At 41.6% G+C, this 72,089-nt stretch overlaps 2 protein-coding genes and 1 long non-coding RNA gene across 5 annotated transcripts in view; 1 reads left to right on the top strand and 2 right to left on the bottom strand.

Annotated features, from left to right (window-relative positions):
• The window catches only part of LOC142503822 (cysteine-rich secretory protein LCCL domain-containing 2-like), a 34,365-nt gene extending 26,100 nt beyond the window's left edge, over positions 1 to 8,265 (bottom strand). For all 3 annotated transcript variants that reach the window (XM_075616557.1, XM_075616563.1, XM_075616562.1), the window contains exon 1: positions 8,029 to 8,265. The gene's annotated coding sequence lies outside the window, so the exon portion shown is untranslated. The remainder of the gene's footprint in view (positions 1 to 8,028) is intronic.
• LOC142503824 (uncharacterized) overlaps positions 1 to 13,110 on the top strand; it is a 16,349-nt gene extending 3,239 nt beyond the window's left edge. Inside the window, exons 2-3 of the long non-coding RNA XR_012804101.1 lie at positions 993 to 1,133; positions 13,022 to 13,110. This is a non-coding gene — a long non-coding RNA (uncharacterized LOC142503824). The remainder of the gene's footprint in view (positions 1 to 992; positions 1,134 to 13,021) is intronic.
• A 1,317-nt stretch (positions 13,111 to 14,427) lies between these two features.
• LOC142503819 (uncharacterized) lies at positions 14,428 to 55,793 on the bottom strand. The gene is made up of 41 exons (XM_075616552.1): positions 55,570 to 55,793; positions 48,474 to 48,525; positions 48,270 to 48,336; positions 47,891 to 48,113; positions 47,444 to 47,495; positions 47,266 to 47,332; positions 46,890 to 47,112; positions 38,058 to 38,109; positions 37,855 to 37,921; positions 37,475 to 37,697; positions 37,032 to 37,083; positions 36,854 to 36,920; positions 36,479 to 36,701; positions 36,031 to 36,082; positions 33,300 to 33,366; positions 32,925 to 33,147; positions 32,502 to 32,553; positions 32,304 to 32,370; positions 31,951 to 32,170; positions 30,732 to 30,783; positions 30,265 to 30,331; positions 29,885 to 30,116; positions 29,751 to 29,780; positions 29,186 to 29,237; positions 28,991 to 29,057; positions 28,637 to 28,856; positions 28,493 to 28,522; positions 27,469 to 27,520; positions 27,274 to 27,340; positions 26,920 to 27,139; positions 26,776 to 26,805; positions 25,686 to 25,737; positions 25,494 to 25,560; positions 25,146 to 25,368; positions 23,121 to 23,172; positions 22,645 to 22,711; positions 21,517 to 21,745; positions 18,358 to 18,409; positions 18,038 to 18,104; positions 16,920 to 17,130; positions 14,428 to 14,718 (listed from the first exon to the last, which is right to left on the bottom strand). Exons 5-41 carry the CDS (start codon positions 47,449 to 47,451, stop codon positions 14,696 to 14,698), a joined length of 3,825 nt encoding a protein of 1,274 aa, XP_075472667.1. The 5' UTR covers positions 47,452 to 47,495; positions 47,891 to 48,113; positions 48,270 to 48,336; positions 48,474 to 48,525; positions 55,570 to 55,793; the 3' UTR covers positions 14,428 to 14,695.
• Between the last annotated feature and the right edge of the window lie 16,296 nt (positions 55,794 to 72,089).

Below are 72,089 nucleotides of genomic sequence, written 5' to 3'. Positions count from 1 at the left end.
TCCAAAAAAGGAGAATGTGTTAAATTCGTCCACCAAATACAACTTGACGTAAACCCTAAACTATATTATGAGCAGAGTTTTAAGTTGTTACGTATCAACCAAAATTGTGTTGTTTGCAGCACGGATCTTTCATTATAACAAAATGTAGTATCATAAATAATATGATGTTAATAATTTATATTTATTAATACTCATTATTTAATTTTTTTTTACATCCTTCATTCTGTTTTTATTTAAATTGTAGCAATCAGGTATTCAGCATGATGCAATCTATAAAAAATTCTAACAAAAACTATGCATTTTATGCATGAAGTCACGTAACAAACTACATAAAATCCACATTTTATTAAGGTTTGAACTACTTCTTTGCTTCAAAGGCATAATCCTTATTATGGATTAATAATCTAGGCATAATAAGTACACCTGATTAGTTAAGGCTGCAGACCAAGCAATATCCTATGTGTGTTTTTTTTAAAATAAATCAATTCTGTACTATGAGAAAATACTTCTAGCATTTTTTTTAAACAACTCTGAGTTACATTTTAATGTATTATAATGTAACAAGCATTTTTGTTTCTATTGCAACCATTTACAGTGTCACATACCCTTCCTCTTCTGAAACAGACTCTGGCACACCCCTTTTTGAGCCCTGCCTTCTCTCTAGTAGTGCCCCAATTGTATCTAGTGACTACCTGGTCACATGATCTTCCCCCACATAACTTTATATCTTTGGTCCTCATCTGCTGCAGTGACAGCCATTTAGTGAACCCTCAAGCCCAATCTTCGCCGATCGATCAAAGGAGAACGGATCGATCGGCAACTTAGCTAATTACTTATCATTGTGTGGATTGTATTGATGCACATTTGAAAGGAATAATAATTAAATTTAAAAAATACAGCAGCTTGGACTGTCGTTTTTAAGATGGACTCTGGCTTGTTTTTCTTGCTTGGGATCATGGATTTTCTAAAAAATGCATCCACGTCTCCCACAGATTCCCCAAGCCCGCAACACCTCCTCTTTTAAGAAGCTTTGAAAATGCCGATATCAACATTCGAGGCATGGATATAGGATTGAGCAACCAATCAAGGCGTAGAAATATTTTGCACATAACAAGGTCGTTTGAAGGAACACGGTGAGCCACATTTACAGAACTTTGCAGACATTTTTAGCAACTATCTCGTTAGCTAGAACTAGAAATACAAAATCTTTATTATTATACATAAATGCAAATGTCTATTCTTCAGCTCTTTGCAAAGTCTTCCCTTTACATAGCTTGACAAATAGGCTAAGTAAGTTGTATTGGTTCTATACTACGTGCCTTTCATTATCATTTATCTTTATGTTGACATAAATATCTCGATGGACTGTGAATTTGCGTAAACCAATAAAGCCCATAGATCCCCAGGCAAATTGTGTTGATCCTCTCATTTTAATATCTATGGACTTTGTTTGCCTCAAGCGTTTTGCTTGTGATTATATACCCAACAATGAGGTCAGCTCAGTTTCTCTCTGCACACAAAAACTTAAAACAGCAGCTGATGGCCTTTTTTTGTTGCATTTTATTTACTACTTACTTTAATAGATCTCTTCTTGCCCGTTCCAACGCATTTTTTTTTTTTAAATCTGATGGTCTATTCACCAGATATGAGTTAGAAATATTTGTTGTCTGGGAGGTTAAAAATGGAGTTCTCCCCAAAAGCCAGTGCAGCCGAAAGGCTACCAAGGTAATTCCAGAAGATAGAGATTAGGAAAATCAAGATTATTAAAACGTAAAAAAAGCCATTAAAAAAAAAAATAGAGCAGAACAGAGCGCAAGTCGCAAGACACTAACATTACATAGATACATGCTGTAGTAGATGAGGTTGAAAAAAGACATATGTCCATCGAGTTCAACCTATGCTAAATTTAGATGACAAATGCTTATCGTATATTTCTATTCCCAGTATTTTGATCCAGAGGAAGGTAAACAAAAAACCCCAGTGAAACATTATCCAATGATGCCTCATAAGAGAGAACATTTATTCCTCCTGACTCCAAATAAAGGCAATCAGATTTCTCCCTTGTTTATGTATTTGGTATATCCCTTTATACCTTTCCTTTCTAAAAAGATGGACAACCTTTTTTTTGAAGATATGTATTATATCTGCCATCACAGTCTCCATGGGTAATGAATTCCACATTTTACCTTCTGTTATTGTAAGGCAGAGGTGCGCAAACTTTTGTTGCTGTGCCCCCCTGCCTGCTCTCCCCTTGGGGACCCTGTAGGGTCATGTGATGTCACGTCAATTAACCGCCGCGCCCCCCAAAAAAATCTTGTGCCCCCCATGGGGGGCGCACGCCCCTCGGTTTGCACACCACTGCTGTCAGGAACCCTTTCCTTTTTTGCTGGTGAAATCTCCTTTCCTCCAACCTTAAGGGATGACCCTGTGTTGTTTGTACTGCCCTTGGGATGAATAGTTCTTTTGAAAGCTCCTTGTATTGACCCTGAATATATTTGTATATAGTTATCATATCCCCTTTTAGATGCCTCTTTTATAATGTAAACAAATATTATTTAGCTATACTTTCCTCATAAGTCAGAGTTTTCCACCCACTTTATTCATTTTGGTGTCTCTTCTCTGCACTTGTTCTAGTTCCATAATGTCTTTCTTACGGAGTGGTGCCCGAAACTGTACTCCATTTCCAAAGTGTGGCCCTACCAATGCTTTATACAGTGGCATAATTATGCTTACTTCCCTTCCACCCATATGTTTTTATTGTAAGATAAGATCTTATTTGCCTTTGCAGCTACTGAGTTACATTGGAGTCTATTGTTAAGCCTGCTGTTTAGAAGCACTCCTAAATCCTTCTCTCAGGATTGACCTAATTCTGCCCCATTTAATTTAATTTGTAAGTAGTCTGCTTATTCTTGTTTTCCAAATGCACAACCTTACATTTATCTGTATTAAACCTTATCTGCCATTTACCTGCCCAAGTTTTCAGTCTATCCAAGTACTTCTGGAGAGAAATTACATCCTGCTCTGATTCTAATAACCTACACAATTAAATGGCCTATTCTAGTAGCCTTCATAACCCACTTATCGAGGTTGTTTAGCTGTTATCGGCCAAAAATGCCTACAGCGATTCAGAAAGCCTCGATGAGTGGGCGTCGAAAGCATTAATCAACATTTTTTGCTGTTGACCTGATGACCCGCTGAGCTGCAGGGTGACCAGCACCAAGCAGGAGGGCGACCAGCACTGAGCAGGAGGACGCTGCAATCACGTCTTCATCAATGTAGAAACAAAGCTTCTTTTTATTCTGGTAGTCAGCAGGCAATATACACAAAAATAAATATATAAACAAATCAGAATAGCCCAAACCAATAGCAACTAAAAGGGTGAGCAGTTGGTCCCAAAAAAAATACTATCTAAAACATAGTAGGTTCCTGCAAGAAAAGAAAGGTTGGATGCTTTCAGAGTATTGTATTGTATGTCTTTATTTATATTGCGCCATTAATGTACATAGCGCTTCACAGTAGTAATACACGTGGTAATCAAATAAATAATAGATCATGGGAATAAGTGCTTCAGACATAAAAGTAACATTAAGGAAGAGGAGTCCCTGCTCCGAGGAGCTTACAGTCTAATTGGTAGGTAGGGAGAACGTACAGAGACAGTAGGAGGGAGTTCTGGTAAGTGCGTCTGCAGGGGGCTAAGCTTTATATCATGTGTCCAGTATTATCCACAGTGCTATTCATATGCTTCTTTAAGCAAGTGTGTCTTTAAGGTGGGTCTTAAAGGTGGATAGAGTGGGTGCTAGTCGGGTATTGAGGGGAAGGGCATTCCAGAGGTGCGGGGCAGTCAGAGAAAAAGATTTAAGGCGGGAGAGGGCTTTAAATACAAAGGGGGTAGAAAGAAGACATACTTGAGAAGAACGCAAGAGTCGGGCTGGTGTGTAACGAGAAATTAGGGCTGAGATGTAAGGCGGGGCAGAAGAGTGTAAAGCTTTAAAAGTGAGGAGGAGAATGGAGTGTGAGATGCGGGATTTGATCGGAAGCCAGGAGAGGGATTTCAGGAGAGGAGACGCAGAGACAGATTTAGGAAAGAGCAGAGCGATTCTGGCAGCAGCGTTTAGGATAGATTGTAGGGGAGACAGGTGTGAGGCAGGAAGGCCGGATAGCAGGAGGTTACAGTAATCAAGACGGGAGAGAATGAGGGCCTGAGTGAGAGTTTTAGCAGTCGAGCAACAGAGGAACGGGCGTATCTTAGTGATATTGCGGAGGAAAAAGCGACAGGTTTTAGAAACGTTTTGAATGTGAGAGGAGAATGTGAGAGAGGAGTCCAGTGTGACCCCTAAGCAGCGTGCTTGGGCTACTGGGTGAATGATCGTACTTCCAACAATAATGTGGAAGGAGGTAGTAGGGCCAGATTTGCGAGGAAGTATGAGGAGTTCTGTTTTTGCCATGTTGAGTTTAAGGCGACGGAGGGCCATCCAGGATGATATAGCAGCGAGACATTCAGAAACTTTGGTTTGTACAGCAGGTTTAAGGTCGGGTGTTGAAAAGTAAATTTGTGTGTCGTCAGCGTAGAGGTGATATTTAAACCCAAGAGATGTTATTAGGTCACCTAGAGAGAGTGTGTACAGAGAAAAGAGAAGAGGTCCCAGGATAGAGCCCTGGGGTACCCCCACAGAGAGATCAATAGAGGAGGAGGTGGTGTTAGCAGAAAAGACACTGAAAGTACGATGGGAGAGGTAAGAGGAGATCCAGGATAGAGCTTTGTTCCGAATACAAAGAGTATGGAGAATGTGAAGGAGAAGAGGGTGGTCCACGGTATCAAATGCTGCAGAGAGGTCAAGTAATATGAGCAGAGTGTAATGACCTCTGTCTTTGGCAGCATTAAGGTCATCAGTTATTTTAGTGAGGCTGTTTCGGTGGAGTGTGCAGTGCGGAAGCCAGATTGTAGAGGGTCTAGGAGAAAATAGGTGTTGAGAAAATGAAGCAAGCGAGAAAATACAAGACGTTCAAGGAGTTTAGAGGCAAAAGGCAGGAGTGAGACAGGTTGATAGTTAGACGGACAGGTAGGGTCAAGCTTGCTGTTTTTGTGTAATGGTATAACTGTTGCATGTTTGAAGGAGGAGGGAAAAGTACCAGAGTCGAGGGAGGAGTTAAAAATGTGTGTGAGCGTAGGGATTATAGTAGGACCAAGAGGTTTTAGGAGATGGGAGGGAATGGGGTGAAGAGGGCAAGTGGTAGAGGAAGAAGAGGAGATCAACAGTGACACATCCTCCTCTGAGACAGTGGAAAAAGAATCAAGGAAGGCAGGAGGAGAGTTAGGAAGAGGTGTAGGATGGGAGGAAGAAACAGATGGGATGTTCTGACGTATGGATTCCACCTTTTCCTTTAAATAGTCAGCAAAGTCCTGATCGGAGATGGAGGAAGAAGAGGCAGCTGAGGGTGGTTAGAGTAGAGCGTGAAAGGCAGAGAAGAGTCGGCATGGGTTAGACTTGTGCGTGTTGATTAGTGAAGAAAAGTAGGCTTGTTTAGCTTGCGAGAGGGCAGAGTTGAGACACGATAGCATAAATTTGTAGTGAAGGAAGTCTGCGAGAGTATGAGATTTCCTCCAGAGGCGTTCAGAGGAATGAGTGGAGGAACGTAGCATGAGCGTGTGGGAATTTAGCCAGGGTCTGGGGTTAGAAGGACGAGGCAAAGAGAAAGCGGGGCATGTACAGTAGATCAAGAGAAGAGGATAAGGCAGAGTTGTAGTTCCTGACCAGGTTGTCAGGGTCTGTAGCAGAGCTGGGAGAGGAGAGGGAGGAGCGTAAAGTGGACTCAAAGTCAGGTAGGTGAATAGAGCGCAGGTTTCTGCAGAACCGGGGGGCAGATGGAGTTGGAGAAGGGGAGAAGCGAGATAGAGAGAATGAGATGAGGTGATGGTCAGAGAGAGGAATGGGGGAAATGGAGAAATCAGAGAGAGAGAAGTTTTTAGTGAAAAACAGGTCGCGGTAGTGGCCGTCCTTGTGGGTGCTGGCTGCAGTCCACTGTTGAAGGCCAAAAAAAGAGGTTAGAGTGAGAAAGCGGGAAACCCAAGGGAGAGAGGGGTCATCAATGTGGCAATTGAAGTCCCCAAGGAGAAGAACACGGGAGTCTGAGGAGAGGAAGAAAGAGAGCCAGGATTCAAAGTGAGAGAGAAAGGCAGAAGGGGGATGAGTAGAGGTAGGTGGGCGATAGATGACTGCCACGTGGACAGGGAGAGGAGAGAAGATCTGGACAGTGTGAGCCTCAAAGGAGGGAAAAGCAAGAGAGGGAGGAATAGGAAAGGTTCGGTAACGGCAGAGAGAGGAGAGCAGGAGCCCCACACCTCCACCCCTGCCATCAGGGCGCGGAGTGTGGGAGAAAGAAAGGCCACCATAAGAGAGGGCAGCTTCCAGAGCAGAGTCAGACTGAGTGAGCCAGGTCTCAGTTATAGCAAATAGGAGCAGAGAGTAAGAGAGAAAGAAGTCATGCACAGAGAGGAAGTTGTTAGAAAGGGAGCGTGCATTCCAAAGAGCACAGGAGAAAGGGTGAGACGAGGGAGGGTGGCAGGGGATGGGTATGAGGTTGGAGGAGTTGACACCAGGAGTAGAGGTTGCATTTGGCAGGCGAGGACGAGAGCATGTAGGAATAAGGCAGGGACCAGGATTGGGAGAGATATCCCCAGAAGCAAGGAGGAGAAGCAGGGATAGAAAGAGAATGTGTGAGGAGGATTTGTAGGGGTGTGATTTAGTGCAGGCAATATAGCTGTGCAGTGTCAGAGGGCGCAGGTAAGAAAGGAGTTCATGTGAACTCAAAAGTGGTGAAGAAAGGAGAGATGGTGATATATTAATAGAGTTAGAGACATAATGAGCCTGGTAGAAGGAAGTGTATAATTTGAGAAGAAGTGAGGCCACAGCAAAAATAAATGGTAAAGGCAGCATCACAGCAATAGTTAAGTTCTGGGAAGTGCAGTTTGGGATCGATAATATCCTCCGTTCCAGCGTTGTTCAAATACAGGAATCAGGGCCAATACTGTAGGTTTTGTCCACTTCTTCACTTCTTTTGAACTTCCTTTTAAACTTGTTGTCCAGTCCTGCCACTTACAATGTGCCACTTGGACATGTGCTGCAGTAGACGTTTCAAATGGTAATAAAGTGCTTTCAAAATATATATTTTTATAAATGAATTCATCCCTAATTTACCAGTGAACTCTGCTTTTTATCCCCTGGTTTTATATATAAGAGGTTTGGTGTATTTACTTGTCCTTGTCTCTTTTACTGTGGACACTCTCTATAAACAGTGATTTTAGTTATAAAACCTGCTCTCAATAAAAATGTGCTAGAATTTTTTTTCCACGGTGTAGATCTGTTCAATCAATAGTTCACTGTAACATTGAACATTGGTATGCTATGTATCAAGCAGAAATAACGGAGAAGCGGAAGACATGCTAAGATGTGTGCAACCTATTAACATATGTATGAAGTACATTCAGATTCCTCTTCCTAGTCGGCATCTATTTTAATATTTTTAGAAGTCTGAGAAGTTAAAATAGAAGTTCTAGAGAAGCTGGGGCTCTTGGAGGAAAGGTGTGGGGTGTTTGCTCTCAAGCTCATTTCCTTCATGTTAAAGAAAAAATGGTGTTTTAATTTGACCTACAACTCAATACAAGTTTGGTTTATAAGTGATCAATAACAGCAATAATGAAATCATCCCTATACTCCATAATATTGGTCTGGAAACACGAGAACGGAATTGTCTTATCTTTTGTTAACTATTTTGAATAAAGAGTACTTCTGCAACGATCAACATAGGCCTAGGGATTTGGAGCTATATTTACTGAGCAGTGCTATTCCATAAGACAGGTGGAAGATGTATTATTAAATAGCACCGCTTGGTAAATATGGACATATATTTCTTATAAGTTCTGAAAATAAACAAAGTAAAAAGAAATAGATCACAGGAATAGTATTTCCTGAGTTACACAGTGCATTGTAAATAGCAGAGAGCACACAATAGAAAAACATTGATATGTACCTGTTCACAGCTACGTTGACTGTTCTTGCTTGATGGGGGCAGTTTTCTAAAGCATTAATGCTTAGTGTATACTTCTAACATTATTTCCTCCTGTTGCCTTTTTAAAGCCAGATCCATCTTCCCTCCCCACTGATTTTCCTATGTAATCACCGGAATTGTAAATCAAGCATGTTAACAATCCTGACACATGAAAAATATTGCAGCTCGTGTGACGTTTTCTGCTGCTTCTTCCTTGGTTCTCCACAGAATGTGGGCAGCAGCTATTCCGGACACAGGAGTGGCTATGTATCAAGGCAGCAGTGGTGCAATGGGCCGACAAAACAAACTACACCGTATGTATCAAATATGTATTGGTGCAGATTTCTTCTCCCTGAATTGGAAGTCTTTTGCCTTAATACATATGTCACAGATATTTCCACATAGCAGTGGCTATTAACCCCTTTAAATCTTGAGAAACTTGAATGCATTTGTATACCCCTACCTAGTAATATACTGCACTGTATAACAAGTTGCCAGTAATGAATACACTGCAAGATTCCCACCTTTAGCAACAGTTTCCCAAAATGTGAGGCCATAACTTATCACTGTGCCACATTCATGTAGAATGGGATCAGGTCCGGTAATTATTATTATTATTAGAGTTCTTTTCAAAATGTGTTCTGTGCTTCTAGAAGGCATGCCGTGTCTGTGATTTGTGTCTCTATCTGTGTCTTAGTTACATAGTGCTTGCCTTATATTAGTGACCCATTTAACCTTTATAAATCATACCTAAAGTAGTACAACAAGTACACGCAGTCGTCGGTTATCCAACGGAATTCATTCTGGAAGTAGCGTTGGATGGTGAAACCGTTGTAAAGTGAGTCCCATGTTAATCAGTGGTGGTGAGCGTTGGATAACGCATTCCAGCGTTGAAAAACGGCCCATAGGGTTGCATTGTTAAGCATTGAATATGCCATTAGTTGTAAAGTGAAACGTTGGATAGTGAGGACGACCTGTAGAGTGTCATAAAGAGAGGAGGAAAAGCCTGGAGCGGAGTGAGATGTGTGTGTGTGTGTTGATCGCGTCGCACCTTTCCACATTATGTCCAGTATTTTTGGAGAAGCCACCTGGCAACCCTATTTGCAGACCCTGCCTTACTGTGTCTGCTCCTCTGTGCACACTACACGCCCTCCTCACCTACTCATCTCATCTGTCTCCTCCTCTCCTTGCTGTTTCTACTGCCATTAAAATCTCCTTCCCCAGTTTCCTGGATGAGTGTGAGACCGCTCAGTCTATCACAGAGGGGGAGGGATGTATGTATATCTTTATTTATATAGTGCCGACAGTGTACTCAGTGCTTTACAAAGACAATACAGTACAGGTTATTGTAATACAATAAGCACAGCAAAGTCAGACAATAGGAAAGAAAATCTCTGACCCACAGAGCTTCCAATTAAGTGGTGTGTTGGGAGACTAAGGGCAGTAGATGACAGCGCTTGGCCACAATGGTTGGTAGGTAGTGACTGTGGGTGTGGGACAGTAGCCATGAATGCAGGCTATTGGGATGCTTCTTTTGAGAGGTGAGTTTTAACACTTCATATGTGACACTTAAGATGTTACACAGTCAATGTACAGTCTCATTACACAGGATGTCCATCCTCTCTGGCTGTCTCTGGGTGAGAGACAGGCCATTCAGCCTATCACAGAGATATGCGCAGACATCCTTAGAGAAATATATAGATTACATTAATTAGGACATTAACACCTGTCACCCTCCCTCTACACCCCACTGACATTAAAATTCCCTACCCCAGTCTATCCTGTGTGAGAGAGAGGCCGCTCAGTCTAACACAGAGGGGGAAAGATGTGCAGTCTTATAGGCTGCCTCTGGGTGAGTGACAGGCCGCTCAGCCTAACATAGAGGGGGAGGAATGTGCATCGTCACTGGCTGTCTCTAAGTGAGTGATCGGCCATTCAGCCTATCACACAGAGATGTGAAGACATCCTTATAGAAATATATATAGATATGTATAATCTTGGTGTAGCAGGGTCCCCCCTGGCCCTCCTCACCTGCGCAGAGTAGCGGGTACCACCGCACCATGCCAGGCAGTTGCAGGGGCGATCGCGGCTCCCGGCGGCATCAGTGATAGGGCGCCGCCATCTTGTGCACGTTCGCTTGCGCGGTGCACGTTTGCAGTCGCGATGGCCATTGCACCTAGCGCAGGAAAGTGTAGGGAGGCAGGAAGGCCCCCTAGCTGTTGCACATGCGCAGGAAAGTGGCGCGGCGGCCATTACTATAGCGCAGGCGCAGATAGAGAGAGGTAGGCAGCCATTAGAGAGGCGCCCATGTGGTCCTCATAGGGGAAAGCCCCAGAGGGGACTACAACTCCCAGCAGGCTTAGAGGCAGGTGAGTCAGATGATTGCAGGCAGCCAATAATGTTTGCAGTTTTCTCTGCAGAGAGTAGATACATTGTATGGGCAATGTGCTATGAGTCAGTCAGGCTGAGGAGACAGTGGGGGAAGGAAGGGGGGCAGAGAGCTGCGAGCTTCTGCCCTAGGCCAGAAGTACCCCGGGCTAGAGTTGAGGCCCTTGCTCCCCACTAGTGAGGGTGGGTGTTCATAGGGACAGGCCCTTAGGTAAGGATTGTAGGGAGAAGCTTGTGGGGAGCGCAGATGTCACCATATGTGGGGAAAGAAATATATATAGTGTAGTATGTTCTACAAAATAAACAATCTATTCATAGAATCACGATTGGGAACTCACACTTTCCCAGTGAAAGATCAGCAGTGGATTTAATATTGAAGACTCTGTCAGTGTGAAGTGTCAGGAATCAGCAAGATGGTCCCTCAATGAGAAAAGATGACACACTTAGTGCAACATTGCATGTTCCAGTAAAATATATTATCCAAGGCAATAAGTATTGCATTTACATTTGGCACTATGTGCATAGACACATAACAATAATGATGCGCAGCTTGTGTATGCCACCAGCTGCGCATCATTATTGTTATGTGTCTATGCACATAGTGCCAAATATTGTTTTTTGCATGACGTAAAACAAATTCAAATTTTCAAGGCTACAATATATTATACTTCATCAGAATAGAGATCAATTGATATATATGTAACACTCCATCATCTATCCAGGAATAAAAGAACTTGTGACCGTGTGCAGCTATATTCTCCCACTCTGAAAAAACTGAGCACCTCAAATGTTATTATTGGAGTACTGGTGAATCTAGCGCCTTATTAAAGCATGGCCTAATTGGGCTATAGCATAGGGCCCTGGACCCTCCAAGGGCTCCCGACCTTTCAGAGTAAATTTATATTTTGTGCTTTTTTAAACTGATGCTTGTAATGATCAGTCTTTGTACTATTGTACTTTATGTCGATTTTTTTAAAAACTAGTTTTGCACCATCTCTTTCACTTGTTTATTTAGTGTATTTTTTTATTAGCCAATAGACACAGGGCAATGGCTATATTAATGTGGGTAGATGTAGACATTAAATTACTCCTGATGAAGCTGGGTATTCACAGCGAAACGCATTGAGCACAGAAGGAAAGAGAGACTGACCAGAAGGAGAAGTATCATGGGAACTGTGCTGAAAGCTGATTGTTGTTTCCGGGCGGCCGCATACGGACGTAACACATGTCAGAAATCCTGCTACCACCTACACTCCGGGTGCCGCGTCGGAGAGGGGAGAGATTGCCTCCTCCAAAGAAACTGTTATATGTCCTGAATGACAGCCCGCTTGTAAGTCTTCAATCAGGGGGTCTGTTTTTTGCGTTTTATTATTATTAAAAGTACTGTATTCTGCGTAATTAGTCCCTTCTCTGTTTTCCACTGTAAGATCTACATCGTCCCCTGCTATTATAGTCCCCATGCAATTTATGGGCTTTGATATTCTCACTGCCAGGTGAGTATATCTATTTATATTTTTATTCAACCTTCAGCACTTCCAACAACGGTACTGGTTTATAGTGGTGTTGTATGTTTTTTATTTTGCATATACTGATATCCACTGCTCCCTTATCCTTGTGTACCCGTATCTATTGAGGAAACCCAGCTCTTTTGAAGGTTGAGTAGTTGACACAGTTTTTTATATACACTTTTTATATGTTTTTTATACATCTTTCGTGTATTCACATTTTATAATTTCATTGTTGAAGCTCCACACTAGATGGGGCTGTTGTGTTGGTTGTATCTAGAGGTGAGCGTCTTCCTGCCTATTTTCTGTTTTTAATTTTATATAACTTTTTTATAAACATTTTTTATTCAAAGATAATTTTTCTACAATTTTTTTATGGCATAAATAATTTTCTTGATTTGTCGTAAATTTATTTACAAAATAACGCACAACAAAAAACTACGACACCATGAAAAACTGGAGTCAACATTTCCTAACATTGAAATTGCTTTACGTATTTTCCTATCAATGACAGCCACAAGCGGCAAACGTAAAAGATCTTTTTCAAAGTTGAAACTTGTTAAGAATGAGCTCTGCAGTTTCTGCTCCAAATAAAAACAGAAAGGGACACATGGAGATAAATAAAATGTTTGTCTTTGTTGTAATATTTGCAGAATTTCAATAAAAGATTTGAATGTTCAATAAAAACATACTGTATTTGTATTTAAATGTGACCTTTGTGGGTGAGTCCCCCAATTTACACTTGGCCCCAAAAAATCTTAAGACGGCTCTGGGTGACTCCCTCCAAAACGAACTTGATGCCATTTCTTGTACCGGTTTTTCTGCCCAACCTCCCAAATGTAGATGGGACCTACCCTAATCCTGGGTAGGAATTTCACCTACCCAGGATTGCTGGGAATGGCTACCTCCAAACTCTTTCATACGATTGTTCCAGGCGTACGAACAAGGACGAGAGCAAAACAAAAATAATTTTTCCTTGACAACCTTGGCCATTTCACAGCCAGATAAGTGAATGCATTGTTTTTGTGTTGTTAATTTTTAATATTACTGAGTCAGCTTTCCAATATTGCGTTCTGCTCTAGGTGTCCCAGGACAGCCGTTAATACCATTGTGGTGCTACTTGAACCTGCCCCTTGGAAAGGCTCATCAAAATGGAAAAGAAATAAAGGTAAACATTTTATCCTTATTGTTATGCCTGGTGTTTTGATTAAATAAACGAGATAATGTGGTAGCCGTATTAGTTTAATCACGTATTAGTTTACTCAATAAGCCCTGAAGTAGCCAACTCCTATATAAATCAGTAGGTGTTTTCGACCAATCATGGTGTGACCAGCCCCTTTTGGTCTTATTGAAATACCTCATAGAAGGAAATGTCTCTTGTTGTTTGTAATAAGCAACAAAAATATATGTGAACAAGCTTTCTGTAGGCAACCTTCTGCTGGCATCAGGTCAGGGATAAGGAGCAAATACTTAATGCGCTATGTTGTTTGTTGGAAAAAAACATAGAAAACGAATCCTTTACCAGTTTGTTGATATAGTGATACACTTAATGTTGATTGGCACAGGTCCAATTAAGGAGATGTCTGCTGACTATTCATAAAGAAGGGAGGATGTAGATATGGGGGACTGGTCATTACTTTTAAGATGTACAAGTCCATGTACCATCATAATGTTCAAAACACCAAGGAAATCCCACAACTTTGTTCAGTCCTTTTTTTAACACAATTAAAATATTTGTTCATTTTCAATTCAAACATTTGTTGTTGCTTTTTGCTTTTGAATTGACCTTTTAGAATCTTCACTCAGAAATCGCTAATGCAACGATTTCTCCGGGAAAAATGTTCTCACTGAAGAGTCATTTCTCGCTCCATCCCTGATTTGTTTGATTATATGTATGTCTAGATTCAGTCTCCTTCTCAAATATACTCAGATATAGGTTTGATGTACAACAGAGGATGTAAACTGAATTAGTAGCAGATAAAATTATGTATCCAATAATTATATCCTAAACCTGTGCATTGAAAGACGCAATTCATATTATTTTATTTATTACCGTTTTTATGTAACATAAAATTGAAGCAGGGGGTCTCTGGAGCCGAACCCCATTAATTTAATCTGTGGGGACCCCCTGCTTCCCGAGATACAGACCTCCAAAGGGAGTTCCGGTATCTCGGCAAAGTTTAAAGCTCAGACGTCACGTGAACCTTATGACGTCACGGCTTCCTATTGGCCTGCAGCGCTGAAGTTTGAAATGCTGTCACTATGTGAACCCACCTAGCCGAACGGAGCGGCTGCTGACACCCCTAAGGAGGTAAGTATCTCCAGAAACAGGGGGGTCACCAGAAATTAATTGGTTTCAGTTCCGGAGATCCCCTGCTTCAATCCTGTGTTAAAAAGAAATTGCAAACAAAAATCGCCAGCTGGGATTGCCTCTTTAAAGTTAGTCATCAAACAAGGAAAATACAATAACGAGAACTGAATGCAAAGATTTACTTGAATAAGTTGCTTTTATTGTACGTTACCAACTAACGTTTGCATTGTTGATTAACAAATACAATTTAAAGATATGCTACAAGCGTAGAGTTTTTCATAATGCCGTAAGAAAAATGTAATGCTAAATTCTAAAGTGGACGGTTATTCCCAAATAAAGACAGCAGAAAGTTGGGTGACAGAGAATATCCTGCCTCTTCAACCGTGGGGTCCCCGAAACTTCCTAAAAAGTTGACTAGCAGCTTACGCTGCACTGTCCGAACGAATCACCACTGAGTGAAATAATTGCCTGAAAAACAAAACAGAGAAAAATTATTAGATAAATATTGCAGTATAAGAGTTATAAAACAGAGAACCTGGGGAAAGGGCAAGTGGGGCCTGAAATGCTGCATTTTCTGCAAAATAAAGGAGAAAGATCACTTCAGACATATGCTGGGATCCATTAAGCGCCATGTGGGATTGACTTGACATTGACTTCTTCCTGGTGAATTAGGGGGCTGGGTGTGTTGGAATTGTTCAGGCTACTTTGATGATATAATAATTCTTATTTGGCCATTTGATAATGGTAAGAACCCATAACTTAAAGGAACAATCCACCCAAACTAACTTCCATTTTCGTTACAGGATTAGATTTAGCTCCAGGTACGTCCCCCACGGTGATAATTACTGGTAAAGTTACCGGTATTACTTTGCGGTTTTTAAAGGGGATTTAGATGACAATCTAATAGGAAGACACAACTGATGATGTTGCAGCTTCCTCTTGGTCTGAGATCTGGCAGCCATTTTGTTTCCCCTGAGGGAGATTTAAGCCTGGTAACTTCACCTGTAAATCTATTGGAAAGCACTGGGTCCATGGAGCTGAAAATTTTGGTGTTTGTCTCAGAGGAATCCCCGTTTCCCACACCATCAAAAAAAAAAATGGGGGCTGAAAAAAAAGCGAGTAGGACGAACTGCTGCTTTAAATGTTTTGTCATTGTATTCAGGACCTGCATATGAGTATTTCCTGTACCTGGAATATGCTCTAATGTTACAGTTTACAGTGACTCTATTAGCACCTTAACCACACGCTGCAGTGTCAGGTTGCACTGCAGGAGTTTGATTACTGTTTGCTAATGAACTTGTAATACGGATTGTTTAATGGATACAAAGTACTAACCTTACAGGAATTTACCAAAATAAATGACTCATAATTAGTAATAATCATTAGTATTAAAAAAATAGGCTGCTGTAGCTTGAGTATTACTACTGTCTTGAATTTATGCTTAAAGCAATATTGCATGATTGCCATATATTTAGAATTCAGTGGCAAGAGTTTGAGAAAGTGGTGATTTGGAAAGTAAACACTTCAATCGTATTACTGTAAACTGTATATGTGTGCTGAGGATTAAAGAGTATAGAGATGTCATACACCTCTCATGCATATGTATTGAATTGTGTTGACATCAATGTTTTATACGTGCAGGTGAACCCAGTTTGCGTCCCAATCAAATATTTTTAACCTTCAGCAAGTCAAGGATTACTTTGACTGTAAGGTCTTCGGGACAGGGACTTATTTTCCTATTATGACTTTTATGTCTGACGTTCTTATTCCCATGATGTGTTATATATATATTATGTCGAGTGTATTACTGCTGTGAAGCGCTACGTACATAGGCCGCACTATATAAATAACAATATACAAACATACAAGTCACTTTGTCTCCCTGTGCGCTGTGGGACGGGAGCTCGTTGTGCCTGAAAGATTCTATGTACAGTGCTGCGTACTTTGGCAGTATTTTAGAAAACTAATATTATTGGTATATACGCCTTCTCAAAAGGAAGGAATACGAACTACAGATTCTGTAGGTTTCTCCTTATACATTAAGTCACGGGTGCGCAAACTTCTTCATCTGCGCCCCCCTGCCTGCTCGCACCCTCCCCCCCCTGCCTTGCCTCCGGTGTTTCACGACGTCATGTGACGTTGCATTGCCATGGTGATGTGTCGCCAGAAGCCGCCGGTGACAACATTTAAATGCTTTGGGGAAGAGCGCGGGGCCTCTGTAAGCACCCCCCACCCCCACATCCCCCCACAGAAAATGTTGTGAAGCCCGCTGCCTAGTTTGCACACCCCTGCAGTAAGTCACTGTTACATATAGAATGGGGATTTAAGATACGAGTAACAGACTTGTCTCCTTCTGTTGGGAAATCTAATGAATTAAAATAGATTATTTTAATATTATTCTTAAACTTGTATTTTATCTTACATTGATACATTCATATTGTTATCAATATCAGAATAAAGATGGCATCTTTCTGTTTTATTAACATACAAATGCCTCTGCATTGGCTTTGTAAATTCAGGTCATTCCATTCCTCAGGGATCCCTAAAAGGCTTTTTACTCTATACTGTCTGTTTACTTCACTGCAGGAATTACTGATCAATAATCTTTATCAACAAACGTGTGATTGTTGCACATCGCTGAACAAAATTAAAAGTGTAAAGAAAGTTACCGTGAGTGAAGGCCTCGGAATTGTGAGAGTTGCTGTGTTGGAATTCGGTCACAACAAATGACCCCAACCATTTCCCAAGCGCTTTAGAAGTCACTCCAAATTTTGTGGATTGTTCATAGCCGTCCAGTCCCGGCCTTTTCTCCACGACGACTTGTCCTCCATTTTCTGGTAACTTTCCTGAATGAATAGCTGCTCGACAAATGGAAGACTCCTGAGCAAAGAGAAGAAATGAAGTCCATAATGTACAATGTAAATAGTAGCAGAACATGAGGTCTGTTGGGAGAAACACAGCAACAGATAGATTACAGCTAATAGGGTTACTGATGAACAAGGGAATGTATATTCATTCATTCCTAGTTCTGCTCCACTGTTGAAGCATTATCAAATATGGGTATAATGCTGGCACATAGAAACATACAAAATTGATGGCAGATATAAACCATTTGGCCCACCTTGTCATCCTATTTTACTATTTGTTGCAAAGCCTCAGACCCTATTTGATCCTTGGCCACATATGACTTTTGACTATATCCCAAAGTTTCAATCCATTGTCTGCACTGTACAGTATGTTTGTACCTTTATACATAACGTGTCATAATAACATAGGGGAAGAGGATAGGGCTGCGCTCATAGTACTGGTTACGGCAACGGCGCACAGCACTGTTGCAAGTACTTGAAGTCCGTTGCGGATGCCCATAGTGGGCGCGACCGCAATGCGATGGTGCTACGCAGTGACGCAGCGACCAAAATCGAGGTAGTGAAGAGAATTTGAGATTTACAGCGGCGGCAGCGTGACGTCAGCGTCACGTGAGCGGCTCAGCCAATGAGGGCGAACCGCTCAAAGCCACGCCTCCACCAGGCCCCCTTTCATCCTCCCATACCAGAGTGCAGGAATCGCAATAGTGACGGCTGACGTCAGCGGTCGCGTCGCCATAGCCAGTACTATAAGCGCAGCCTAAGAAAGATGATTTATGGAAATTAAGGGATTTTAACATGATGATTTCCAGTTTCAGTGGCAGGGGATGTCTAGTACAGTAACAACCACGCCTCACCTACAATGTGAGTATGTTAGAAAGCGATTACATGCACTTTTCAAAAAGTTTAAATGGTCATCTTACATCAGTGTAGACATCTGTTCCCCAAACATCCCAGCTTTGTTTGAGACATCCATCTGGACAGGAAACTCTAAAAGGCACAAAGAAAGCAAACCCATAGCAGATGACAGTGTGGCATGTTCTGCGTAACAATTAATAGGCATGAGGCAAGTATTGACTGTAGAGCAATGATATAATGATATGTTATTGAATGAGCAGTTTACTACCCTGAGATTTATTCTACCAACAGATAGCACTTATTACTACCGACCAGAGGTCGGAGATATTATTCCATTTGGAATGTAATAACATTTTACATAATCTTTTTAGCGGTTATTACTTACATTGTGGACGTTTCAGATAACTGGGATGCTCGGGTGGCGCAATCAGCGTTGACTAAAAGAAAGCAAATAACAATGCTAAATTAGTACCTTTGGTCCGGTGGTTTCCAGACGTCCTTGGGGGTGAAGGAATTTGGAAATACATACACTTGCATGTGGAGAGCTGTGTCCCAACCCATTGTTGTGTGGCAGTACACGCTACATATCGTTAATATTAATCACTTTTATTGTTCTTGGAAACTTGTAGTTTGTTTGTCTTGGTAGAAGAGTAGATTGTGTGTCCCATGTAAAGCAATGGAAGTTCAGGTTGTGATATTTCAGAATAAGATAGGTTTACTGTATGTCTTCCCGGACATATGTATAGTATGCTGTGGGCTGATGGGAGCATGGCGGGCATGCACTGTTTATGCGTGCGGGGCCTCTTACCACTGCCTGAGCTGTGATGATTTCTTGTTACCCGCGGGGCCTTCTTGCCTGCCCTCCTGTGTCATCACATGACTGGTAGCAGGAGATATTGGAACCGAGGTCTCCCCCAACCCAACTCTGGTATTCACAGTTTAAATGTGGTGGTTCATTTAACAACCACAAAATGTAAACTGTGATTACGGAAGTTGGGCCGGGGGAGAGCGCCAGGCCTCTGTAAGCACAGAGCCTCTGTAAGCGCGGGCTCCTCTGTAAGCATAGAGCTTCTGTAAGCGCGGGGCTCCTCTGTAAGCACAGAGCTTCTGTAAGCGCGGGCTCCTCTGTAAGCACAGAGCCTCTGTAAGCGCGGGCTCCGCTGTAAGCACAGAGCTTCTGTAAGTGCGGTGCCTCTGTAAGCACGGGGCTCCTCTGTAAGTGCGGGGCTCCTCTGTAAGTGCGGGGCTCCTCTGTAAGTGCGGGGCCTCTGTAAGCACGGGGCTCCTCTGTAAGTGCGGGGCCTCTGTAAGCACGGGGCTCCTCTGTAAGTGTGGGGCCTCTGTAAGTGCGGGGCTCCTCTGTAAGTGTGGGGCCTATGTAAGCGCGGGGCTCCTCTGTAAGTGTGGGGCCTATGTAAGCGCGGGACTCCTCTGTAAGTGCGGGGCCTCTGTAAGCACGGGGCTCCTCTGTAAGTGTGGGGCCTCTGTAAGCGCGGGGCTCCTCTGTAAGTGTGGGGCCTCTGTAAGCACAGAGCCTCTGTAAGAGCGGGGCTCCTCTGTAAGCGCGGGACTCCTCTGTAAGTGTGGGGCCTGTGTAAGCCCGGGGCCTCTGTAAGCGTGGGGCTCCTCTGTAAGTGTGGGGCCTCTGTAAGTGTGGGGCTCCTCTGTAAGTGTGGGGCTCCTCTGTAAGTGTGGGACTCCTCTGTAAGCGTGGGGCTCCTCTGTAAGTGTGGAGCTCCTCTGTAAGTGTGGGCTCCTCTGTAAGTGCGGGGCTCCTCTGTAAGTGTGGGCTCCTCTGTAAGTGCGGGGCTCCTCTGTAAGTGTGGGCTCCTCTGTAAGTGCGGGGCTACTCTGTAAGTGTGGGACTTCTCTGTAAGTGTGGGACTCCTCTGTAAGTGTGGGGCCTGTGTAAGCGCGGGGCTCCTCTGTAAGCCCGGGGCCTCTGTAAGTGCGGGGCCTCTGTAAGTGCGGGGCCTCTGTAAGTGCGGGGCCTCTGTAAGTGCGGGGCCTCTGTAAGTTCGGGGCCTCTGTAAGTGCGGGGCCTCTGTAAGTGCGGGGCCTCTGTAAGTGCGGGGCCTCTGTAAGTGCGGGGCCTCTGTAAGTGCGGGGCCTCTGTAAGTGCGGGGCCTGTGTAAGTGCGGGGCCTCTGTAAGTTCGGGGCCTCTGTAAGTGCGGGGCCTCTGTAAGTTCGGGGCCTCTGTAAGTGCGGGGCCTCTGTAAGCCCGGGGCCTCTGTAAGTTCGGGGCTCCTCTGTAAGTGCGGGGCCTCTGTAAGCCCGGGGCCTCTGTAAGCGCGGGGCCTCTGTAAGCGCGGGGCCTCTGTAAGTGCGGGGCCTCTGTAAGTTCGGGGCCTCTGTAAGCCCGGGGCCTCTGTAAGCGCGGGGCCTCTGTAAGCGCGGGGCCTCTGTAAGCGCGGGGCCTCTGTAAGCGCGGGGCCTCTGTAAGTTCGGGGCCTCTGTAAGTGCGGGGCCTCTGTAAGTGCGGGGCCTCTGTAAGTGCGGGGCCTCTGTAAGTGCGGGGCCTGTGTAAGTGCGGGGCCTCTGTAAGTTCGGGGCCTCTGTAAGTGCGGGGCCTCTGTAAGTTTGGGGCCTCTGTAAGTGCGGGGCCTCTGTAAGCCCGGGGCCTCTGTAAGTTCGGGGCTCCTCTGTAAGCCCGGGGCCTCTGTAAGCGCGGGGCCTCTGTAAGCGCGGGGCCTCTGTAAGCGCGGGGCCTCTGTAAGCGCGGGGCCTCTGTAAGTGCGGGGCCTCTGTAAGTTCGGGGCATGGTGCATTCTCACAGATGGCACCGCCATCAAGTGGCCCTGTTTTAATGTATCACCATGGAGATATAAAAAAGGTTTATTTAAAATAGTTATACTTTTTTCAAGGTGTCTGTCAGCATCTTGTGACGTTGGGCAAGTCACTTTATCTCCCTGTGCCTCAGGCATCAAAAAATAGATTATAAGCTCCACGGGGCAGGGACTGTCTGCAAAATGTCTCTGTAAAGCGCTGCGTAAAACTAGCAGCGCTACACAAGAACATGCTATTATTATTACTTTCATCTAGGGAGGGACGTCCCCATGTAAGTGTGGTGTTATTACTCGTCATTCTACATTTTCCTTCAGTATCCTTTTATTTTCATGTCGGCACTATATTTTCCCTTTTGTAAAAAACATTGAATCTATATTGAATTCTTGGTAAATAATGTTTTCCTTTATAATAATTTAAGCTACCATAAAAACTTTTTTTGTTGAATGTAAAACTTTAATATACAGATGCAGCCTGCCTAAAGGCCTTTGCAGGCTGCAAGAAAGGTAAACACCCCAATAGTGCAGACATGGCTGCAGGACCGCAGGACTGTGGCAGAACGCTTTCTCTGTTGCGATCTCTGAGCAGTTTAAATGGGTGCAACTGACGCTAGGTATGAAGCTTGCTAGACTTTTGCAACCCATCATTTCGTAAGCCTGTTTGTGTAACTGTTGCTTTTATTCGTTTTGTGTGTAATGTTTAGGATTTCGGGTATATATGTATCTAGAAATTCAATAAATGTAGAAAACACAGTTTTACCTATTGTGTATGTGAAACTGGAACCCGATGATGGGTTTGCTTCAACTTCGAAAGAAGACGATGAACTCAACTCAAATGGCACAGACCAGGCACTGAAGTTATTTGATGTAATTCCATTCTGTGTGGATTTTTTGTAACTAATCTTTCCTGGTTTTATTTCCACTATTATTCTTCCCCCGGCATTGGTCATTTCACCTGCATGGATTGCAGCTCGGCAAATGGAAGAATCCTAATAGAGGGAGATATATATTACAGGGGAGATTAATGTTGTTTCTAGTAGCTGTAATGCTACTGGGAAAGTTTAACATCATTTATTTTTTTAAGTAAAACCACGCCTCCACATGAGGGGGCACCGCACTAAATTAAATTAGTTTAAGAATAAACTCAAATTATACACAATTAATTTTGTTAGACAGGAAAAGCCAAAAGAAAGAAAGAAGTCTTACACTGTGCTCAAAACAGTGGTAAAGTCGATCTACTGTACACCTGAGCTCTTGCGGATGTTGCACACGAGAAGGCCCGTCCACCCAGCGTAGGGTGCAGTACCCTTGGCACAGAGACCACCACTGCAGACCCCCACAGACCCCCACTGATCATAGCCAGCTTCCCTCCAGGGCATCAAAAGAGGCTGCAGATAGGCAGGCCCTTGGCCATGCAAGGTTTTAAAGGCCATTACGTGCAACTTGAAACACGGAAGACCACTGGAAGCCAGTGCAGATCGTGTAAGATGGAAGTGATATGCTCAAAGCTAGAAACATGTCTCGGCATCCGAGCTGCAGCGTTCTGCACAAGCTGGAGCCTCCGCATCAGGCACACCGGTAGTCCTGTTGTAGGTTTTGATACCTCGTATTGGACAAACATAAGATTGCTTCATTGATAAAATTATAGTCTACGGAGCTTTTGAAACCTCCGACGTCTTTTATTCATTTGTATACTTTAAAAGCTCAGTACACTATCATTTAATCTGCAAAGAACTCTCATATTTGGCCCATGGAAAAGCATCACAATCTGCAACAGACCTCGGCTTCATTTTTCTGAACACATATATTTGCTTGTTCTTATCACGATAAATGAATTCCGAACATGCCATGTAAAAATGTGCTAGTTTTCATTGAGGTTTGAGCTTACATCTGAATAGGTCCCAGTTCCCCAAACAGTCGATGTTTCTGTCAGACATCCCGCTGGACATACAACTCTAGAAACAAGAAGGACAATTGATTGGGATACCAACAGCAACAGTAACTGTTGTTGAAATATTTAAGCACATATTTACTAAGGTGTGCTATACCATAAGACTGTCCGAAGCCAGACGACATCATAGCCCTTCTATTTAATTGGCCTTAAAGGTGTCTTCTGGTGTCAGATGATGTGTTAATAAATATATGTTTTAAAAGTTAATTGTATATAATCTGAAGCAGCTGTTTGGGCCGTTTTCATCGGAAATTCCCATTACCTTCAAAGGGGATTTTCAGATCAAAAGAGGCCCAAAATGCTGATTTGCATTACAGTATATAGATGTTCTCCCTTAATGTTCTGCTGCACTTTTATAAGTTTAAGTCCATTCGCACAAAAATTAACAAAAATATATATATAGTTATACTTACTCTGTAATGGGCGAAGGTAAATCTTTTGCTTTCAAAGAGCAATGAGCTGAAACTGTTTTGAAACACATATATAAAAAAATGTGTATTATTACTCATTATTCTAGGCAAGTAATTCTAAAAGTTACACAAAATGCGGAGTACATTAATCACAAACACTACCACTGCTGGGTGTAATTCGAAATACTGTAAATGAGACAGTCTATTAAAAGGGACATAATCCATATGAGAGGTTTTGATGGCATGTGGACCTCAACCTCAAGTCTTCAAAATCGTCTCACAAAAACAGAAGTCTTGTAACAGAGTGAAATACAAAGTCCCCTGTTTGTAGTTTTTTTTTTAATCTACATGGATCAAAGCAGATTTTTTTAAATAAAGGCCAATTACTGCTAAAATAAACTAAAAAAATAAATATTTCAAATATATGTTTAACTTCTATAACAAGATTGGCACATAGGAAAGTAGGGACTAGGCACTTGAAAAAGACCTGTTCAGGTTGAAACGTTGTGTGGCACAAATAAATTCGCTTTGATATAAAATCTGTAGAGAGTTGGATCCTTTTTTCCTTAGTATAGACGTGGAATAATTCTGACAGGTACTCCTTGAACCAGCAGCACCGGTAAACTGTATGTATTTATTTATTCAATTTTGGTGTGCAGCATACCCTTTTGTTTACATATGAAAGTAGGTCATTTAAAGTTATTCCGACTTACAGCATTTGTAAGTGCCACTTAAGCCCGTTTATAGTACACGTGACGGCGTGTGCGACGGTGCTCGCGGTGCGAACAAAATACAGTAGTTCTAATGGGCCTGCCATAGTGCGCGCGACCGCGTGGCAGAATTTTGACCTGACAAATAATTTCCTTTTTACGCGCAACGGCCGCCTCACGTAACCGGATTAGCCAATGAGGGTGAACCAGCCTGGTGACATCATGACCACGCCTCCCCATCAGACTACAGGGATCACTCGACTGGCGCACATGACTCCATGTGCTCCGTCATGCGTGCGCGCCTGCACTATACACACAGCCTTAGTTGTTTTAAAGGTTTTCCTCCCTGCTTGCCTTAATACAATATTATTTAATAATTATGCAACTATTTTATCATAACATGACAATACACAATTCTTCTAAAATAGTACATTTAACGTATAGGGGTGTTTCAGAGTTATTGCTAGTTTTGATATATTTTAACAGACCAACAGTTTTTTACACATGCAGTTCTACAAAAGGTTTTGAGAACTTACACGTTTTCACTAATTTAACTTTAAGAAACTATCTTGCTTACATTTGTAACTATTACTTGTTTAGTTTTACTAGACAAGTAATCGTTACAAATGTAACCCGAGGCAGAACTAGGTATTTTTGTCCCCGGGGTAAGTTCCACCAACGGCGCCTCCCCCAATTTATAGAACCAAGGCAAAACACATATATACTGTATGCCGACTTAATATAGAAATACAGTGATTGCTGCCAGGCTATTGTGCCCCGATTTGACTGTCCAGCTTTAGACGCTGATGCTACCTGTGCTGGAACTGCCGATATATGTTAGGATAAGTACTCACTACACGCTAGCTGCTACTGCTCTGTCATCTGCAGACACACTGCATGAACATAGTATACTATAATATACAGTACTGTACTTACTGTTTGATTTACTGAGTGAATATGCGGGCATCACCCCTTATGGTGGTATAATTAACTTGCTATGTGTCTCGAATCGGTTATCCGATGAAATTACCACTATGTCGCTGATTTTCTGCCAAATGAAATGCCTGCCCTGGCTAGGTCTGCATGCCTGATATGAGACACATCACAGTTTTTACAGCCCGTTCGGATCCGACATTGTGTTCCGACAGCTGAATCTCTGTGTACCCCTTCTGCGTCCCCTATCAGGTGGCGCCAGGGGGAAGCAGGCCCGCTCGCAACGCCCTTATTCCGCCTTTAAATGTAACTATTACAATGTTTAGGAGTGGATATTTATAAACCTTGGGAAAAATAGAAAAAGGAAATACGTGTATAATTTTACCTCTTGGTGTCTTGTAAGCTGACAATATGTCTGTAACAATTTCGAAAGAAGATGAAGAGCTGAATATAAATGACCCAGACCATTCACCATGGTTTCTTGTTTTTATTCCATTCCTTGTGGAATCTTCATAGCTACTCTGACCCGAAGTCTTCTCCACTATCACACTTCCACCGTCATTGGTCAGTCTTCCAGCATGGATGGCGGCTCGGCAAATGGAAGATTCCTAGTGGTTGAAAGTATTAAATATGAGTTTTTTTTGTCTTTGTAATTAATTGATCATTTTTATTTGTGCAGAAAAGGTAAGAGGCATAGCATTTTCCACAATATTTAATTCAACTTTAATCTTACATCAGTGTAGATATTGGATCCCCACACATTTCCTTTCTCATTTAGACATTCCTTAGGACAGATAACTCTAAAAGAAATAAAAGAGATGGTTATTTTTTTTATACTCCAGGTAATGTTCTGGGTTGTTGAAGAATTACATTTAATTTGTATTTTCTCCATTCCCTTCACAACTCATCTCGTAGTCATACGTACTCTGTAATGGGTGCAGGTAATTGTTTTGCGGCCATGGAGCAAGGTGCTGAAACTACAAGAAGAAAGCAATATGTTATCTTCTTCAGTCACTCATTCAGGTTGTCATTTCAGAAAAGAAACAGAATATGAGCTATAATATGCGTTTAACCTCCACGTAACACAGGTGGCACTTTGCTGGGAAATAAAACAATGCATAATGGACAAAAATTAGACTATATAGTGGAGCAATAATCTCAGGAGATGTTCTGGTTGCAAAAGAACCTTTGTTTCAAATTATTTGAAAATTAAACAAGTCACCATATATTGCAATATTAATAGCACTATGATATTTTTTCAGTACCCACAATCAAATATGGATGTTGTACTTTTTTTTGTATTAAATTAACTAAGGTATTGCTATTCTGCTGACATTCTCATTAAATTTATATTCCTCTTCCATTTATGTGCTGCAATATTGTTTTACCCATCAGCTTTTTATATGGATATAGAACGTTCTGTCTTATTACAGTATGTAACAAATGACAATACACACAGTTTAGCTGATATAGCACTTGTCATGCTAAGCGGGTGATACAATCACTAAACGTCCATCTATAAACTTACCCTTCCATCTATAACTTATAACAGGGGAGCGCAAACTTTTTGTGCTGCGCCCCCCTGTCTCTCTGCCCCCGGCTCTCGCTCCCCCCTGCCTACCTTCATCCATGTCAGATGACGCTGCGTGGGCTTGTGACATCAGGTCACATGGTGCCGCGGCGTCTATTGACGCCGCGTTGCCATGGCGACGCAACACAGACGGCTAAATCCCGGTAAGTAAACAGTTGCAGGGGCCTCATGTAATCCCCCGGCATTTAATTTAAATGTCTGGGGGAAGAGCGCGGAGCCTCTGCAACTGCCCGCGCCCCCCAGCACAATCTCCCGCCCCCCCTGGGGGTCGCGCCCCCCACTTTGCGCACCGCTGACTTATTATATTACTTTAAGCTTCTTTTTACTTAATGCTTCTTTTACGTTAGCTGTTCACAAATAACAATGAAGACGTTCTTACTGCTCTGCTAAGCATTGTACAAGACAGAAAACTGCTCAATGTTACCTGTTGGTGGTCTGGTCTCCCATGTTATTTCTGTAACAATTTAGACAAATAATGAGTTGGACACAATTACATATTTATTGTTGCAAATATATAAGTACCTGATAAAAAAATATATAAAAAAGAAATGATTTGACAGAAGGGTACCTGTTGCTGGAAGGTTGGAAGTCGATTCTGTTATGATTTGGATATCGGATATTGAGATGAACACAAATGACCCGGACCATTCACCGTGGCTTCTTGTTCTTACTCCATTCCTTGTGGATTCCTCGTAGCTGCTCTTTCCCGGCTTCTTCTCCACCATCACTCTTCCTCCATCATTGGTCAGTCTCCCAGCATGGATGGCGGCTCGGCAAATTGAGGACTCCTAATGGCGAACATGTCATAAAAATTAAAATAACGAACGTTAAAGGCATATATGTACAGTATAATGATTACTTTTCTTCTGCGTGTGAAAATGAAATAAAGAGGGAGAACATTTCCTATAAACGTTGATCTTACATCTCTGTAGGTATCGGATCCCCACACATTTCCTTTTACATTTAGGCATCCCTCAGGACAGAGAACTCTAAAAAGAAATAGAAAATAATATTTCATTTTTAATACTCAAGTTAACAATTGTTGTCATTGTTGAAGGATTACACATATGTTGTTATTATCTCCTTTCTTCTAAACTAATTTTGTAGTCATACTTACTCTGTAATTGGAGCAGGGAGGTTTTTTGCTTCCCAGGAACATTGTGCTGAAACTGTGAGAAGAAAAAACGTTTGTCTTCTTTATTCTCAGAAGAGTTGTGTGTCAGCAAAGAAACAGAATATAGATATTAATTTCCAAAAAACCCCCCACAATACTGGACCCCTTGCAGTGGAGACAAAACAAAAGAATAAATGATGGTCAAAAAGGAGCTGTATTGGGAAGTTATAACCCCACAACACCTTCAGTTATACGTGAACCTGTGCAACAACAGATTTGAAAATAAAATGTATAATTGCTATTATTATTATTTGGAACCCTGATAATTTCCTGAATTTTCTGCTGACATTCTCATTGAATTTATATTCCTCTTCCATTTATGTGCTGCAATATTGTTTTACCCATAAGCTTTTTATATGGATATAGAACGTTCTGTCTTATTACAGTATGTAACAAATTACAATACACACAGTTTAGCTGATATAGCACTTGTCATGCAAAGCGGGTGATACAATCACTAAACGTCCATCTATACACTTACCCTTCCATCTATAACTTATAACAGGGGAGCGCAAACTTTTTGTGCTGTGCCCCCCTGTCTCTCTGCCCCCGGCACTCGCGCCCCATGCCTACCTTCATCCGCGTCAGATGACGCTGCGTGGGCGTGTGGCGTCAGGTCACATGGTGCTGCGGCGTCTATTGACGCCGCGTTGCCATGGCTACGCAACACAGACGGCTGAATCCCGGTAAGTAAACAGTTGCAGGGGCCTCACGCGATCCCCCGGCATTTAATTTAAATGCCTGGGGGAAGAGCGCGGGGCCTCTGCAACTGCCCGCGCCCCCCAGCACAATCTCCCGCCCCCCCTGGGGGTCGCGCCCCCCACTTTGCGCACCGCTGACTTATTATATTACTTTAAGCTTCTTTTTACTTAATGCTTCTTTTACGTTAGCTCTTCATAAATAACAATGAAGACGTTCTCACTGCTCTGCTAAGCATTGTACAAGACAGAAAACTGCTCAATGTTACCTGTTGGTGGTCTGGTCTCCAATGTTATTTCTGTAACAATTTAGACAAATAATGAGTTGGACACAATTACATATTTATTGTTGCAAATATATAAGTACCTGATAAAAAAATATATAAAAAAGAAATGATTTGACAGAAGGGTACCTGTTGCTGGAAGGTTGGAAGTCGATTCTATTATGATTTGGATATCGGATAATAACATGAACACAAATGACCCGGACCATTCACCGTGGCTTCTTGTTCTTACTCCATTCCTTGTGGATTCCTCATAGCTGCTCTTTCCCGGCTTCTTCTCCACCATCACTCTTCCTCCATCATTGGTCAGTCTCCCAGCATGGATGGCGGCTCGGCAAATTGAGGACTCCTAATGGCGAAAATGTCATAAAAATGAAAATAACGAACGTTAAAGGCATATATGTACAGTATAATGATTACTTTTCTTCTGCGTGTGAAAATGAAATAAAGAGGGAGAACATTTCCTATAAACTTTGATCTTACATCTCTGTAGGTATCGGATCCCCACACATTTCCTTTTACATTTAGGCATCCCTCAGGACAGAGAACTCTAAAAAGCAATAGAAAATAATATTTCATTTTTAATACTCAAGTTAACAATTGTTGTCATTGTTGAAGGATTACACATATGTTTTTATTATCTCCTTTCTTCTAAACTAATTTTGTAGTCATACTTACTCTGTAATTGGAGCAGGGAGGTTTTTTGCTACCAAGGAACATTGTGCTGAAACTGTGAGAGGAAAAAACGTTTGTCTTCTTTATTCTCAGAAGAGTTGTGTGTCAGCAAAGAAACAGAATATAGATATTAATTTCCAAAACCCCCCACAATACTGGACCCCTTGCAGTGGAGACAAAACAAAAGAATAAATGATGGTCAAAAAGGAGCTGTATTGGGAAGTTATAACCCCACAACACCTTCAGTTACACGTGAACCTGTGCAACAACAGATTTGAAAATAAAATGTATAATTGCTATTATTATTATTTGGTACCCTGATAATTTCCTGAATACACTCTCAATTATGGACATAGAACCTCTTTGTTTAATGAAATCTATACGTCAAAAAACGACAACCTTCATGTAATGAGAGTGAGGAACATGTTTTACGTGTAGTCTCTCTCCAATAATGAGTCGCTATGTTGTTTCAACCATTAATAATCCGTGCTTGATGCTTACAATATTATTAAATATGTACCTACAGCTCTGCTAAAAATTCAAAGACCAAGGCTTCACAGTAAGTTACCTGTTGGTGGTTTGGACATGGATGACATTTCTGTAACAATTTGAAAAAGAGATGATCAGTGGACAGAGCTGAATATAAAATGTAGTCCATATGTAGACCCATTCTTGATGAAAATACAAAAAATAGAAAGGTACCTGTTGCTGGGATGTTGAACACGGATTCTGTGTACATATATGTAGTGAATTCGAAATCAGATGATGAGCTGAACACAAATGACCCGGACCATTCACCGTGGCTTCTTGTTCTTACTCCATTCCTGATGGATTCCTCATAGCTGCTCTGTCCTGGCTTCTTCTCCACCATCACTCTTCCTCCTTCATTTGTCAGTCTCCCAGCATGGATGGCGGCTCGGCAAATGGAAGACACCTCATAATGAAAAATGTATATAAGTTATAAAAAATAATTCTCTTCACATTTTCCAAAGGAATAGATTTTATGGATATTTAGTCTTTTCATGTCAACATGAAGTAAAAGGAATAATTTTTTAAATGTTTGGTTGGAATTGTAATCTTACATCTGTGTAGATATCGGATCCCCACACATTTCCTTTCTCATTTAAGCATTTTTCCGGGCACAGAACTCTAAATGAAATTAGAAAGAATTAATTATTTTTGATGTTCACAGTAACATGTTGAAAGATTTTGGCCCGTATTAACTAAGCAGTGCTATGCCATGACACACCTAACCCACGTCTGAAGACACCTTTTAGCCCATTCAAGTGAAGTTCTTATTCATAGGGTGGTGCATTTATGGAATAGCCAGCTAACAGAAGTTGTAGACGCTGATACAGTAATGCTGGGGATAGATATAACGCTATCCTTAATATAAAAGAAAGTCAAGGGTTAAATAGGGTCTGCGATTATACAGCAGATGAGAAAATGAGTGGACTTGGTGGGCTAGGTTCTTTTCTGCTGTCACATTCCATGTTTCTATGTTTTATAAATCAATTCCCCCCAAAATAGATTTTCTAGTATTACTTACAGTGTAATAGGAGCAGGTAAGTCTTTTGCTGCGAACGAACACTGCGCTGAAACTGTGAGAATAAAACAGAATTTATGGAAGTTTTTCCCCCCTCGAAATTACTTGAGGTTGGATTATTTAAGAGAGAAATAGGATGTAATGTAGAATATGTATTTGCATTGTAAGAGCAGCTGGAGGTACCTCATGGTGGACAGTAAAACAGAATGAGCCAATAATCCAATTCTGACAGGTGACCTTTAAGAATGTACGATTTGAGAATAAAACATGGCAATAAAGAATTGATTTAGCATTATAGATGTTTGTAACTCTGGGTTTTACAATTAATATCAATAATTACTGTTATCAATGGTATTGTTACATTGCTAATGGTATTACTACAATGTTTCTGTATGCCTTTCTGTTTTATTATTTTGGGATATTCATACTGTGAACAATAACAAAATGTTGAAAAAAATGGAGATTGCTTCCGAGGTTCACAGCACCTTCACTCAGCCAGTTGTATGAATATAAAAAACTTTATTAGTAACCAGCAATGTACAACAGCATGAACAGTGTTCATGCTGTTGTACATTGCTGGTTACTAATAAAGTTTTTTATATTCATACAACTGGCTGAGTGAAGGTGCTGTGAACCTCGGAAGCAATCTCCATTTTTTTCACCTGTGATGTCATATCCGGTTGGGGCACGCAGACGCCAGCAAGCAGAATCCCAGCACACAGAGCCTCCAGGATCAAGCTTGCAGCCGCAAACAGGAACGGCTTTCAAGGGACCTCCACGCGATACACAGGGGAGACAGGTGAGGATATATTGGTAGTCGGGCCATGATTTACTTGGGGGCGCCCCCTTGGGAGGTGTCCCCTTGTACCTCTAACCGGTTTTCCAGTACCCCACTCCCCTTGTTAGTATCGGAGATACCCCAATATTGCCTTATTACCTGCATCACCTGTATACCGGCGTCAAACCTTCTTTCCTAAAACACACTCCATAGTGCCTGGTAGTGGCCTCGATAATTGGGGTTACCCTATTTTTCCAATAACAAAATGTTGCTTTTTTTTGTACTGGAAGAGAAACAACTATGACATTATATTGAGGAAATATTATTACTACATGCACCTATTATCTATAACTGATTAAATGGCTCCATGTATCATGTTCACATGAACATTGTGTCATATTTAAAAAGAACAGAAAAATAAGTAGTAACCAAACTTTTCCAGACCTGTAGGTGGGTTGAAGCTGGGTTCTGGGTTTGGAGCAGGTGGGTTAACCGATAAGCTGAATGCAAATGACCCAGACCAGGCGCCATGTTCATTTGTTTTTATTCCATTCTTTGTGGATGGCTCATAGCTGCTCTGTCCCGGCTTCTTCTCCACTATCACTTTTCCTCCTTCATTGGTCAATCTTCCGGCATGGATTGCAGCTCGACAAATGGAAGAATCCTAGGAGAAGTAAATACAGGAAATGTGAAATCCATTCTCTTCACTTTCTATAACCACATACCTGGGCTATAACATTTGCTAAAGTAAAGTAAAAATGTAAATTGAGGCCAAACTAGTTGAGGGTTGAACTTACATCTGTGTAAATATTGGATCCCCACACATTCCCTGTGTCGGTCAGACATCCTGTTGGACATTCAACTCTAAAACAGAATGAAGTAGGTAATGATTTGATTGCTCAAATGAAGGTTGTTAGCTTGGGAAAATTTGATTAATCTGCTTCATTTTATCTGCAGGTTCATTGCCCTAATAAAAGTTCTCAAGCCATACTTACTCTGTACTTTGTGCAATTAAGTCGATAGCAGCTGAGGAACACAGAGCTGTAACTGAGAGATGAAATAAAATAGACGATAAGTGCTTAAAGTATTTATGTTATATATATAAGATATATTGAGCAGAATGCTAAGTGCATTGTGTTTCATTAATACCACAGTCACAATGTAGCATATTATTATAGGCTCTAATCAGTTTATGGAAACAATGCTATTGAGGCTGTTACATCACATGTGAACCTTAAGAACAAAGTGCAAGGGATGTCAATATTGGTCAGTATCATAGCTAACAAACAAACTCTTTTCGTGATTTTTTATATATATCCACCAAAACTGTTGCAGATTAAACTTTTCGTATGTACAGTAAAGATAAATTTGCACCAGAAAAAAATGGAAATACAGTACTGTACATGACAGAAAGTTACCTCTTGGTATGTTGGATGTAGGCGGAGGCCTTATAACAGGTGGGATACCAGATGATGTGCTGAATACGAATGAGCCAGACCAGGTACCATGATGACTTGATTTTATTCCATTATTTGTGGACGCCTCATAGCTGTCCTGTCCCGACTTCTTCTCCACTATCACTTTTCCTCCCTCATTGGTCAATCTTCCGGCATGGATTGCAGCTCGACAAATGGAAGAATCCTAATAGAGCAAAGCGACATGACATGATATAATCCTCCTTTCTGTTCACTTTTTAAATACATATATATTTGGTTTAGAATTTTTGTTTTTATTCAGTTAAACAAATGTGTGGCGAAATTAATTGAGAAGGTTTAATGAAAGTTTGATCTTACATCTGTGTAGATATTGGATCCCCAAACGTTCGCTGTGTCAGTATGACATCCTGCTGGACATGAAACTCTAAAAAAAAGAAGTAATGTATTGTTTTTATTTAACATCTTTTCATTGAACATAACAACTGTTTGACACTGAGTAAGGAAACAATATAAGTAAAATAACAATGAATTTTACAAATAAAACATTAAGAGCAACATAGACATGAAAAGATTAAATGCCTAAAACAACAATAATGAAAACAAAAATAATGACATGAATTAATTATAAAATAAATCAAAATCACTATGTAAGGACTGTGATCGTCACAGATTGGTGATTACCTACAATGGACTCAAATGTACTTGTTATAAGTACACTATACATTTATTTTATTTCATGCCTTTCAAGCATCTGTCTGGCTAAAATCCACTTTGTAAGTTGAAAAGAAAATGTAAAACAGTTCCCCTCATGTTTCCATTTACTGGTGAAATATATGTCTCCCACTTTATGAAAAAAACTTTCAAACCCCTTTTCAATGTCTGACTGGGCATTATTTTTTCTAAAATCATATTTAAGATTTCTCTATCATTTTCTGGCTACCAGACAGATTACATCTGCTAGTGTACGATGTTGTTCATCTTGAACGGTCCAGACATTGGATGCAGAAAAAATTTGAGTTTTATATTCCAAGCTAGGTTTGAAAATGAAGAAAGGTGAACAGATACTGTATTTCAGAATCTTGTACCCAAATGTCCTAATTTTATCATAGAACTAGAACATAATGTTTAAAGTTAGGATCCCTTTCATGGCATCTAGTGCACAATGGCGCAGAGGAATGTATATATTTTGCATATGCGCCTTAGGCCTCGGCCATGTTAACCGATTGCTGGCGGAAGCGTGCTGAGGCGCGCTCCCGCTCAGCACTGAGCCCCTACAGCCGCAATTAGAGCGGCTTTAGTAGGGGCTCACCTGCGCTTCCGCGCGCTTGCAGAAGCGCAGGTCTTAGGGGAATTTTAAATTCCCCCGCTTGCCGGCGCGACAGGCCGGTCATGTGAGCGGTTCACCCAATGAGGGCGAACCAGCTCCGTGACGTCACTGGCCCGCGCCCGCCCCCGGCCCGCCCCCTGACGGCCCACTGACGGTACGTGCGGTAAGCAAACGCAAGGCAGGGAAAGCACCCGCTTTCCCTGAGCCTCAGCGAGCAAGCAGGGAGCATGGACTCAGCCTTATACATTACACAAACTTGTAATTCTCCTTTGCAGATTGAGTAGCTTTCAGGACTATCCTGTATTCACATATTAGTATCAAAAGTCATAATATAATCTTTAGTACAGGCAGTCCTCGGTTATCCGACACAATGCGTTATTCAAAATGGCGTTGTAAAGTGAAACGTTGTAAAGTGAAACGTTGTAAAGCGAAACACGTTTTCCCATAGGAACACTGTTTAAATGAAAGGTTCCGTTCCTGAAGGCATTTTTAATGCTAAAATACACAAAATATTTTACTCAGACAATAAGATATGCAGCACACACATAAATTATATAGTGTATATACTGTATTATATATATAATATAACATAATAAATAATATATTATATAGTATAATATTATATAGTATAATATTATATATATACGCTCTTATGATGCTTTGCAACGTTGTTTATGTGAATGTGTATATATATATATACACATACACAACGTTGCAAAGCGTCGTAAGAGCGTTGGATAAGCTATTTTGGCGTTGTAAAAATGAATATAGGTATGCGTTGGATAAGCCATTCGTTGTAAAGCGAAGCGTTGTAAAACGAGGACTGCCTGTACTGTCCTCTAATTTAGCCCTTAAAGATATACTGTAGTAGAGTGAGTATGTTATGACAGAGACAGAGACAGACCAGTTGTACTATTCAATATTCGCCATAGAAACCGTAAATTTGTTTCTACTTCTCTGGGGTTTAGCTAATTTTATTCTACTCTTTGTTATTCCAAATAAAAAAAGTAAACAATATTATTTAGAGTCTTCAAATCTTTCTTTGAGATTAACAAACGTAACATTTTTAAGACATAGTATAGCTTTGGAAGACCAACCATTTTAAAAATGCTAACTTCACCAAATGTTGATACAGTGTATTGAGATTCTTCCAGTTTTGTATGTCCTTAGTTATTTTATGTATTACTAGTTTTATATTTAACTCGTACAGCTCATTCAGTTTAAATTATAAGCTGGCAAACTAAATATAAATATTGTTTTAAAGGAGAAATCCATGCCGTTATTTTCATGTTTTAATATAGGATTGACAAAAAGAACGATTCCTGCGCTCCTACCAATTATAATAATTATAATATAATATATATATATGAGAATTATGATATAATATATATATGATTGAAGCAGGGGATTAATGAACCCCATTCATTTCAGTTCCAGGGACCCCATGCTTCCAGAGATACTTACCTCCATAGTGGTTGCTGGTAGCCACTCCAGCATTCACATTATGGCTTATTTTCAAAGCCATAGGAAGCCGTGACATCATCCGGTATATATATATATATATATATATATATATATATATATATATATATATATATATATATATATATATATAATAATAATAATGAAGAAAACTGGCTTGAATTGTCTCTTTAACCACTCACAGTACCATTGTTAATTGGTGTAAAATTACTTATTCTGCTGCATTTTCCTAACTACAAGTTTATTCCCCCAATCAGCTCTTTCTATAGCCATACTTACTCTGTAATTGGTTCAGTTAAATGGATTGCAGCTGACGTACACAAAGCTGTAGCTGAAAGAGGAAATATAAGAAAGTCTATGAACTTGTATATTCTGAAAACATTTTGGGTATTGTTTTTGTATGGCATCTTATCAGCATATTTAATACATCACATCCTTTTTCTTAGTGCTAGCACAATGTGGTATATTACTGTATAAACTAATCCTAAAATACATACTTACTTGTTTATGTATGTGGCTAGAATAGCATTGAGGGGCTTGATTTACATGTCAAACTTGACAGCAAATGTCAAACAATTTGCATTTTGATGATACTTCAATGTGGTATTACAGTCGGCAAATAAACACTTTATATATCCACCATATAAAGATAAGGATGAGGTGAGTATTTACAGATGCAAAGAACATTTTTACTGTAGATAAAGGAAATATATTGACTGAAAGTTACCTGTTGGGAGGCTGGCAGTAGGCGGTGGGGTTGTAGCAGGTGGTGCAACTGATGATGAGGGGAATAAAAATGACCCAGTCCAGGAACCATATTCAGATGATTTTATTTCATTCTTTGTGGATGCCTCATAGCTGTCCTGTCCCGGCTTCTTCTGCACTATCACTTTTCCTCCTTCATTGGTCAATCTTCCGGCATGGATTGCAGCTCGACAAATGGAAGAATCCTAAGTGAAGAACACACAATGTGAGAGTAGCAACCTTTCTGTTCACTTTTTATATACTGTATATTTTTTTTTTCCACTTTTATATGTATTCAGCAGAAAAAATAATGCATGGCAAAATGAGTTGAGAAGATGTATTTGAGGTTTGATCTTACATCTGTGTAGATATCAGATCCCCACACACTCCCTGTCTCAGTCAGACATCCTGTTGGGCATTCAACTCTAAATATAAAGAAGGGACATTGCTGAATGGTGGAATATAGATGATTACACTGCTGCATATTCTTTATTACAAGTTTATGCACAAAATAAACTTTCTATAGCTGTACTTACTCTGTCATTTGTGCAGTTAGTTGGGTTGCTGCTGAGGAACACACAGCTGTAGCTGATAAAGGAAAACATAGAAGGACTATGAATTTCGTGATTCTAAAAATATGTTTTGTATTTGATTTTGTGTGATTTCTCACCAGGTTATGCCATTTTTCATAAGTGTAGCACAATGTGGCACATTACTGCAGAAACAAAACATAATATTCTTAGGTACTTGTGTTTATGTGTTTATGTGGCTATAATAGCATCAAGGAGCTTGGATTACGCGGGACATTTGAGAACAAAGCTCAAGGGATTCCAATTTTTATGATAATTAATATTGACATTAGAGCTGAGGTTAAACATTTTAACATCTCATTTTAATTTATTTTCACCTAAAATATGTTTATGGTGAGGATTTTCAGATGTAATGAAAAAATATATACAGTACGTTGACTGAAGGTTACCTTTTGGGAGGTTGGTAGTGGGTGGTGGGTTTGTAGCAGGTGGGATATCAGATGATGACCTGAATGCAAATGATCCAGAGCAGGCACCATATTTAGCTGCTTTTATTCCATTCTTTGTGGATTCCTCATAGCTGTCCTGTCCCGGCTTCTGCTCCACTATCACATTTCCTCCTTCATCCGTCAGTTCTCCGGCATGGATTGCAGCTCGACAAATGGAAGAATCCTTGGAAAGAAAGTATAATGGAAGATACATCTTTTTCTGTTTCTTTTTTTTATAATCATAGACATTTAGTTGATATGATTATATTTGTATTAAGGTACAAATATTAAGTGCAGTCAAATACTGTAATTGGTATGTTTTAATTGAGCTTTGTTCTTACTTCTGTGTAGATATCGGAGCCCCACACATGTCCTGTGTCTGTTAAACATCCCTTGGGACATTGAACTCTAAAAACACAAAGAAGAAGGTATTGCTGTGACTGCTCGCAGTAACATTGTCGGTTAGTGAAAGATTGATTTTTCTACTCCGTTTTTTAAACGAATGTTTATTGGCCGGAACAAATTACTTTATAGTCATACTTACTTTGTAAATGGTGCAGTTAAGTGTATTGCAGCTGAGGAACAAAAAGCTGTAACTGGGAAAATAAAATAACACATTGTTATATATTCTTGATTTTTAAATATTTTGGTTAATAACTTGACATGTTGAATTGAGCAAACGGCAAGGTTATAATTTTTTTGTTAACCCCTTGAGTACTGTTTAGGAACAATTACGTGATCAGTTCTGTGCTCCGGCCCCTAAAAACATGCAAAGGTCAATGTAGGTCACAAGGGCCCCTGGGATGACACTTTTCTTGACGTACACTGTGCATCATTAGAGCACTGAAGGGCTTAATTCTACCACCAGCATGGGGCATACTAATGTAGACAGTGTAGTGAAATACATATGTATCTTTATTTTATATACATGACTATAATTGCATCAAGTCAATTGGATAACATGGGAACCTTGAGAACATTTATTTATAAAATGTTTTACCAGGAAGTAATACATTGAGAGTTACCTCTCGTTTTCCAGTATATCCTGGGCATAGAGTTAAAATGACAAATACATGGTTACAAATACAGTTACATAAGTGAACAGGGTATACATTATATACAGGACATTGCATGCACAGTTAAAGATAATATATATTATAGGCTTATAAAACAGTTACAGACCAGATTAAAACGCGAGACAGCCTTAGTTTTGAAAGAACTTAAACTGGTGGTGGATGCGAGTGTGTCTGGTAGGTTGTTCCAGTTTTGGGGTGCACGGTAAGAAAATGTACAATTACCCCCTCTCCTGTACACATCAATAGGGCGTGGGTTAATGGGCATGGGTGTAATGCGTGGCGCAAGGGATGTTGATTTGGTGATTCTTCAGGTACACACAGTAAGTTATAGCGAGTAATAAAAAGGTGACAAAAACCCTCCACTGTACAGCGACAATAAAACACTTATGAGCACATTTACAAGTCTCAGGCAGGTCCACAAACCTGCCTTTCCACAAAGTCCCTCAGCATACTATGCTTCCCCTGAAGCCAGGGATTCTTGGTAATGACATGTAGTAACAAAGGAGGGAGAGTGAGTAGGTGGTATGATACCTTTTACTGGACCAACAAGCTTTTGAATCTCTCAGGGTAAGGCAGAATCTCTCCTTGGGTAAGGCAGAAATTGTCAGGTTCACGGAGCTCCTCCGTTCCAAAGGCGCCTCTCGGGCTGTTGCTAGGGGCATGCGTGTCCCTTCGCCCGTGCGCACCTTCGCTCCAGGGAGCCTCCGGCCCCTTCTCCCCGGCATGACGTCATGGCGGATAGGTTCGCCGGCGATGCACTCGCCCTGCGCCGTGCTCCCCGCATGTGCACCCACCGCGTCACTCAAGCACGTGCATGCCGTGCACCAGCTGATGCCGGGATCACATTAGGCAGTACCACACCTGGCCTTCATCGAGCCTCCTCCTATCATTGCTCGACCTACATCTGACAGCACCTTCCCTGGGATCCTCTCATTGGTTCCTGTCCTTTTATATGCCCAATCAGCCCTTTGCTGATTGCTGAGCATAGAATTTCCTTTTTGTCTGTGCTTGCTACTTCTGTTCGTTGCTGTGCTGTGTTTGGACCTTTGCCTTCTCGTTGTGACCCCTGCTCAGACTCGGACCTCTGCTATCTTGGACCCTTGGACCTCAGCTCATCATTGGACCACTCTCTCCTCTCCTAGACCACGGCTTCGGACTTCGACTACTCTTCTCTCTCCAATCCATAACTACGGCAAGTACCTTGACAATTCTACACTCTCCTACCCTGACCCGGCTACCCGACTCTGCCGGACCTGCCCACGCCGTTGTAGGGTGGTGGTGATATAAGTCCCCACCTCAGCCTTGCGGTCTAGTCCAGTTTCTGGTGAGCACATGTGACAGAAATATGGACGCATGATACAGTGTACGTAAGAGGGATATCTGATTACAATGGATGAATGACAAAGGTCAGTGTATTTGACTGAAACGTCAATCTGTGTGGATTAAAATGTCTTTTTTGTATGAAGACCTCTGGAGTGCCGGTCCCTTCTTGTTTTAGGAGGATGTGTCCTGTACAATGGATGTAGACAGGAAGTGTATAGTGTAGAAAAATACTGTAGAAGGCTATTCTATTGTGAAATACAAATGCAGCTTAGACATTAAGGAGACGTGAGTGGGAGTGAGTGGGATAAGATAGTAAATGTGAAAAGATATCTAGCAATATAAAAATCACTATAAATATTTTATGTCTGGTGATCTACATAAAGAATATAATCAAGGAATAGTGCACTGATAACATTCTTTATATAGATCACCAGACATAAAATATTCTCCTTATTGTTTAGGCTGCCTTTGCATTTCAAAAGAGAATAGCCTTCTATAGTATGTCTCTACTGTTAATTTTATCACCGGGATACCTGTTTCTACCTCATCTTATTTCACACTTCCTGTCTACATCCATTGTAAACAGATACCCCTCTTACATACACTGCACATTATGTTGTGTTTCTGTATTTCTGCCGTACCTGATAAAGGAACCTGAGAGATTCAAAAATGTGTAACATTTCAACTACTTTTTGGTCCAATAAAAGTTATCATACCACCTACTCCCTCTCCCTCCTTTGTTACTGCATGGAAGAAAGGACCCTTGGCACTTACATCTGTCCTGCCGCCTCCCGTCTGCTGCCCTAAAACTCCTGTAGAATCCCAGCATCAAATGACGCCGGCAACATCATTATGACGCACGTCGTCGCATTGCCATTAGGTCTGACAGGCCTGAGAGCGTGGCAAATGCACATGGGGCGGACATTTTTGCCATCCCCAAGTCGTGCCGCCCTAGGCCGGGCCCAATGGGAAATCTGCTACTGGCAACATGGCTACCCATTTGTGACAGAGTGAAGTCAACTCCTATCAGTTACGCCTGGGAGACATATGTCTGAGTGCTTCATCCAGCACTCATAAGGGTTAACTCAGGTGGAAGTTAGGTAGTCAGGATGTAAGCTGACACCTGAGAGTCAGCAAGGTAGAAAAGGATCTTGTTACTAGCAGTAGCTGGCTCTCTCAGACCAGAGCACATGGATACTGCTGCTGGCCAGACGGATACAGCACACTACTTACTGCAACCAAAGTAAGATTTGTTTCATTTGTTTTCATGACTGCTTAAAAGACTCTTACGGTTTGGTTATGGTTTAGCCAGCCAGCCTGCTAGATAGGCCTGCTGTGTTAGTCAGTTTTTCTCCCAACGTGGAGCAGGATTTATTTGTTTAAAGGGACAGTGTACCCGCATGTTATGTTGCTGTGGAGAAATAAAGCCACTGAACGTTTTCATTTATCCTGAAACTACACGTGTGGACTGTTCCCTGACCTCGGCTACAGGCCGTCCTGTCACAGGTTGTGTCAGAAGTGGGATCGGACGGGCCCTGTATTTGAAGGGCCACACACCCACACAAAAAAAAATGGAGAATTTTTTTTCTCAGTTCCTTGAGCAACAGCTACAGCTAGCAGAGAAACAAGCTGAGCAACAGGCCCAGCAAGCTGAGCGACAGGCCTGGCAAGACGAGCGACAGGCCCAGCAAGATGAGCAACAGGCCCGGCGGGAGGAAAAGCTACTCCAACTGCTAGTCGAAGGCCCAGCCCCAGGCAGACCAGCGATTCCAAATAACCCACCAGTGATGCTGCCTAAAATGAAGCCAAACGAAGACCCAGAGGCATTTCTTCTCACTTTTGAAAGGGTAGCCACGGCCAACGGCTGGGCAGTTGATCGCTGGATAACGACTCTGGCTCCACTCCTCATTGGGGAAGCTCAGGCAGCCTACCAGGCTCTTCCAGCAGACGAGGCCATGGACTATCAGCAACTAAAGGCTGCTATTCTGGATCGCCTAGGCCTCACTCCAGAGACCTACCGACAGCGGTTCCGGACAGTCAAATATACAAACAGAGACAGACCCCGGGTCGTAGCCCACCGCTTAGTAGACTTATGTACCAGGTGGATACAACCAGAAAAACATACCAAGGCAGAGATCCTTGAACAGTTTGTGCTCGAGCAGTTCATACAGATACTGCCCCCCTCCTCCCGCTCCTGGGTAAAAAGACACGCTGCATTTTCCCTGAATTCAGCGGTCCGCTTGGTGGAAAACTTCCTGGGCGACGACACCCAGCAGGATAGCTGGGAACGGCCGGTGCAAACACCAGTTGCTTCCGGTGATGCTAGAGGCAGGAGAGCAGACAATCGAGGGGTCTACAACCCGCCAGCTCGGGAGATCCAGTCAACCCGATCGGAAGACCCTTTCCCATCTCGGAGGGTTCCTGGTACAAACTCCCGCAGAGACGCCCGTCCCGGGTCCGAGGCCACTGGATCACTCAAGGGAGGCCGCCACCCACAGTATTCCCAGAGAACCTGGACTCCTGTCACCCACCCGGTGGAGAGGATAACCCCACCAACCAGAAGGGAGGATCCCATCCAACAGCGGAGAGGTCCAAACACCGAGCCCCGTCGAGAGCTTCCGCTGACGACCCAGGTTGCGAACTCAGGAGATGATGAGATGGACTGTTCATATGGCAGAACCACTGCCACAGCTTGTCTCCGAGGGGACCACAATCTGTGGTTAGTCCCAGCATCTCTGGAGGGGACAAAAGTAAAAGCCATGCTGGACTCGGGCTCTGGAAAAACCCTGATCCTAGAGGGCCTAATTCCAAGCAACAGACTATCTTATGACTCTCCTTGGAATATCGAATGTATCCATGGGGATACAAAGAGATACCCGACGGCGGATCAAGAGGCTAGCCTACTAGTGGGAGTTGCTCCCTGGCTACCTGCTCCTGTTCTACTTGGCCGAGACTGGCCCTACCTCGAAACATTGTTGGCCCCTACTCCTACGGAGCCTACTTCTCTGGTACCGGAGAAGCCCGGAGACTTGTTTCCTTTTTCCCCAGAGATTTTCCCCCGTAGACACCATGTCCCAAAGACACGTAAACAGAGACGTGCGGAAAAAGAGGACTGGTTAAGAAAGGCTGGGGCTCTTGGTAACTTTAGTCAGCCCAAAGGACTGCAGGTCATGGCCGGGGATGACCAGGGTGGGGAACAGATAGATACGGGAATTTTGCCAGACCTGGATCTTCCTGACTTCCGTCAGAGGCAGAGGGAAGACCCAGCTCTGGCTAGACAATATGAGAAGGTGGTGAAGGTCAACAACAAGATAATGGATGAACAAGGTGTAAGAGTGTTTCCACATTTTGAACTGTTGAATGACATCCTATATCGTGGGAATAAGGTTACACAAACAAGGGAGGTCATTTGACAGATACTAGTCCCTAAAGGGTTGATTAAAACAGTGTTCACCCTAGCCCATACTCTCCCATGGGGTGGTCATTTGGGCAGAGATAAGACCACGGACCGCATCTCGTCCCGGTTTTACTGGCCAGGCATACATGGTGACATCATGAAACTATGTGAGACATGTCCTGAATGCCAGTTAACTAGCCAAAAAGGACAGAAGCCGGCTCCCTTGGTTCCTCTGCCCTTGGTAGCCGTCTCATTCGAGAGAATTGGGGTAGATCTGGTCGGACCTTTAGAACCCTCTGCGAAGGGACATAAATTTATACTCGTTGTTGTAGATTATGCCACCAGATATCCTGAGGCCTTCCCTCTGAGATCAGCCACTGCTAAACAGGTTGCTCACAGGCTGTTAGAACTGTTTTCTAGGGTAGGACTTCCCCAAGTAATGTTAACTGACCAGGGAACAAATTTCATGGCAAAGTTAATGCAGGATGTCCTGAAGTTATTGGAGTTAAAATCCGTCCGGACCTCAGTCTACCATCCTCAGACTGATGGATTGGTAGAGAAGTTTAACCGTACTTTAAAAACCATGCTTAGGAAGTTTGTGGACACTGAAAAGCGAGCTTGGGATGAACTTCTCCCTTTCCTGTTGTTTGCGGTACGAGAAGTTCCCCAATCATCCACAGGCTTCTCCCCGTTTGAGCTCCTATATGGACGCCAACCTCGGGGTAGTCTCGACCTACTGAAGGAATCCTGGGAGGAGGAGCCCTCCCCCTCCAAGAATACCCTTCAGTATGTCATAGACCATAGAAACCGCCTAGACATGATAGGTCGGTTTGCTAAGGAAAACCTCAAATCTGCTCAAGAACGTCAAGAGAGGCAGTACAACCAAAATGCTCGCTTGAGGGTCTTCCAACCTGGGGACCAAGTGATGCTACTACTACCGACATCAGAGAGTAAACTCCTTGCAAAGTGGCAGGGTCCTTTCCACGTTCTCCGCCGCACCGGGGAGGTGAACTATGAGATCTCTCAACCAGGGTCCAGGAAGGGTAAACAAATCTACCACGTGAACCTCCTGAAACCCTGGAAAACGATGAGATCGCTGTTCATTCACCCTCGGGAAGGAGAGACGGATTTGGGTCCACAGCTTCCAAAGGGTAGTAAGTACAATGACCATCAGGTTCCCATGGGAGGGCAGTTAACAACGGAACAAAGGTCAGACCTACTAGATGTATGTGACCAGTTCCCAGATGTTTTTTCTGAGCTGCCAGGGCAGACTGATTTAATGTCCCATAGGATTGAGACAGAACCTGGCGTAAAAGTACGGTCCCGTCCCTATAGATTGCCAGAGGGCCGAAAAGACCTGGTAGAGAGGGAGATAATAAACATGTTGGAATTGGGCGTGATCGAGGAGTCCCACAGCGAATGGTGTAGCCCTATAGTGTTGGTCCCTAAACCAGATGGGAAGGTGAGGTTTTGCGTGGATTTGCAAAAGGTAAATGCTGTATCCAGATTTGATGCATACCCAATGCATAGGGTGGATGAATTGCTTGACTCGCTTGGTAAAGCAGAGTATATCTCCACCCTAGATCTCACGAAAGGATATTGGCAGATACCTCTAGCGGAAGAATCCAAATGCAAAACTGCGTTCGCCACCCCTCTCGGTTTATACCAATTCGTCACTATGCCATTTGGGTTACATGGGGCTCCAGCCACGTTCCAAAGGTTAATGGACAAGGTACTACGACCCCATAGGGCATATGCCGCGGCCTACTTGGATGACATTGTCATCTATAGCAGACACTGGCAGTCTCATATCAAAAGGTTAAGGGCAGTCCTAACGTCCTTAAGAGAAGCAGGGCTCACTGCAAATCCAAAAAATGTGCCCTGGGTAAATCCACTACAAAGTACTTGGGCTATGCCGTTGGGGGAGGGATAGTAAGGCCACTAGCTAGCAAGGTGGCCACCATAAAGGAAGTCCCCACCCCACAGACAAAGACACAGGTCCGCGCCCTTTTGGGGTTAGCAGGGTATTACAGGCAGTTTATCCCCAATTTTTCAGAAATTTCTGCACCCCTAACAGATCTGACAAAAAAGAGTGCCCCGACCCAAGTTAAATGGTCTTGGGAGTGCCAAAACGCCTTTGACATGCTTAAAAAGTGCCTGTCAGAGGGCCCCGCTCTTCGGAGCCCAGATTTTAAAGAGCCCTTCATCATCCAGACGGATGCCTCAGAGGTAGGACTGGGAGCAGTGCTGTCCCAGCAATTTGATGGTGTTGAACACCCCATACTGTTCATCAGCCGGAAGCTGTTCCCAAGGGAAGTGAGGTATTCCGTCATTGAGAAGGAGTGCTTCGCTGTAAAATGGGCAATTGAGGCCTTGAGACATTATGTCGCTGGAGTACACTTCACCCTGGTCACTGACCATGCGCCCTTGAAGTGGTTAAACAACATGAAGGACGCAAACTCAAGGTTGACTAGGTGGTATATGGCCCTCCAACCCTTCTCTTTTGATATTCAGCATAGACCTGGAAAGGACCATGGAAATGCTGATTTTTTGTCAAGAGAAGGAGTGGAGGGTCGGGCTTCAGCCGTGTGGGACTCTAGCCACACACAAACAGGGGAGGTATGTGACAGAGTGAAGTCAATTCCTATCAGTTACGCCTGGGAGACATATGTCTGAGTGCTTCATCCAGCACTCATAAGGGTTAACTCAGGTGGAAGTTAGGTAGTCAGGATGTAAGCTGACACCTGAGAGCCAGCAAGGTAGAAAAGGATCTTGTTACTAGCAGTAGCTGGCTCTCTCAGACCAGAGCACATGGATATATGTGCTGCTAGCCAGACGGATACAGCACACTACTTACTGCAACCAAAGTAAGATTTGTTTAATTTGTTTTCATGACTGCTTAAAAGACTCTTACGGTTTGGTTATGGTTTAGCCAGCCAGCCTGCTAGATAGGCCTGCTGTGTTAGTCAGTTTTTCTCCCAACGTGGAGCAGGATTTATTTGTTTAAAGGGACAGTGTACCCGCATGTTATGTTGCGGTGGAGAAATAAAGCCACTGAACGTTTTCATTTATCCTGAAACTACACGTGTGGACTGTTCCCTGACCTCGGCTACAGGCCGTCCTGTCACACCAACCTTCCTTGCTTTGTATTAACATGCAAAGGAGCACTCACTTTTTGTTTCTTGTCCATTCGACATAGATGTCTGTGAGTAGCTTTGCTGACCATGCACCTCTTTAACACAGGGTTTTTTGTATGGCATCTTATCAGCATTTTAAATACATCACGTCCTTTATCTTAGTGCTAGCACAATGTGGTATATTACTGTATAAACGAATCCTAAAATACACTTACTTGTGTTTATGTATGTGGGTAGAATAGCATTGAGGGGCTTGGATTACATGTGAAACTTGACAGCAAATGTAATAGAATTTGCATTTTGATGATACTTCAATGTGGTATTACACTCGATAAATAAACACTTAATATATCCACCATGTAAAGATAAGGATGAGGTGAGTATTTACAGATGCAAATAACATTTTTGCTGTAGAAAAAGGAAATACATTGACTGAAAGTTACCTGTTGGGAGGCTGGCAGTAGGCGGTGGGGTTGTAGCAGGTGGTATATCTGATGATGAGGGGAATACAAATGACCCAGACCAGGAACCATATTCAGATGATTTTATTTCATTCTTTGTGGATGCCTCATAGCTGTCCTGTCCCGGCTTCTTCTGCACTATCACTTTTCCTCCTTCATTGGTCAATCTTCCGGCATGGATTGCAGCTCGACAAATGGAAGAATCCTAAGTGAAGAACACACAATGTGAGAGTAGCAACCTTTCTGTTCACTTTTTATATACTGTATATTTTTTTTTCCCACTTTTATATGTATTCAGCAGAAAAAAATAATGCATGGCAAAATGAGTTGAGAAGATGTATTTGAGGTTTGATCTTACATCTGTGTAGATATCAGATCCCCACACACTCCCTGTCTCAGTCAGACATCCTGTTGGGCATTCAACTCTAAAAATAAAGAAGGGACATTGCTGAATGGTGGAATGTAGATGATTACACTGCTGCATATTCTTTATTACAAGTTTATGCCGAAAATAAACTTTCTATAGCCATACTTACTCTGTCATTTGTGCAGTTAGTTGGGTTGCTGCTGAGGAACACACAGCTGTAGCTGATAAAGGAAAACATAGAAAGACTATGAACTTCGTGATTCTAAAAATATGTTTTGTGTTTGATTTTGTGTGATTTCTCACCACGTTATGCCATTTTTCATAAGTGCAGCACAATGTGGCATATTACTGCAGAAACAAAACATAATATACATAGGTGCTTGTGTTTATGTGTTTATGTGTCTATAATAGCATCAAGGAGCTTGGATTTCACGGGACATTTGAGAACAAAGCTCAAGGGATTCCAATTTTTTTGATAATTCATATTGACATTAGAGCTGAGGTTAAACATTTTCATTTATATCCACTTAAGATATGTTTATGGTGAGGGTTTTCAAATGTAATGAAAACTTTTTACTGTAGAAAAAATATATACAGTACGTTGACTGAAGGTTACCTTTTGGGAGGTTGGTAGTGGGTGGTGGATTTGTAGCAGGTGGGGTATCAGATGATGACCTGAATGCAAATGATCCAGAGCAGGCACCATATTTAGCTGCTTTTATTCCATTCTTTGTGGATTCCTCATAGCTGTCCTGTCCCGGCTTCTGCTCCACTATCACATTTCCTCCTTCATCCGTCAGTTCTCCGGCATGGATTGCAGCTCGACAAATGGAAGAATCCTTGGAAAGAAAGTATAATGGAAGATACATCTTTTTCTGTTTCTTTTTTTATAATCATAGACATTTAGTTGATATGATTATATTTGTATTAAGGTACAAATATTAAGTGCAGTCAAATACTGTAATTGGTATGTTTTAATTGAGCTTTGTTCTTACTTCTGTGTAGATATCGGAGCCCCACACATGTCCTGTGTCTGTTAAACATCCCTTGGGACATTGAACTCTAAAAACACAAAGAAGAAGGTATTGCTGTGACTGCTCGCAGTAACATTGTCGGTTAGTGAAAGATTGATTTTTCTACCCCATTTTTTAAACTGTAAGTTTATTGGCCGGAACGAATTACTTTACAGTCATACTTACTTTGTAAATGGTGCAGTTAAGTGTTTTGCATCCGAGGAACAAAAAGCTGTAACTGGAAGAATAAAATAACACAATTTTATATATTCTTGTTTTTTTAAATATTTTGGTTAATAATTTGACATGTTGAATTGAGCACACAGCAAATTTATAATTTCTTTGTTAACACCTTGAGTGCCAGAGGGTTGTGCTACCTCCATGTCCACTGACCCTCTGGCACTTCCTGATCACGTGACTGCTCTTCGGAACAATTACGTGATCAGTTCTGTGCTCGGGCCCTAACAAAATGTGCAAAGGTCAATGTAGGTCATAAGGGCCCCTGGGATGACACTTTTCTTGACATACACTGTGCATCATTAGAGCACTGAAGGGCTTAATTCTACCACCAGCATGGGGCATATTAATGTAGACAGTGTAGAGAAATACATATGTATCTTTATTTTATATACATGACTATAATAGCATCAAGTCAATTGGATAACATGGGAACCTTGAGAACATGGCTCAAGAGATGTTGATTTGGTGATTCTTCAGGTAGACACAGTAAGTTACAGTGAGTAAAACACTTCTGAGCACATTTACAAGTCTCAGGCAGGTCCCCAAACCTGCCTTTCCACAAAGTTACTCATTCATACAATGCTTCCCCTGAAGCCAGGGATTCTTGGTAATGACATGTAGTAACAAAGGAGGGAGAGGGTGTAGGTGGTATGATACCTTTTACTGGACCAACAAGCTTTTGAATCTCTCATGGTCCTTCCTTGGGTAAGGCAGAAATACAGAAACACAACATAGTATACAGTGTATATAAGAGGGATATCTGGTTACAATGGATGAAAGACAAAGGTCAGTGTATTTGACTGAAACGTCGATCTGTGTGGATTAAAATGTCTTTTTTGTATGAAGACCTCTGGAGTGCCGGTCCCTTCTTGTTTTAGGAGGATGTGTCCTGTACAATGGATGTAGACAGGAAGTGTATAGTGTAAAGCAAGCATGTCAAACTCAAAGGCTAACACGGGTCAAATAAACAAGGTTTAAGTTTAGGTGGGCCGCAAAAAAACAAAAACTTATATTTTCATAGAAACGTAAGTTTATTTCGAAAAGTACAGTACAGTAGCGACATCTTTTATTCGAGTAAATGCCGGCGGCATGCCGGGATCTACCCCAGCTGCCGCCAGTCAGAAACGCGCGCCGCCGCGTTTCCCCCACGCACCCCCCCTCCACATCGCGCGCAATTACCCCCCCAAAGACACCCCGAACCCGGCTTCTACTCTGCCCCTCTGCTTCCCCGCACCCCCGCTTACCTAGATTTGAACTCCAGGGGTGTCGGGGAAGCCTGGGGAAGCCGGGGAAGACGGGGAAGCCGGGCGCGCTTGTGACCGTGACGTCACAGTGCGCCGCCACGCGCCGCGGCTACCCGCTTCCCAGCCTCATTCAGCCAGCGGCATTTGCTCGAATAAGAGCTGCCGCTGCTGTATATATATATATAAAAAAAAAAAGAACAAGTACAATGATAAAATTAATGTTTTCTTCCTGACACTTGGCATCTCTGACTCTCTCTCTCTCTGACTGTCTCTCTCTCTCTCTCTGACTCTCTCCCTCCCTCTGACTCTCTCCCTCCCTCTGACTCTCTCTCCCTCCCTCTGACTCTCTCTCCCTCCCTCTGACTCTCTCTCCCTCCCTCTGACTCTGTCTCCCACCCTCTGACTCTCTCTCTCTCTCCCTCCCACTGACTCTCTCTCTCTCCCTCCCTCTGACTCTCTCTCTTTCTCTCCCTCCCTCTGACTCTCTTTCTCCCTCCCTCCCTCTGACTCTCCCTCCCTCCCTCTGACTCTCTCTCCCTCCCTCTGACTCTATCTCCCTCCCTCTGACTCTATCTCCCTCTCTCTCCCTCTCTCTGACTCTCTCTGACTCTCTCTGACTCGCTCTCTCTCCCTCTCTCTCCCTGACTCTCTCTCTTACTCTCTCTCTCTGACTCTCTCTGATTCTCTCACTCTCCCTCTCTCCCTCTCTCTGACTCTCCCTCTCTCTGACTCTCCCTCTCTCTGACTTCCCCTCTCTCTGACTCTCCCTCTCTCTGACTCTCCCTCTCTCTGACTCTCCCTCTCTCTGACTCTCCCTCTCTCTGACTCTCACTCTCTCTGACTCTCCCTCTCTCCCTCTCTCCGACTCTCCCTCTCTCCGACTCTCCCTCTCACTGACTCTCCCTCTCTCTGACTCTCCATCCCTCTGAACTCTCCCTCCCTCTGAACTCTCCCTCCCTCTGAACTCTCCCTCCCGCTGAACTCTCTCTCCCTCTGAACTCTCTCTCCCTCTGAACTCTCTCTCCCTCTGAACTCTCTCTCCCTCTGAACTCTCTCCCTCTGAACTCTCTCCCTGAACTCTCTCTCTCCCTCTCTGACTCTCTCTCTCCCTTTCTGACTCTCTCTCTCCCTCTCTGACTCTCTCTCCCTCTCTGATTCTCTCTCTCCCTCTCTCTGACTCTCCCTCTCCCTCTCTCTGACTCTCCCTCTCTCTCCCTGACTCTCTCTCTGACTCTCTCTCTCTGACTCTCTCTGATTCTCTCACTCTCCCTCTCTCCCTCTCTCTGACTTTCCCTCTCTCTGACTCTCCCTCTCTCTGACTCTCCCTCTCTCTGACTCTCCCTCTCTCTGACTCTCCCTCTCTCTGACTCTCCCTCTCTCCCTCTCTCCGACTCTCCCTCTCTCTGACTCTCCCTCTCACTGACTCTCCCTCTCTCTGACTCTCCATCCCTCTGACTCTCCCTCCCTCTGAACTCCCCCTCCCTCTGAACTCTCCCTCCCTCTGAACTCTCTCTCCCTCTGAACGCTCTCTCCCTCTGAACTCTCTCTCCCTCTGAACTCTCTCCCTCTGAACTCTCTCCCTGAACTCTCTCTCTCCCTCTCTGACTCTCTCTCTCCCTTTCTGACTCTCTCTCTCCCTCTCTGACTCTCTCTCCCTCTCTGATTCTCTCTCTCCCTCTCTCTGACTCTCCCTCTCTCTGACTCTCCCTCCCTCTGACTCTCCCTCCCTCTGACTCTCCCGCCCTCTGAAATCTCCCTCTGAACTCTCTCTCCCTCTGAACTCTCTCTCCCTCTGAATTCTCTCTCCCTCTGAACTCTCTCCCTGAACTCTCTCTCCCTGAACTCTCTCTCCCTGACTCTCTCTCTCTCTGACTCTCCCTCTCTCTGACTCTCCCTCTCTCTGACTCTCCCTCTCTCTGACTCTCACTCTCTCTGACCCTCCCTCTCTCCCTCTCTCTGACTCTCCCTCTCTCTGACTCTCCCTCTCTCTGACTCTCCCTCTCTCTGACTCTCCCTCCCTCTGACGCTCCCTCCCTCTGACTCTCCCTCCCTCTGAACTCTCTCTCCCTCTGAACTCTCTCTCCCTCTGAACTCTCTCTCCCTCTGAACTCTCTCCCTCTGAACTCTTTCTCCCTGAACTCTCTCCCTCTCTGACTCTCTCTCTCCCTCTCTGACTCTCTCTCTCCCTCTCTGACTCTCTCTCTCTCTCTCTCTCTCCCCCTCTCTCTGACTCTCCCTCTCTCTGACTCTCCCTCTCTCTGACTCTCCCTCTCTCTGACTCTCCCTCTCTCTGACTCTCCCTCTCTCTGACTCTCCCTCTCTCTGACTCTCCCTCCCTTTGACTCTCCCTCCCTTTGAGCTCTCCCTCCCTCTGAACTCTCCCTCCCTCTGAACTCTCTCTCCCTCTGAACTCTCTCTCCCTCTGAACTCTCCCTGAAATCTCTCTCCCTGACTCTCTCTCTCCCTCTCTGAGTCTCTCTCTCCCTCTCTGACTCTCTCTCTCCCTCTCTGACTCTCTCTCTCCCTCTCTGACTCTCTCTCTCCATCTCTGACTCTCTCTCTGACTCTCTGACTCTCTCTCTGACTCTCTCTTTCCCTCTCTCTGACTCTCTCTCCCTCTCTCTGACTCTCTCCCCCTCTCCGACTCTCTCCCCTCTCCGACTCTCTCCCCTCTCCGACTCTCTCCCCTCTCCGACTCACACACTCTCTCTCTCAGACACTCTATCTCTCTCTCAGACACTCTCTCTCTCTCAGACACTCTCTCTCTCAGACTCTCTCTCTCTCAGACACTCTCTCTCAGACACTCTCTCTCTCTCTCTCAGACACTCTCTCTCTCAGACACACTCTCTCACTCTCAGACACTCTCTCTCTCTCTCTCAGACTCTCTCTCTCTCAGACACCCTCTCTCTCTCTCTCTCTCTCTCTCTCTCTCTCTCTCTCTCTCTCAGACACACTCTCTCTCTCAGACACTCTCTCTCTCAGACACTCTCTCTCTCAGACACTCTCTCTCAGACACTCTCTCTCTCTCTCTCAGACACTCTCTCTCAGACACTCTCTCTCTCTCTCTCTCAGACACTCTCTCTCACAGACACTCTCTCTCGCAGACACTCTCTCTCTCAGACACTCTCTCTCTCAGACACTCTCTCTCTCAGACACTCTCTCTCTCTCTCTCTCAGACATTCTCTCTCAGACACTCTCTCTCTTTCAGACACACACACTCTCTCTCAGACACACTCTTTCAGACACACACTCTCAGACACACAATCTCTCTCTCTCAGACACACACTCTCTCTCTCAGACACACTCTCTCTCTCTCTCAGACACACTCTCTCTCTCAGACACTCTCTCTCTCAGACACTCTCTCTCAGACACTCTCTCTCTGACACACACTCTCTATCAGACACACTCTCTCTCTCTCTCTCACTGACACACACACTCTCTCTCTCTGACACACACTCTCTCTCTCTCTCTGACACTCTCTCTCTCTCAGACACACACACAGATACACACAGATACACACACACAGATACACACACACAGAGATACACACACACAGATACACACACGAGAGCAGTGGAGAGCAGAGGCAGCGACGGATGTGAGTGACTGGGGGAGGAGGGGAGGGGAGGAAAGGCATGCGATCCATGCAGGCAGCTTCCTGCACACACACACACAGATACACACACACACAGATACACACACACGCAGATACACACACAGATACACACACACACACACACACACACACAGATACACATACACACAGATACACACACACACACAGATACACACACAGATACACACACACACACAGATACACACACACACACACACACACACACACAGATACACACACACAGATACACACACACGCACACACACACACACAGATACACACACACACAGATACACACACAGAGATACACACACACACACACACAGATGAGCAGAGGCAGCGACGGATGTGAGTGACTGGGGGGAGGAGAGGAGGAAAGGCATGCGATTCATGCAGGACAGGCAAATGTACAACTAACCCCCCCCTACCTTCTATCACCCGGGGCAGAAGGGGACGGGACACCGCGCAGCCACCAGCACACAGAGGAGCCAGGAGCGGGAAGGCAGACACACACACTCACCGTGTGCTCTGCACAAAGCGGAAGCCCCGCCCCCGGCTTCATCTCTGCCTGCAGCCAATCCCCTGCGACCCGGCCGGCATTAAGGAGGGATAATGGGGAGGGATAATCGGAGGGATGGTGGGGAGGGATAATCGGAGGGATGGTGGGGAGGGATAATCGTGGCGCCCCTCTAGACAAGCCACGGCGCACAGATTGGGAACCACTGGGCTGGGCCGCAAATATGTTCGTTGTGGGCTGCATGCGGCCCGTGGACCACAAGTTTGACATGCTTGGTGTAAAGAAATACTGTAGAAGGCTATCCTCTTTTGAAATACATATGCAGCCTAGACATTAAGGAGACGTGAGTGGGATAAGATAGTAAATGTGAAAAGATATCTAGCAATATATAAACCACTATAAATATTTTATGTCTGGTGATCTACATAAAGAATATAATCAAGGAATAGTGCACTGATAACATTCTTTATATAGATCACCAGACATAAAATATTCTCCTTATTGTTTAGGCTGCCTTTGCATTTCAAAAGAGAATAGCCTTCTATAGTATGTCTCTACTGTTAATTTTCACACCGGGATACCTGTTTCTACCTCATCTTATTTCACACTTCCTGTCTACATCCATTGCAACCAGATACCCCTCTTACATACACTGTACATTATGTTGTGTTTCTGTATTTCTGCCGTACCCGATGAAGGACTCTGAGAGGTTAAAAAATGTGTAACATTTCAGCTACTTTTTGGTCCAATAAAAGGTATCATACCACCTACTCCCTCTCCTCCCTCTCCTCCTTTGTTACTACATGGAAGAAAGGACCCTTGGCACTTATATGTGTCCTGCCGCCTCCGTGCTGCTGCCCTACATCTCATTTATAATCCCAACGTCATATGACGCCGGCAATGTCATGTCGACGCACGTTTTTGCGTTGCCATGGTAATGCGACATCATGACGTTATTTGACTTTGTCTGGCAACGGGACACTATGTGGCGCCACGTTGGGACGTCCGTTGCGTAATTTGACGCTGGGGTTCCAAAGGAGATGGAGCGTTGCAGCACGTAGGCGGCAGGACGCACGTCGTCGCATTCCCACTAGGTCTGATAGGCCGGAGAGCGCAGCAAATGCACATGGGGCGGACATTTTTGCCACTCCCAAATTTTGCCGCCCTAGGCCCGGGCCCAATGGGAAATCTGCTACTGCCAACATGGCTACCCATCCTTCTTTGCTTCGTATTGACATGCAAATGAGCCCTCACTTTTTGTTTCTTATCCATTCAACATAGATGTCTGTGAGTAGCTTTGCTGACCATGCACCTCTTTAACACAGGCTTTTTTGTATGGCATCTTATCAGCATTTTAAATACATCACGTCCTTTATCTTAGTGCTAGCACAATGTGGTACATTACTGTATAAACAAATCCTAAAATACATTCTTACTTGTGTTTATGTATGTGGGTAGAATAGCATTGAGGGGCTTGGATTACATGGTGAAAATTGACAGCAAATGTAATAGAATTTGCATTTTGATGATACTTCAATGTGGTATTACAGTCGGCAAATAAACACTTAATATATCCACCATGTAAAGATAAGGATGAGGTGAGTATTTACAGACGCAAAGAACATTTTTGCTGTAGAAAAAGGAAATACATTGACTGAAAGTTACCTGTTGGGACGCTGGCAGTGGGCGGGAGGGTTGTAGCAGGTGGTGCAACCGATGATGAGGGGAATTCAAATGACCCAGACCAGGAACCATATTCAGATGATTTTATTTCATTCTTTGTGGACGCCTCATAGCTGCTCTGTCCCGGCTTCTTCTGCACTATCACCTTTCCTCCTTCATTGGTCAATCTTCCGGCATGGATTGCAGCTCGACAAATGGAAGAATCCTAAGTGAGGAAAATACCCGTAATATGAGAAACAACTTTTCTATTGTATTACTCCTTCAAATATGTTTGGTTTCTTTTTTCTTTTATTAAAGCTGCAGTTCAGTCTTTTTTTTTTTTACATTTATTTTTTTACTTCAATAGTTTCATGTGTGCAATCTCTAATTAGCTAAAGAACTGTATAGCTGCAGCTGAATTCGTTTTCCATGTATTGATAGGTCGAAATTTGGTGACATATTAAAAACTGGCATTTGTTTATAATCTACTTGACTGGCAGTGGAAGCTCATGAATATTCATGAGCATTTATGCACTGACAACTGCTAGAGGGAGGGCAGGGCTGACAAAGGGGTGTGCCAGAGCTTGTGACAGGACATGAAGGGGCAGTGCCTTAGCAAATGGCTGTTAAAATAGAATACAAGAAAATTGGTCTTTCAAAGTTGTTTTTTTAAAAACAGAAAATGCTAAAAGTATTTTTTCTTACTACAGAACTGATTTATTAAAAAAAACAAACATGCAGGATATTGACTGAACTGCAGCTTTAATACAACATAATAGTGAGGAAAAATCCATTTAGAAGGTCTCATCGAGATTTTCTCTTACGTCTGTGTAGACATCGGATCCCCAAACATTCCCTTTCTCATTCAGGCATCCCACTGGACATGTCACTCTAGAAAATAAAAGAAAGAATGGATAGTTTTTTTCTGCTCACTGTAGTGTTGTTGAACATTTAAAATGTTGTTTTTGCTGTTATTTCTAAGAGTCAAGTCCGTTGCCCCAAATAGCTAATTTTGACATAATACTTACTCTGTGATTGTTTCAGCTAACTGGTTTGCAGCCATGGAACATGGAGCTGGAACTGCAGTAGGAAAGTAAACTATTACATATGAATTAATTCCTGACATACAATGGGCACTGATTTATGATGGATTCTTTAAGATGAATGACACCATGGGAAATACAAGTTGGGTTCACATTTGATCTTGCGGCGTGGCATTTAGTAGTAAACTTTAGTGGTTAGCTTTTATTTGTACATATAACTTCTCAAGAAAACTAGTCATATTTTTAATTTCCTATATAATATAATTCCATCAGCCTTCTTTCACTTTAGAATCAACCTTCAAATTCTTAATTGGTAGTGGGGGTCCTGCTAAGTATTGTGCAGAAATGTACAACAGAATCTTCCGGCATTTAAAGGGTTACAGGGTGATATTAAAGGAGCTATTAAACTGATGATACATTCTACATCTACATTATTGTGATTATCACTTTTTGTGTATTATATTAAGGAATACTGGTAACACGTACAGTATACCTTGTGTACTGTATGTAGTCATACGTGCAAAGCAAATGACGGAAAAATGCTTGTGTAAAAAGAAGGTTACCTGCTGGTAGGCTGTAAGTCGGTGCTGGAGGGCTAGTAGGTGGGAGAGTGGGTGGTAATCTTACAACAAATGAAATAGAGTCAGCCCCATAAGGACTTGTTTTTATTCCATTCTTTCTGGATTCTCCGTAACTACTCTGTCCTGGCTTCTTCTCCACTATTACTCTTCCGCCGGATTTAGTCAGCATCCCTGCATGGATTGCGGCTTGACAAATGGAAGAATCCTGAGGAAAGAGAATTAATTTAAGAAAAATATCTTTGCTGTCCAAATTTTCTAAGAAATATGTTTATCATTTTTCTTAATACCAAACTCAATGTAAATCAATTCATAGAAGGTTTTATTGAGGTTCCAACTTACATCTCTATAGATATCATTTCCCCAGACTGTCCATGGTTCAGTGTGGCATCCTGCTGGACAAATGACTCTATGAAACGACAAAAAAAGCAAATGTTTGAGATGCTGATACTGTAGTAACATTACGAGTTGCTGAAAACAAAATGATTCCATGTGTTTTCCTAACCACAAGCACTCATACTTACTCTGTAACGACTTGAGTTAACTGTTTTGCAGCTGAGGAACACTGACTTGTTACTGTGAGAGAAAAATGTACAATGAATTATTACATTCTACCAGCACAGTGTGGTATATCAATTTAGATGATAAATGGAATAACACCGAGGTACCTTTCTTTTACATGGCTATAAAACTATTGAGAAGCTTGGAACCTTAAGAAGAAAACTCAGGAAATTCCAAAGTCACTGCAAGCTTAGAATGTTATTATAGCTGACTAACACTATCCCGATTGCTAGGATTAGTAATCTAGTCACTCCTTGATCTTTACTAGTGCTAAGGATTTGAATAGACGAAAAGAGAATGATTCACGAAGAAGATTTTGTTTTCCGGAAATTACCTGCAGGTGTTTTGGAAGGTGTTTCTGGGGGTCTAGTATCAGGTGGTGTAACCGATGATGAGGGGAATACAAATGACCTAGACCAAGCACCATATTTAGTTGATTTTATTCCATTCTTTGTGATTTCCTCATAGCTGCTCTGTCCCGGCGTCTTCTCCACTATCACTTTTCCTCCTTCATTGGTCAATCTTCCGGCATGGATTGCAGCTCGACAAATGGAAGAATCCTAAGTGAGGAAAATACCCGTAATATGAGAAACAACTTTTCTATTGTATTACTCCTTCAAATACGTTTGGTTTCATTTTTCTTTTATCAATAAAAGGTAATAGTGAGGAAAAATCCATTTAGAAGGTCTCATCGAGATTTTCTCTTACGTCTGTGTAGACATCGGATCCCCAAACATTCCCTTTCTCATTCAGGCATCCCACTGGACATGTCACTCTAGAAAATAAAAGAAAGAATGGATTGTTTTTTTCTGCTCACTGTAGTGTTGTTGGACATTTAAAATGTTGTTTTTGCTGTTATTTCTAAGAGTCAAGTCCGTTGCCCCAAATAGCTAATTTTGACATAATACTTACTCTGTGATTGTTTCAGCTAACTGGTTTGCAGCCATGGAACATGGAGCTGGAACTGCAGTAGGAAAATAAACTATTACATATGAATTAATTCCTGACATACAATGGGCACTGATTTATGGTGGATTCTTTAAGATGAAAACCAGCATAAGAAATACAAGTTGGGTTCACATTTGATCTTGCGGCGTGGCATTTAGTAGTAAACTTTAGTGGTTAGCTTTTATTTGTACATATAACTTCTCAAGAAAACTAGTCATATTTTTAATTTCCTATATAATATAATTCCATCAGCCTTCTTTCACTTTAGAATCAACCTTCAAATTCTTAATTGGTAGTGGGGGTCCTGCTAAGTATTGTGCAGAAATGTACAACAGAATCTTCCGGCATTTAAAGGGTTACACGGTGATATTAAAGGAGCTATTAAACTGATGATACATTCTACATCTACATTATTGTGATTATCACTTTTTGTGTATTATATTAAGGAATACTGGTAACACGTACAGTATACCTTGTGTACTGTATGTAGTCATACGTGCAAAGCAAATGACGGAAAAATGCTTGTGTAAAAAGAAGGTTACCTGCTGGTAGGCTGTAAGTCGGTGCTGGAGGGCTAGTAGGTGGGAGAGTGGGTGGTAATCTTACAACAAATGAAATAGAGTCAGCCCCATAAGGACTTGTTTTTATTCCATTCTTTCTGGATTCTCCGTAACTACTCTGTCCTGGCTTCTTCTCCACTATTACTCTTCCGCCGGATTTAGTCAGCATCCCTGCATGGATTGCGGCTTGACAAATGGAAGAATCCTGAGGAAAGAGAATTAATTTAAGAAAAATATCTTTGCTGTCCAAATTTTCTAAGAAATATGTTTATCATTTTTCTTAATACCAAACTCAATGTAAATCAATTCATAGAAGGTTTTATTGAGGTTCCAACTTACATCTCTATAGATATCATTTCCCCAGACTGTCCATGGTTCAGTGTGGCATCCTGCTGGACAAATGACTCTATGAAACGACAAAAAAAGCAAATGTTTGAGATGCTGATACTGTAGTAACATTACGAGTTGCTGAAAACAAAATGATTCCATGTGTTTTCCTAACCACAAGCACTCATACTTACTCTGTAACGACTTGAGTTAACTGTTTTGCAGCTGAGGAACACTGACTTGTTACTGTGAGAGAAAAATGTACAATGAATTATTACATTCTACCAGCACAGTGTGGTATATCAATTTAGATGATAAATGGAATAACACCGAGGTACCTTTCTTTTACATGGCTATAAAACTATTGAGAAGCTTGGAACCTTAAGAAGAAAACTCAGGAAATTCCAAAGTCACTGCAAGCTTAGAATGTTATTATAGCTGACTAACACTATCCCGATTGCTAGGATTAGTAATCTAGTCACTCCTAGATCTTTACTAGTGCTAAGGATTTGAATAGACGAAAAGAGAATGATTCACGAAGAAGATTTTGTTTTCCGGAAATTACCTGCAGGTGTTTTGGAAGGTGTTTCTGGGGGTCTAGTATCAGGTGGTGTAACCGATGATGAGGGGAATACAAATGACCTAGACCAAGCACCATATTTAGTTGATTTTATTCCATTCTTTGTGATTTCCTCATAGCTGCTCTGTCCCGGCGTCTTCTCCACTATCACTTTTCCTCCTTCATTGGTCAATCTTCCGGCATGGATTGCAGCTCGACAAATGGAAGAATCCTAAGTGAGGAAAATACCCGTAATATGAGAAACAACTTTTCTATTGTATTACTCCTTCAAATACGTTTGGTTTCATTTTTCTTTTATCAATAAAAGGTAATAGTGAGGAAAAATCCATTTAGAAGGTCTCATCGAGATTTTCTCTTACGTCTGTGTAGACATCGGATCCCCAAACATTCCCTTTCTCATTCAGGCATCCCACTGGACATGTCACTCTAGAAAATAAAAGAAAGAATGGATTGTTTTTTTCTGCTCACTGTAGTGTTGTTGGACATTTAAAATGTTGTTTTTGCTGTTATTTCTAAGAGTCAAGTCCGTTGCCCCAAATAGCTAATTTTGACATAATACTTACTCTGTGATTGTTTCAGCTAACTGGTTTGCAGCCATGGAACATGGAGCTGGAACTGCAGTAGGAAAATAAACTATTACATATGAATTAATTCCTGACATACAATGGGCACTGATTTATGGTGGATTCTTTAAGATGAAAACCAGCATAAGAAATACAAGTTGGGTTCACATTTGATCTTGCGGCGTGGCATTTAGTAGTAAACTTTAGTGGTTAGCTTTTATTTGTACATATAACTTCTCAAGAAAACTAGTCATATTTTTAATTTCCTATATAATATAATTCCATCAGCCTTCTTTCACTTTAGAATCAACCTTCAAATTCTTAATTGGTAGTGGGGGTCCTGCTAAGTATTGTGCAGAAATGTACAACAGAATCTTCCGGCATTTAAAGGGTTACACGGTGATATTAAAGGAGCTATTAAACTGATGAGACACTCTAATTGTACATTATTGTGATTATCACTTTTTGTGTATATTATTAAGGAATGCTGGTAACACGTACACTATACCTTGTGTACTGTATGTAGTCATACGTGCAAAGCAAATGACAGAAAAATGCTTGTGTAAAAAGAAGGTTACCTGCTGGTAGGCTGTAAGTCGGTGCTGGAGGGCTAGTAGGTGGGAGAGTGGGTGGTAATCGTACAACAAATGAAATAGAGTCAGCCCCATAAGGACTTGTTTTTATTCCATTCTTTCTGGATTCTCCGTAACTACTCTGTCCTGGCTTCTTCTCCACTATTACTCTTCCGCCGGATTTAGTCAGCATCCCTGCATGGATTGCGGCTTGACAAATGGAAGAATCCTGAGGAAAGAGAATTAATTTAAGAAAAATATCTTTGCTGTCCAAATTTTCTAAGAAATATGTTTATCATTTTTCTTAATACCAAACTCAATGTAAATCAATTCATAGAAGGTTTTATTGAGGTTCCAACTTACATCTCTATAGATATCATTTCCCCAGACTGTCCATGGTTCAGTGTGGCATCCTGCTGGACAAATGACTCTATGAAACGACAAAAAAAGCAAATGTTTGAGATGCTGATACTGTAGTAACATTACGAGTTGCTGAAAACAAAATGATTCCATGTGTTTTCCTAACCACAAGCACTCATACTTACTCTGTAACGACTTGAGTTAACTGTTTTGCAGCTGAGGAACACTGACTTGTTACTGTGAGAGAAAAATGTACAATGAATTATTACATTCTACCAGCACAGTGTGGTATATCAATTTAGATGATAAATGGAATAACACCGAGGTACCTTTCTTTTACATGGCTATAAAACTATTGAGAAGCTTGGAACCTTAAGAAGAAAACTCAGGAAATTCCAAAGTCACTGCAAGCTTAGAATGTTATTATAGCTGACTAACACTGTCCCGATTGCTAGGATTAGTTATCTAGTCACTTCTAGATCTTTACTAGTGCTAAGGATTTGAATAGACGAAAAGAGAATGATTCATGAAGAAGATTTTGTTTTCCGGAAATTACCTGCAGGTGTTTTGGAAGGTGTTTCTGGGGGTCTAGTATCAGGTGGTGTAACCGATGATGAGGGGAATACAAATGACCTAGACCAAGCACCATATTTAGTTGATTTTATTCCATTCTTTGTGATTTCCTCATAGCTGCTCTGTCCCGGCGTCTTCTCCACTATCACTTTTCCTCCTTCATTGGTCAATCTTCCGGCATGGATTGCAGCTCGACAAATGGAAGAATCCTAAGTGAGGAAAATACCCGTAATATGAGAAACAACTTTTCTATTGTATTACTCCTTCAAATATGTTTGGTTTCTTTTTTCTTTTATTAAAGCTGCAGTTCAGTCTTTTTTTTTTTTACATTTATTTTTTTACTTCAATAGTTTCATGTGTGCAATCTCTAATTAGCTAAAGAACTGTATAGCTGCAGCTGAATTCGTTTTCCATGTATTGATAGGTCGAAATTTGGTGACATATTAAAAACTGGCATTTGTTTATAATCTACTTGACTGGCAGTGGAAGCTCATGAATATTCATGAGCATTTATGCACTGACAACTGCTAGAGGGCTGACAAAGGGGTGTGCCAGAGCTTGTGACAGGACATGAAGGGGCAGTGCCTTAGCAAATGGCTGTTAAAATAGAATACAAGAAAATTGGTCTTTCAAAGTTGTTTTTTTAAAAACAGAAAATGCTAAAAGTATTTTTTCTTACTACAGAACTGATTTATTAAAAAAAACAAACATGCAGGATATTGACTGAACTGCAGCTTTAATACAACATAATAGTGAGGAAAAATCCATTTAGAAGGTCTCATCGAGATTTTCTCTTACGTCTGTGTAGACATCGGATCCCCAAACATTCCCTTTCTCATTCAGGCATCCCACTGGACATGTCACTCTAGAAAATAAAAGAAAGAATGGATAGTTTTTTTCTGCTCACTGTAGTGTTGTTGAACATTTAAAATGTTGTTTTTGCTGTTATTTCTAAGAGTCAAGTCCGTTGCCCCAAATAGCTAATTTTGACATAATACTTACTCTGTGATTGTTTCAGCTAACTGGTTTGCAGCCATGGAACATGGAGCTGGAACTGCAGTAGGAAAGTAAACTATTACATATGAATTAATTCATAACATACAATGGGCACTGATTTATGATGGATTCTTTAAGATGAAAAACACCATGAGAAATACAAGTTGGGTTCACATTTGATCTTGCGGCGTGGCATTTAGTAGTAAACCTTAGTGGTTAGCTTTTATTTGTACATATAACTTCTTAAGAAAACTAGACGCATTTTTAATTTCCTATATAATATAATTCCATCAGCCTTCTTTCACTTTAGAATCAACCTTCAAATTCTTAATTGGTAGTGGGGGTCCTGCTAAGTATTGTGCAGAAATGTACAACAGAATCTTCCGGCATTTAAAGGGTTACAGGGTGATATTAAAGGAGCTATTAAACTGATGATACATTCTACATCTACATTATTGTGATTATCACTTTTTGTGTATATTATTAAGGAATACTGGTAACACGTACAGTATACCTTGTGTACTGTATGTAGTCATACGTGCAAAGCAAATGACGGAAAAATGCTTGTGTAAAAAGAAGGTTACCTGCTGGTAGGCTGTAAGTCGGTGCTGGAGGGCTAGTAGGTGGGAGAGTGGGTGGTAATCTTACAACAAATGAAATAGAGTCAGCCCCATAAGGACTTGTTTTTATTCCATTCTTTCTGGATTCTCCGTAACTACTCTGTCCTGGCTTCTTCTCCACTATTACTCTTCCGCCGGATTTAGTCAGCATCCCTGCATGGATTGCGGCTTGACAAATGGAAGAATCCTGAGGAAAGAGAATTAATTTAAGAAAAATATCTTTGCTGTCCAAATTTTCTAAGAAATATGTTTATCATTTTTCTTAATACCAAACTCAATGTAAATCAATTCATAGAAGGTTTTATTGAGGTTCCAACTTACATCTCTATAGATATCAGTTCCCCAGACTGTCCATGGTTCAGTGTGGCATCCTGCTGGACAAATGACTCTATGAAACGACAAAAAAAGCAAATGTTTGAGATGCTGATACTGTAGTAACATTACGAGTTGCTGAAAACAAAATGATTCCATGGGTTTTCCTAACCAGAAGCACTCATACTTACTCTGTAACGACTTGAGTTAACTGTTTTGCAGCTGAGGAACACTGACTTGTTACTGTGAGGGAAAAATGTACAATGAATTATTACATTCTACCAGCACAGTGTGGTATATCAATTTAGATGATAAATGGAATAACACCGAGGTACCTTTCTTTTACATGGCTATAAAACTATTGAGAAGCTTGGAACCTTAAGAAGAAAACTCAGGAAATTCCAAAGTCACTGCAAGCTTAGAATGTTATTACAGCTGACTAACACTGTCCCGATTGCTAGGATTAGTAATCTAGTCACTCCTAGATCTTTACTAGTGCTAAGGATTTGAATAGACGAAAAGAGAATGATTCATGAAGAAGATTTTGTTTTCCGGAAATTACCTGCAGGTGTTTTGGAAGGTGTTTCTGGGGGTCTAGTATCAGGTGGTGTAACCGATGATGAGGGGAATACAAATGACCTAGACCAAACACCATATTTAGTTGATTTTATTCCATTCTTTGTGATTTCCTCATAGCTGCTCTGTCCCGGCGTCTTCTCCACTATCACTTTTCCTCCTTCATTGGTCAATCTTCCGGCATGGATTGCAGCTCGACAAATGGAAGAATCCTAAGTGAGGAAAATACCCGTAATATGAGAAACAACTTTTCTATTGTATTACTCCTTCAAATACGTTTGGTTTCATTTTTCTTTTATCAATAAAAGGTAATAGTGAGGAAAAATCCATTTAGAAGGTCTCATCGAGATTTTCTCTTACGTCTGTGTAGACATCGGATCCCCAAACATCCCCTTTCTCATTCAGGCATCCCACTGGACATGTCACTCTAGAAAATAAAAGAAAGAATGGATTGTTTTTTTCTGCTCACTGTAGTGTTGTTGGACATTTAAAATGTTGTTTTTGCTGTTATTTCTAAGAGTCAAGTCCGTTGCCCCAAATAGCTAATTTTGACATAATACTTACTCTGTGATTGTTTCAGCTAACTGGTTTGCAGCCATGGAACATGGAGCTGGAACTGCAGTAGGAAAATAAACTATTACATATGAATTAATTCCTAACATACAATGGGCACTGATTTATGGTGGATTCTTTAAGATGAAAACCAGCATAAGAAATACAAGTTGGGTTCACATTTGATCTTGCGGCGTGGCATTTAGTAGTAAACTTTAGTGGTTAGCTTTTATTTGTACATATAACTTCTCAAGAAAACTAGTCATATTTTTAATTTCCTATATAATATAATTCCATCAGCCTTCTTTCACTTTAGAATCAACCTTCAAATTCTTAATTGGTAGTGGGGGTCCTGCTAAGTATTGTGCAGAAATGTACAACAGAATCTTCCGGCATTTAAAGGGTTACACGGTGATATTAAAGGAGCTATTAAACTGATGAGACACTCTAATTGTACATTATTGTGATTATTACTTTTTGTGTATATTATTAAGGAATACTGGTAACACGTACAGTATACCTTGTGTACTGTATGTAGTCATACGTGCAAAGCAAATGACAGAAAAATGCTTGTGTAAAAAGAAGGTTACCTGCTGGTAGGCTGTAAGTCGGTGCTGGAGGGCTAGTAGGTGGGAGAGTGGGTGGTAATCTTACAACAAATGAAATAGAGTCAGCCCCATAAGGACTTGTTTTTATTCCATTCTTTCTGGATTCTCCGTAACTACTCTGTCCTGGCTTCTTCTCCACTATTACTCTTCCGCCGGATTTAGTCAGCATCCCTGCATGGATTGCGGCTTGACAAATGGAAGAATCCTGAGGAAAGAGAATTAATTTAAGAAAAATATCTTTGCTGTCCAAATTTTCTAAGAAATATGTTTATCATTTTTCTTAATACCAAACTCAATGTAAATCAATTCATAGAAGGTTTTATTGAGGTTCCAACTTACATCTCTATAGATATCAGTTCCCCAGACTGTCCATGGTTCAGTGTGGCATCCTGCTGGACAAATGACTCTATGAAACGACAAAAAAAGCAAATGTTTGAGATGCTGATACTGTAGTAACATTACGAGTTGCTGAAAACAAAATGATTCCATGGGTTTTCCTAACCAGAAGCACTCATACTTACTCTGTAACGACTTGAGTTAACTGTTTTGCAGCTGAGGAACACTGACTTGTTACTGTGAGGGAAAAATGTACAATGAATTATTACATTCTACCAGCACAGTGTGGTATATCAATTTAGATGATAAATGGAATAACACCGAGGTACCTTTCTTTTACATGGCTATAAAACTATTGAGAAGCTTGGAACCTTAAGAAGAAAACTCAGGAAATTCCAAAGTCACTGCAAGCTTAGAATGTTATTACAGCTGACTAACACTGTCCCGATTGCTAGGATTAGTAATCTAGTCACTCCTAGATCTTTACTAGTGCTAAGGATTTGAATAGACGAAAAGAGAATGATTCATGAAGAAGATTTTGTTTTCCGGAAATTACCTGCAGGTGTTTTGGAAGGTGTTTCTGGGGGTCTAGTATCAGGTGGTGTAACCGATGATGAGGGGAATACAAATGACCTAGACCAAACACCATATTTAGTTGATTTTATTCCATTCTTTGTGATTTCCTCATAGCTGCTCTGTCCCGGCGTCTTCTCCACTATCACTTTTCCTCCTTCATTGGTCAATCTTCCGGCATGGATTGCAGCTCGACAAATGGAAGAATCCTAAGTGAGGAAAATACCCGTAATATGAGAAACAACTTTTCTATTGTATTACTCCTTCAAATACGTTTGGTTTCATTTTTCTTTTATCAATAAAAGGTAATAGTGAGGAAAAATCCATTTAGAAGGTCTCATCGAGATTTTCTCTTACGTCTGTGTAGACATCGGATCCCCAAACATCCCCTTTCTCATTCAGGCATCCCACTGGACATGTCACTCTAGAAAATAAAAGAAAGAATGGATTGTTTTTTTCTGCTCACTGTAGTGTTGTTGGACATTTAAAATGTTGTTTTTGCTGTTATTTCTAAGAGTCAAGTCCGTTGCCCCAAATAGCTAATTTTGACATAATACTTACTCTGTGATTGTTTCAGCTAACTGGTTTGCAGCCATGGAACATGGAGCTGGAACTGCAGTAGGAAAATAAACTATTACATATGAATTAATTCCTAACATACAATGGGCACTGATTTATGGTGGATTCTTTAAGATGAAAACCAGCATAAGAAATACAAGTTGGGTTCACATTTGATCTTGCGGCGTGGCATTTAGTAGTAAACTTTAGTGGTTAGCTTTTATTTGTACATATAACTTCTCAAGAAAACTAGTCATATTTTTAATTTCCTATATAATATAATTCCATCAGCCTTCTTTCACTTTAGAATCAACCTTCAAATTCTTAATTGGTAGTGGGGGTCCTGCTAAGTATTGTGCAGAAATGTACAACAGAATCTTCCGGCATTTAAAGGGTTACACGGTGATATTAAAGGAGCTATTAAACTGATGAGACACTCTAATTGTACATTATTGTGATTATTACTTTTTGTGTATATTATTAAGGAATACTGGTAACACGTACAGTATACCTTGTGTACTGTATGTAGTCATACGTGCAAAGCAAATGACAGAAAAATGCTTGTGTAAAAAGAAGGTTACCTGCTGGTAGGCTGTAAGTCGGTGCTGGAGGGCTAGTAGGTGGGAGAGTGGGTGGTAATCTTACAACAAATGAAATAGAGTCAGCCCCATAAGGACTTGTTTTTATTCCATTCTTTCTGGATTCTCCGTAACTACTCTGTCCTGGCTTCTTCTCCACTATTACTCTTCCGCCGGATTTAGTCAGCATCCCTGCATGGATTGCGGCTTGACAAATGGAAGAATCCTGAGGAAAGAGAATTAATTTAAGAAAAATATCTTTGCTGTCCAAATTTTCTAAGAAATATGTTTATCATTTTTCTTAATACCAAACTCAATGTAAATCAATTTATAGAAGGTTTTATTGAGGTTCCAACTTACATCTCTATAGATATCAGTTCCCCAGACTGTCCATGGTTCAGTGTGGCATCCTGCTGGACAAATGACTCTATGAAACGACAAAAAAAGCAAATGTTTGAGATGCTGATACTGTAGTAACATTACGAGTTGCTGAAAACAAAATGATTCCATGGGTTTTCCTAACCACAAGCACTCATACTTACTCTGTAACGACTTGAGTTAACTGTTTTGCAGCTGAGGAACACTGACTTGTTACTGTGAGGGAAAAATGTACAATGAATTATTACATTCTACCAGCACAGTGTGGTATATCAATTTAGATGATAAATGGAATAACACCGAGGTACCTTTCTTTTACATGGCTATAAAACTATTGAGAAGCTTGGAACCTTAAGAAGAAAACTCAGGAAATTCCAAAGTCACTGCAAGCTTAGAATGTTATTACAGCTGACTAACACTGTCCCGATTGCTAGGATTAGTAATCTAGTCACTCCTAGATCTTTACTAGTGCTAAGGATTTGAATAGACGAAAAGAGAATGATTCATGAAGAAGATTTTGTTTTCCGGAAATTACCTGCAGGTGTTTTGGAAGGTGTTTCTGGGGGTCTAGTATCAGGTGGTGTAACCGATGATGAGGGGAATACAAATGACCTAGACCAAGCACCATATTTAGTTGATTTTATTCCATTCTTTGTGATTTCCTCATAGCTGCTCTGTCCCGGCGTCTTCTCCACTATCACTTTTCCTCCTTCATTGGTCAATCTTCCGGCATGGATTGCAGCTCGACAAATGGAAGAATCCTAAGTGAGGAAAATACCCGTAATATGAGAAACAACTTTTCTATTGTATTACTCCTTCAAATACGTTTGGTTTCATTTTTCTTTTATCAATAAAAGGTAATAGTGAGGAAAAATCCATTTAGAAGGTCTCATCGAGATTTTCTCTTACGTCTGTGTAGACATCGGATCCCCAAACATTCCCTTTCTCATTCAGGCATCCCACTGGACATGTCACTCTAGAAAATAAAAGAAAGAATGGATTGTTTTTTTCTGCTCACTGTAGTGTTGTTGGACATTTAAAATGTTGTTTTTGCTGTTATTTCTAAGAGTCAAGTCCGTTGCCCCAAATAGCTAATTTTGACATAATACTTACTCTGTGATTGTTTCAGCTAACTGGTTTGCAGCCATGGAACATGGAGCTGGAACTGCAGTAGGAAAATAAACTATTACATATGAATTAATTCCTAACATACAATGGGCACTGATTTATGGTGGATTCTTTAAGATGAAAACCAGCATAAGAAATACAAGTTGGGTTCACATTTGATCTTGCGGCGTGGCATTTAGTAGTAAACTTTAGTGGTTAGCTTTTATTTGTACATATAACTTCTCAAGAAAACTAGTCATATTTTTAATTTCCTATATAATATAATTCCATCAGCCTTCTTTCACTTTAGAATCAACCTTCAAATTCTTAATTGGTAGTGGGGGTCCTGCTAAGTATTGTGCAGAAATGTACAACAGAATCTTCCGGCATTTAAAGGGTTACACGGTGATATTAAAGGAGCTATTAAACTGATGAGACACTCTAATTGTACATTATTGTGATTATTACTTTTTGTGTATATTATTAAGGAATACTGGTAACACGTACAGTATACCTTGTGTACTGTATGTAGTCATACGTGCAAAGCAAATGACAGAAAAATGCTTGTGTAAAAAGAAGGTTACCTGCTGGTAGGCTGTAAGTCGGTGCTGGAGGGCTAGTAGGTGGGAGAGTGGGTGGTAATCTTACAACAAATGAAATAGAGTCAGCCCCATAAGGACTTGTTTTTATTCCATTCTTTCTGGATTCTCCGTAACTACTCTGTCCTGGCTTCTTCTCCACTATTACTCTTCCGCCGGATTTAGTCAGCATCCCTGCATGGATTGCGGCTTGACAAATGGAAGAATCCTGAGGAAAGAGAATTAATTTAAGAAAAATATCTTTGCTGTCCAAATTTTCTAAGAAATATGTTTATCATTTTTCTTAATACCAAACTCAATGTAAATCAATTCATAGAAGGTTTTATTGAGGTTCCAACTTACATCTCTATAGATATCAGTTCCCCAGACTGTCCATGGTTCAGTGTGGCATCCTGCTGGACAAATGACTCTATGAAACGACAAAAAAAGCAAATGTTTGAGATGCTGATACTGTAGTAACATTACGAGTTGCTGAAAACAAAATGATTCCATGGGTTTTCCTAACCAGAAGCACTCATACTTACTCTGTAACGACTTGAGTTAACTGTTTTGCAGCTGAGGAACACTGACTTGTTACTGTGAGGGAAAAATGTACAATGAATTATTACATTCTACCAGCACAGTGTGGTATATCAATTTAGATGATAAATGGAATAACACCGAGGTACCTTTCTTTTACATGGCTATAAAACTATTGAGAAGCTTGGAACCTTAAGAAGAAAACTCAGGAAATTCCAAAGTCACTGCAAGCTTAGAATGTTATTACAGCTGACTAACACTGTCCCGATTGCTAGGATTAGTAATCTAGTCACTCCTAGATCTTTACTAGTGCTAAGGATTTGAATAGACGAAAAGAGAATGATTCATGAAGAAGATTTTGTTTTCCGGAAATTACCTGCAGGTGTTTTGGAAGGTGTTTCTGGGGGTCTAGTATCAGGTGGTGTAACCGATGATGAGGGGAATACAAATGACCTAGACCAAACACCATATTTAGTTGATTTTATTCCATTCTTTGTGATTTCCTCATAGCTGCTCTGTCCCGGCGTCTTCTCCACTATCACTTTTCCTCCTTCATTGGTCAATCTTCCGGCATGGATTGCAGCTCGACAAATGGAAGAATCCTAAGTGAGGAAAAAACCCGTAATATGAGAAACAACTTTTCTATTGTATTACTCCTTCAAATACGTTTGGTTTCATTTTTCTTTTATCAATAAAAGGTAATAGTGAGGAAAAATCCATTTAGAAGGTCTCATCGAGATTTTCTCTTACGTCTGTGTAGACATCGGATCCCCAAACATTCCCTTTCTCATTCAGGCATCCCACTGGACATGTCACTCTAGAAAATAAAAGAAAGAATGGATTGTTTTTTTCTGCTCACTGTAGTGTTGTTGGACATTTAAAATGTTGTTTTTGCTGTTATTTCTAAGAGTCAAGTCCGTTTCCCCAAATAGCTAATTTTGACATAATACTTACTCTGTGATTGTTTCAGCTAACTGGTTTGCAGCCATGGAACATGGAGCTGGAACTGCAGTAGGAAAATAAACTATTACATATGAATTAATTCCTAACATACAATGGGCACTGATTTATGGTGGATTCTTTAAGATGAAAACCAGCATAAGAAATACAAGTTGGGTTCACATTTGATCTTGCGGCGTGGCATTTAGTAGTAAACTTTAGTGGTTAGCTTTTATTTGTACATATAACTTCTCAAGAAAACTAGTCATATTTTTAATTTCCTATATAATATAATTCCATCAGCCTTCTTTCACTTTAGAATCAACCTTCAAATTCTTAATTGGTAGTGGGGGTCCTGCTAAGTATTGTGCAGAAATGTACAACAGAATCTTCCGGCATTTAAAGGGTTACACGGTGATATTAAAGGAGCTATTAAACTGATGAGACACTCTAATTGTACATTATTGTGATTATTACTTTTTGTGTATATTATTAAGGAATACTGGTAACACGTACAGTATACCTTGTGTACTGTATGTAGTCATACGTGCAAAGCAAATGACAGAAAAATGCTTGTGTAAAAAGAAGGTTACCTGCTGGTAGGCTG

The sequence above is a fragment of the Ascaphus truei genome, chromosome 10 (genome assembly GCF_040206685.1).
Source record: "Ascaphus truei isolate aAscTru1 chromosome 10, aAscTru1.hap1, whole genome shotgun sequence".
Taxonomy (NCBI): domain Eukaryota; kingdom Metazoa; phylum Chordata; class Amphibia; order Anura; family Ascaphidae; genus Ascaphus; species Ascaphus truei.
The sequence above is the reverse complement of the archived record's forward strand: the minus strand, read 5'-3'. Positions and strand labels throughout refer to the sequence as shown.

Excerpts from the sequence above, each read along its gene's own strand:
- LOC142503819 (XM_075616552.1), bottom strand. Across the intron at positions 37,698-37,854 it reads GCTCCGATATCTACACAGAA|GATTCTTCCATTTGTCGAGC; the intron begins GTAAGAACAAAG and ends TTTCTTTCCAAG. Across the intron at positions 33,367-36,030 it reads TTAACTGAACCAATTACAGA|AGTTTCATGTCCAGCAGGAT; the intron begins GTAAGTATGGCT and ends TCTTTTTTTTAG.